The sequence below is a fragment of the Protopterus annectens genome, chromosome 1.part1 (genome assembly GCF_019279795.1).
Source record: "Protopterus annectens isolate FY-2018-M chromosome 1.part1, PAN1.0, whole genome shotgun sequence".
NCBI lineage: Eukaryota > Metazoa > Chordata > Ceratodontiformes > Protopteridae > Protopterus > Protopterus annectens.
Genome location: NC_056726.1, coordinates 1,969,308,755 through 1,969,380,843, shown reverse-complemented (window position 1 = coordinate 1,969,380,843; position 72,089 = coordinate 1,969,308,755). Strand labels below are relative to the sequence as shown.

Here is a 72,089-nt window from a genome sequence, read left to right as displayed (position 1 = left end):
TCAGCATATGCTATGGTGTTTACTGGGTTTGGGGATGCTTGGAATTTAGCCAGGGTGTTGCTTAGTAGACAGAGATTTTTGGCTTTATTGGATCCCTGGATTTCATTTTTATTTCAAGTAAAACTGCCTTATGCTCAGATCTGACAAGTGAGGACATTACACTGGGTGAGGAACATTACCCCCACCCCATGTTCATCAATACATGGTCAAGGATGTTTGTACTCCTGGCAGAAGAATGGACCAACTGTTCCAGGATGTTGGTATTAACAAAGCTTAGAAATCACTGGGCTTGTGCATTAGAAGTGGTGTAGGATTCCCAATTTATAGAGGGATAATTGAGATCCCCCATGAATATCATATTGGGTTGAACAGTATATGAGAGTATCACAACAACAGAGATTATTGTTTATGGGTGAAACATTTCAATTTTTTATTGGTTAAGATGAGTGAAATATGAGGTTAAGGGTGGGAGTATCACAGATATAGGCTGAATGATTGTATTTCAAGCTGATAGTATATAACAATGAATCCAGATTTCAAGGCATACCTCTCAATTGTTCAGATTTTTACAGGATGCGCAGATGTTTCCCTCGTATTTTGGTCTGTTCTTCATAAAATGTGTGGTTTTCAGGTGAATCACTGAGGATTGAAAGTCACTAAATAATGGCACACATTTGAGTTTCTGACTTCATATCTTTCAGAAAAATGCATGGTAACACAAATTATATTATTGTATTAACTTTCTAAGAGCAATATTTAAAATCTGTCCATATTTTTGGGCCTTTGCTCCCCTGTTATTTTAGGATTTGTCCATATTTATTGCACTAAGAGGCTGAGGTTGAAAGGTATGAGGCAGGTTTAGGATTAAAGGATTTAAATATGTTTAAGATGATTATTTTTGTTGACATTTAATTTTTTGATGTAATGCATTTTTTTGCTTTGAATGAATTTGTAAATAGTATCAAAAAATGAAAAATTAGTTGTATTTTAGAGGCTATATTAATCGTGAATAATGTCACAATGTCTGAAAACCAAATTATATTTTTCAGTGCTACTCTCTGCTACCCAGCCTCCATCTTAAACAAATCTGCAAACTAAAATTGTTATTTCTTACACAAGCTCTCAACTCCACCATTTGCCATGGTACATATCAAATTTTTCCTTAAATTCAGACCATCTTGGCTTTCTGATTTCACTTTCCCAATCAATATTTAAGCCATTGACTAGCTACTAACCCACAGTCCATCCCATCTATGACTGAGGCAACTAACTGATGGGTGCACCACACAAACATCAGAAAGCCCCCCAAAAAATAAAAATAAATCAAGTGTATAGTGTTATAAGAAAAAGAAGAAAAGATGTGGCCTTTTTTGACTCAACAGAAGTAGGGGCAGCAGACATTATGAGGAGAGATGGGAGTGGGATGGCTATCCAGGACAAGAAACAAAGAAAGCAGAGCAGAAGCAGGATCAGACTTGAATGGCCATGGCTGGAGAAGTAACAGGAGCAGCAGCTGGAGAAAACAGACTTGGCAGCTCACTCTGCAACAGGTATCTTGTAGGTGCATATACATGTTAGTTAATCCCAAAAGACTACCAGATAATCCAAAAAAAAACACAACAAAGCATAAAACATGCAACTTTGTGATCACAGATTTTATCTTTCTTCTACTGGCAGAAGGACAAAGTAAATGCCACCTAAATCAAAACAGCATTTAATAATTAACATTTTGCTATGTAAATGTATACAAAATATGGAAACTAACAGAAAGCAAAATAAAAATCTTCTTTTAGGTAACCTAAAATTAGTCTGACTCTGTCTGACCAAGTTCCCACAAGTTATGTTATTTTATATAGAGCTGGGGGTGGAGAAGAAGTGAAAATGTTCTACACTGAAATGAATCCATATTGATGACTGTTTAACAAGTTAATGAATTAGAGATATTCAGAAAACACAAAGACACTGGAACACAGATGTGATGTAATACCTTTTATTGGACCAACATAGGTTTTGCAATTACTCTAGCTTCCAAGCTGGCATGAGTCCTTCATCAGGACTTGCAGGTCATGGCAACTTCTTTGTTCTTAAATTCCAGACAAAGATAAAAATAATGGGGAGGGATAAAGCCCCAAATCAAGGTCAATGTTTAAACATTACACTAATTCACTTAAAGAGTTTATAGAACAACAGGTTTATTTATTTATTTGTTTTTGTGTTTACATGTATTTTTAAATATTTTATTGACATTTTATATACAGGAAAAGATACATTAAAATAAAGCAAACAGTAACTATTTGCACAAGTATCTAGTTCAGCTCTTGCTATATACACTACTAAAATTCATTAAACAGCCAAAAAATAAAACTGGTTATACAACATAGACTAATATTTCTCTGTTAATGAGTTTGATTTTACCCAGTAATTATATTATGTGGCTGTTTTGTTTCTTTTCATCTTAAGAGTAGACATTTTTTATGACACACAACAGTGGCAGTATTTAACAATTCTGTAAATGAAGATGTAACCTCTTTTCTGATTCTTTGTAGGCATTTTCAAGGCCATTGTTAATAAGTTCCAGAAAAGTGGGAAATGAGTCTTGAGGTGCACATCCCAGCATTAGAGCAGTATATACACCAAAGGTCTAGCTAATATAAATTCATCAAACCACAAGGCTTGCAGGAAACATTTTATTTTTTCCCAAAAAAGGTTGTAGAACGTTGTGAGCAGAAACCATATGCTGCCATTTTGCTTTGATTAAGGATTTATGCCTCCAACAATTCATGCCTTCCTTTTGCATATAATTTTCATAACAAAAAGAAATATGAAACTCTGATGTCGAGCATTATTGACTAACTGTAATCCTCAGTGATTAGTTAACAAGTAAATAAAGGTATGGTGAGCATGGCAAAAATATAAGACAAAATCAGAGTGCTCTGCAAAACGTGGGATAGCTCAGAGGTATCCTACTCCATTGTGACTAAATACCTCTGGTTTTCTATTTCCAGTCATTCATGATCAGGACACACTGATTACTTTTTGCACACTCAACATTGTAATTTAAAAAAATATCTAGCATTTAGTTAGGGCTGTAGTAACTACAGAGGGATTAAACTGATCAGTCACAGCATGAAGTTATGGGAAAGAGTAGTGGAAGCTAGGTTAAGAAGTGAGGTGATGATTAGTGATCAGCAGTATGGTTTCATGCCAGGAAAGAGCACTACAGATGTGATGTTTGCTCTGAGAGTGTTGATGGAAAAGTACAGAGAAGGTCAGAAGGAGCTGCATTGTGTCTTTGTGGATTTAGAGAAAGCATATGACAGGGTACCTAGAGAGGAGTTGTGGTATTGTATGAGGAAGTCAGGAATGTCAGAGAAGTATATAAGAGTGGTACAGGATAATGTACAAGGGTAGTGTGACAGCGGTGCGGTCTGCGGTGGGAGTGACGGATATGTTTAAGGTGGATGTGGGATTACATCAAGGATCAGGTCTGAGCCCTTTATTATTTGCAATGATGATGGACAGGTTGACAGACGAGATCAGACAGGAGTTCCCGTGGACTATGATGTTTGCAGATGACATTGTGATCTGTAGTGAGAGTAGGGAGCAGGTGGAGGAGACCCTGGAGAGGTGGAGATATGCTCTAGAGAGAAGAGGAATGAAGGTCAGCAGGACTAAGACAGAATATATGTGTCTGAATGAGAGGGAGGATAGAGGAATGGTGAGGATGCAGGGAGTGGAGGTGGCGAAGGTGGATGAGTTTAAGTACTTGGGATCAACAGTTCAGAGTAATGGTGAGTGTGGAAGAGAGGTGAAGAAGAGAGTACATGCAGGATGGAGTGGGTGGAGAAGAGTGTCAGGAGTGATTTGTGACAGATGAGTACCAGTAAGAGTGAAAGGGAAGGTCTACAAGAGGGTAGTGAGACCAGCTATGTTATATGGGTTGGAGACAGTGGCACTGACAAAAAGGCAGGAGTCAGAGCTTGACGTGGCAGAGTTGAAGATGTTAAAATTTGTGTGATGAGGATGGACAGGATTAGGAATAAGTATATTAGAAGGTCAGCCCAGGTTGGAAGGTTTGGAGACAAAGCCAGAGAGGCAAGATTATGTTGGTTTGGACATGTGCTGAGGAGGGATGCAGAGTATATTGGGAAAAAGATGCTAAGGATGAAGCTGCCAGGTAACAGGAAAAGAGGAAGGCCTAAGATAAGGTTTATGGACGTGGTGAGAGAGGACATGCATGTGGTTGGTATGACAGAGCAAGATGCAGAGGACAGGAAGAAATGGAAACAGTTGATCTGCTGTGGTAACCCCTAAAGGGAGCAGCTGAAAGAAGAAGAAGAAGAAGATCTAGCATTTAGTTTATTTTAGTTAAACTACTGGTTTTGTTCCTGAGTCATAAATTACAGTGGTGATCCCCCTCCATAAGGGTGGCCTTACAACCAACTTGGGTAATTACAGGCCTATTAGCCTTACAAGCCTCATCTGTAACTCCATGAAACACATTATAACTGACCTCATATACTGTGATGTCAAGAATTTTGTTATACTTGACCCCCAACAGTTTGACTTTATGAAGGATAGAGCCTGAATATTTTCTAGAAGTGGCAAAGGTCTTCAATACCATTCCCCATGCTACATCATACAAAAGCTAATTGCTTTAAAAATTGATCCATATGTAGTAAGATGGATAGCAAACTGGTTGAAAGACAGAACCCAAGCAGTGTGAGTTGCAGGCACCTCATCAACAAGTATGAAGGTGACCAACAATGTCCTTCAGGGCTTGGTGTTAGGACCTCTCCTTTTTGGTATTTACTTCTCAGATCTCCAAGCAAAGAACCAGGATCTCTAACTAACAAAGTCAGCAGAAGACTGAAAGTGGGGGTTGTTGTTAAGTCATCCTATGACAACCAAACTATCCAAAATAAACTGTGCCTAGTAAACACTTGTATACTAGACACGGGCACACATTAAATTTAGTGTCATCACTTTTGGTAGACAACCCCTTTCCTCATCATAATGTACAGACAACATACCATTACAAAACGGAAAAGTAGTCAGAGACCTTGGTACCTAGGTTGATAGCTTCCTCTGTTTTGGTCATCGTCTGACAAGGATTGTCAGAAAATCCTTTTATTTAGCTTAGCTAATTGCCAAAGGAATATCAGCAAGGTCTAAACAAGTAATCACTCACTTATATTCAGCATTGATCAGGCCAGCTACTAAATACAGTGCCCCCTTTGGGATATACCTCGCATAATATATCAAGCAATTAGAAAGACCCAAAAGGTACCTAACCATAACTCTCAACTGTCCAGATTTTCACAGAATGTCCAGATTTTTGGCTCATGTTTTTGGTCCGTTCCTCATAAAATTTGTGGTTTTCCAGCGAATCATTGGGATGATCTGAGGATTGAAGTCACTAAACAATGACATACATTTGAGTTTCAGAGTTCAAATCCTTCAGAAAATGTATGCTAAAACAAACCCTGTTACTGTAGCAACTTTCTAAGTTTACAAGAGCAATATTTAAAATGTGTTCCTATTTTTGGGGCTTTGTCCCCCCATTTTGTCCAGATTTGTCCAGATTTCTTGCTATAAGAGGCTGAGAGGTATGTACCTAACCAAAAAGATCACAGACCTAACGTCCGTGAGCTACAAAGAGAGGTTAGAAGCTTTATTCTTTTATTTATTTATTTATGTATTTTATATTTGTTAACCGGGATAGTCCAACTAGATACATGTCCATTTTCAGTGGAGGCCCGGGGAGAAAAGCTCCAAAGAAACACATATGGAAGACATACAAACAAAATATTCTAACATGTTTCTAGTATATTCAACCAGACCATATAGATGAGCACACATTATTAATTCCTTGACAAAGACATATAGAATGATCAATACATATACAAGCAATATTAAAGTATGTTAAATATCTAGATGTTATAGACTTTTGAGGGGAGATCTCAATCTCACTTATTGCTCCATTACAGACCCAACTGCCCTGGACCTCCTATTTCTCAGCAAGTTTAATATCTCCACCAATGCTGGACCCAGGGACCTAGGTTTTCAACAACAGATATATCTAACATTGTGGAGAGATAGATTTATAACCAAGTGCCTCTCAAACCTCTGGAATAAATGTTCTTGCAGGTTAAACAGTGCAACTCACTGTCTTCCTTTAAACATAAACTAGATGACTGAATGGGTATCCACACATTTAGTCTGGGAGTGACTGGTATGGCCCTCATAGACAGTAACATAGCTACAGCAGGGCAAGAGGGGCAATTGCCCTGGGTGCAAAACATTGGGGTGGGCGCCATAAGCTGATCCAGATCTTCCTTTAAAGCAATACCAGTATTGTTTTGTATTTGCTGTCAAACCTGAATGCTGTAGAGCTCTGTGTGTGTGGTCTAAACTGCAGCAACCTGCTTGCTACAATGTAGCAAGGAGGATACTACAGTTAAAGTAAAAAAAAAAAAAAAAAGGAAAAGAAAATCTCTTTTTTAAACTCATTGCAGCCAAGCGCACCTCCTGGTGTGTCTACAGTTACCTCCTACTGATGTCTCTAGGCATCAAATATTGTTTGTTCATATTTGCATTAATAATTCCAAAACCATACTACATACAAGGTATCAGAAGATTCATCTTAAAGCATACATGATGGCAAACATATTTGTACTGATATTTCACCACTTTTTAATGCAGCTGAAGAGATATTGATTATCATTTGTATACTGTTTATTTGTATTGTAATAATTTTCATATTTCTCTAAATAGCTCAATAGTTAGGCAACACAGACAGAATTGCATAGCCTCATATGAAAGTTCACAGCTGTATGAAGAAAATCCTGATGGCAGTATGTGTCTTGCTTGAATGGTTACTGAGACATCATAAGCTAGTTTATACAACATTACAAAATTAATATTCACTGTCTTTATTTTGGCATATAAAATCCAGTTTAAAGTATCAAACTGGATAATGTAAAGATTAAGTTATACTGAATAGTTTGCCATTAACAGTTTTCTAGTAACACTAACGGTTCCAAAGATATGAATATTTGTTTGAACTGTAAGGTGATAACTTCATTTTTTTAAAAGTTCAAGCCACACCCACTGGCAGTTAAAGGTACACACTCAAAAGAGCTGTACAGTTGTACAGGAGGGAAAGAGTTAATTTAAAGATAGGTGCTGTAGCTCTCCATTCAGGCAGGGTATAACTGTAGCATTTGTCGCAAGCAGTTTAATTCTGTTTAAAAGAAAAAAATTATTCTTTTTAACTAAAGCATGAGAGCTGAAATGCACCGTGCAGACATGGTATATATATATATATATATATATATATATATATATATATATATATATATATAGAGAGAGAGAAAGAGAGAGAGAGAGCGAGAGAGATATTACTGTCTTTTATATCTCTCAGGCGACAATACAGCTATACTTGAAGATATCCTACATTGGATATCCATAACATTTTCACAAGAAAAAATATTATTAGGTGATGTGAATGTCAATTGGTTGGACATAAACTTTAACTTATTATTATTTATTTATTTATTTGCAGTTTGTTTGCCAGGATAGTCCACTGGGTCACAAGGAGCCCATTTTCAATGGAGTCCCGAGGAGAAAAGCTCCAGAAAAATACAAATACATAGCACACATTGCACATATACATTACAGATTATCTCATATGAATACAAAGTAAATATGATAAGAAAAGGTTAACAATGATAGAATACATCAGTATAGTTCATTAAACAGCAATAAAAAACACTTTTTTTTTTACAAAAGTAGCAGCATAGAGTAACTGTTAAGCAGTTGGTCAAATAGTTCAATAGAGCTGTGGAACTATAGGAGGCAGTGACGGTGTATTTAGTTCTAGGAGAGTAGGAAGTGGTATTAGAAGGATTAGGTAGGATGGGAACAGGAGCACTTCCATTGTGAAGTTAGCTGTGAGTGCAGCAAGGTTTTAAATGAGGAGAGACTGCTGGTGATGTGGATAGGAGATGGTAGAGAATTCCAGAGGAGAGCAAGAGAGAAGGACATTAGGTGATTCCCAGCTGGATGTGTGGGTTTGTGCAATTTAATTAGTTTTTGGGAATTAGATCTTAGAAGGAGTTCCGGTTCATGCATTTCAAGGATAGTGGCTAGGGAGGGACAAAGAGAGGGGTTGTAAATGAGTTTGTGTGCTTGGATGAGTTGGGTATAAGTGAGGAGGTTAGGTAGCTCAAGCCAGTTTAGTTGATGAAGAGAATTACAATGGTGAGAAATGGCTCTGTGACCTGCCACAAATTTTGATATCTTGTTATAGCAAGAGGAGAGTTTTGTTTTCATAGGTTCATAGGTTGGTACTAGGCTATCAGCCCTAGGGCCTATACAAGCCTAGCCATAAGAATTCCCTGGCTATTTCTTCCCACGCTATTTACATCCCTGGACCCCTGTCTAGCAGGGCGACTGATGTGATCCCCGGGGTGAATTTCCTTTCTCCCATCCAATCGTCAAGGTTCCTTTTGAAGAGGACCAAAGAGGCACTCTGCTTGACATGTATGGGCAATCTATTCCAGATTCTGGGGAGTCTCTGGGTCAGGAACCTATCCCTCCAGCATGTTTTGTTTATTGTGATGACAAGGTTTAGATTCCTGGAGCGTGTGGCTCTGAGGGATTGGGGTTTCTTTAAGTGTAGCATGTCCAACAGCTCTGGGTTTGACATGGCCTTGTATGGTAAGCAAAGATCGCCTCAAGTAGACGATATGCGACAGAGTATAGTTGGAGTTTTTTAAGGCGGTCAGCGTAGGGCATCTGCTTTAGGCCTGTGATTCTTTTAGTGAGGTATTTCTGTGGCCTTTCCAGTTGTTGCAGATGTCTTGAGAGGTACATACCAAATGGGGCATTGTATTCTATAATGGGTCTAATGAGGGATGAGTAGAGTGGGACAATGACCTCCTTTTCTCTGGATGAAAAGCCCTTAGTGATGAGGTGTGCCACATAGAAGGATTTCCTGACTGTTGTGGCAATGTGGTTATCGAAGGTGAGATCACTGTCCACCTGTGTCCCTAAGTCTCTTATCAAACTTTCGGTGTTTAGTGTACTGCCACCTATATGGTAATTCATGGATACATGTTTTTTCCCAAAGGGGATAACTATACATTTCTTGGCATTGAGCTTGAGCCCATGGCTCTGGCACCAAGCATCTGTTTCTGTAAGGCCCTTTTGTAGAGTATCCACATCATTTGGGGATTCAATAATGGTTCCCAGTTTGCAGTAATCTGCAAACTTTGTTATCCAGAGTCTCTTAGTGTTGGCCTGTACTTCAGAGAAGTAGATGCCAAACAAGAGCGGTCCCAGGACTGAACCCTGAGGTACTCCACTTGTCACTTGTCTGGAGCTGGATTTGGAGTTGGCTACTTTTACAGTGTGGGTTCTATCAGTAAGCCAGTTAGCAACCCATTGGGTGACGTAGGGATTAATGCCCAGCTTAGTAAGTTTATCTATGATTCCAGAGTGGGGAATGGTGTTAAAGGCCTTGGCAAGGTCTAGATAGGCTGTGTGGACCACCTTACCCTTGTCCATGGCTCTGGAGACTGATTTGAAGAAGTCAATCAAGTTCAGGAGACAAGATCAGCCCTTCACAAACCTAAATTGGGTGGGGTCCAGTGTTTGAAGGCTGCCAATGTCTTTGTTTATAAGTGCCATGATAATACACTCCATGGCCTTGCAGATAAGGCTTGTCAGACTGATGGGACGGTAGTTTCCGGGATCCAAGGTGGATCCCTCCTTGTGGAGTGGGATAACTGTAGCTGTGTGCCACTCAGTGGGCATGAAACCTGAGGTGAGGCTATGATTAAACATAACACTTAGGTGAGGTGCCAGTTCATATTGTAGTTCATGTAGTACACAGCTCGGGATGTCATCTGGTCCCATGGATGCTGTATTCTTAGCTTTGGAGAGTGTGTTTTTTACCTGTGTGGCCATTATTACCGGAATTTGGCAATCTTCCGGTATTGAGATGGGCCATTTAGGGGGTGAGAGGAGGGTGAAGTTGTCACTGAATCGATCTGCCAGGATATTGGCAATATCCTTGGGATCAGTATATTTAATGCCATTCTGTTTTAGCTCAGAGCAGATCTGAGCATTGCCATTTAGATTCTTGACATAGTTATAGAATGCCTTGTTGTTGTCTTTGGAATCTTTGGCAATTTTATTTTCGTAACTAGCTTTGGAGGATTTAATGGGGGATCTCAGTTTCTTACTGAGGCTGGTAAAGAAGTTTTTTGCATCCTGGGATTTTCCTCTTTTCTGCAACAGTTTCTTCCTTTTGTTGTAAAGTTTGTTTATGGTAGGGGACCACCAGATTGGCTTCTTTTTTTTGGATGAGAGCATCTTGGTTCTATTTGGGATGGCACAATTTATGCATGAGTGGATGTGCTCGTACAGTGCCTTAGTGTAGGATTCAGCAGTTGAACTTTCAGCTCCCGTCTGCATGGGTGTCATGAAGTTTGTCACTTCTGACTTGAGTAGCATGAAGTTGGCTTTGGAGAAGTTTTTTATGGAGGTTTCCTTACTGGGGGGTGGGGGTGGGATGTGGATGTTAAGGGTGGTTAGCTTATGGTCAGACGTGACTAACGAGGGGGTGACCATAGGTGTGGAGCATCGATTTCCCATGTTGCTAATGACCAGGTCTAGGATATTGGAGCCCCTGGTGGGACTATGGATTAGTTGATCCAGGGCATTGGAATTTATGAATTCCAAGAACCGTTGGGCAAAGGTGTTGGTATATGAGTAGCTTTCCCAGTTAATGGCAGGGTAGTTAAAATCACCCAGTATTAGGATGTTTGGTTCTATCTTAATATTTTCCAGTATGTTTAGAAAGGTGTAGTGAGAATCTTGGTGTATGGTGGGGGATCTGTAGCAAGCTACAATTTGGATTGCAGTCTTACCTAGTGTTAGTTTTGAGGGAGGATTGCAGGTTGGTGAGGATAGATGCACCATATAGAAGGGATGGGATGAGATATGTATTGGCTAGTATGAGCCTGGTGGAAGGAGAGATATAACGATTACGGTGGTATAGCATACCAAGTTTTTTGTGTTTTTTTTTTATAATTACTTGTAAATGTTTGTCAAATTGTAGTTGATCATCTATGAGTACTCCTAGTAGTTTAGTGTGAGAGACTATTTCTAGGGGAGTATTGTTTTTGCTGGTGATTATGAATGAATGTTTATCTAGAGAGGAGGTTTTGGAGGCAGTGAATAACATAAGTTTAGTTTTGGTTGCATTAAGAGCCAGATGGTTGTCTAGCATCCACTGCTCAGTAGAGGAGAAGGCACTTTGGGTAAGCTTATTTAGAGTGGGGATAGAAGGGGAGGAGCAGATAATGGCAGAATCGTCGGCATATTGAATGAGGCTGGAGTTTGGAATGGCTTGGTAGAAGTCATTAATGAATATACTGAATAGTAGGGGGCCTAAAATGGAACCTTGGGGGACACCTGTGGGAGTATTAAGGAACGATGAAGTGGCTTTATTCAATTTGACTGCTTGTTATCTGGTTGTGAGGTAGCTGGAGAACCACTTGGTACAGGAAGGGGATAGGTTTAGTTTGAAGAGTTTATTAAGAAGCAGGTTGTTGGAAATAGTGTCAAATGCCTTGGAGAGGTCGAGGAGAAGGGTGGACATGAAATGGCCGCAATCGCGGGCTTTGTTAATTGTTTCAAGGAAGGAGAAGAGGGCAGTGGAGGTGCTATGACCGGGTCTGAATCCATGCTGTGTGGGAGTAAAAAGCTGGTTGTTGATGAAATAGGGTAAGAGTTGTTGGTGGAGACATTTTTAAAGAAGCTTAGAAATAGGGGATACGATAGCAATAGGGCGGAAGTTTGGAATGACATTATTATTGCCTCCTTAATGTAGAGGAATAATAAAGGCTTTTTTTCCAGAGCTGGGGAACCTAGCTTTCTGAGATAGACTGATTAATTAGTATGCTGATAGGGAGAGCAATGGCTTCTGTGGCTACGTTTTAGAATTAGGAGGGAATTTCATCAGGGGCATTGGAACCAGGTTTTAATTTTAGGGGAAGTTTTTTTCTATGGTGGATATAGAGATGGGATTGATAGATAAGGGTAGAGGTTGGAGCAAGGGATGCTAGGGGAAGAAAGGATGGGTGCAGACTGAGGAGGGGTCATAGAGGTGTTGGTGAAGGATGATGTTAGCTTGCTTATGGACGCTATGAAGAAAGAGTTAAATTGGGTGGCTAAGTCCCCTAACTCCCTTACATCTGGAATGAACTTGTATGGTTTTACACAACTAATTAATAGCCACACACATTATAGCAAAACATAAAATTCTCTATTAGACTGGGGCCTAGTATCAGACCCTAGCAAATACTCCACCAAAAGTACAATGTTAGACTCTTTCAGTGATCATCTCTATACAACTAGACATCTCACACTTCCAGTTAAACAGCATATTTATAAAACAATATGTAACCTTTCCAAGTTTAACCTAGAAATGTTCATTACTACAGTATCCTCTATTAACTGGAACTTCCTAAAAATCTTCCCCTTAGAAAATGATGTAATTAAATTCAATACAACTTTTCTTAATATCCTAAATAGTCTTGTACCTCCTAGAAGGAAGAGACTGAAAACAAACAATGCAGTTTGGCTATCCAAAATGAGTAGAATGTTATATGCAGGATAGAGAAAAAAAGCATGGAAAGAACGGCAGAAATACAAAACACCTCAATATCTTGAACACTTCAGAATGTTTTGCAATCATACTAAAAAGCAAATAAATAAATACAAAAAACTATACCATAATAACTTTCAGAATAATACTAAACACATCCCTAAAAAGTTTGGGCATCTATTAAAGAAATCTAACCCAAACCCCTCTACTGATAACTCACCACTCGAAACTGCAATACAGTTCAAATCTTATTTTATAGATAGTATAGCATTTCTAACCAAGGATTCCTCAGCATCTAATCCCAACCCTGCCCAGCAACCACATATCATCACATCCACTTTCACCTACAAATATGTCCACATGTTCTATATAAAACTACTCTTAAACAAACTTAAACCATGCTCTTCTTCAGCTGATGACCTTCCAAGTGATCACCTAAAAATAGCAGCCTATAGCATTACATATCTTGTCTCAGTTCTTATAAATAGTCTGGGACTCCCATGTTCTCTCTCTGGTAAAAATCCCACATTATCTTCTGCACAAAGGAGGAAATTCAACAGACATTAATAACTTTAGACCTATAGCAATCTTATCTTCCCTCACCAAAATACTTGAAACATAAATTCAAAAAATATTTTATTTATTTATTTTACATTTGTTTACTGGGAAAGTCCGACTGGACACATGTCCTTTTTCAGTGGAGGCCTGGGGAGAAAAGCTCTGCATAGAACATTATACATAATACATACAATTTAACATCATTTGATTAGAATTGATCACACATTGAAAGTAATAGAGTTTAAAACAATCAGAATCTATTTGTAAACTAAGTAAGCAATCAAAGAGCACAAGACATTAAAGCTTGGCTATTACAGAAAGGCAATCTATGAATAGATACTATAGTGAGTCAGAATATTGAAATAAAGGGAAGGTAGCAAGACTAGGAAAAAAAGAGACATACACTGCCTGATTATATTATTTGTATAGGATTTATATGATTATTTTTAGGTAGAGTATTCTTGTCTGACATGGGATCCACTTGTCCCATAGTAAGTGTAGTGTTGGTAACTATAAAGAAGAGGTGTTAGTATTGATTGAGAGATATGGATTAGTCAGGGGCAGAGCAAGGGCATAGCCATTTGTTGGAAAAGTGATTTTTGAGCGTTTTTTTTTAATTGAGACAAGGATGATATATTTGTATTGTCCTGTGGTAAGGCCAATGCAACTTAAGAAGAGGGATTCTCCAGCTAGGTTATTGGTTTTAGAGATCAGTTGGGGCTGGGCAATACTAGTCTTTGTTGTGAAGTAGTGTTTGTTTCTATATAGTGTTCTTATTTTTTATGTACTTTTTTACTGTTTGGGATATGTGGATGTCAAATCCCATGTTACAGTCAATTTCACCTCCTAGAAGTTTGGTGTGAGGTGAGGGGGATATGAGGGTGTTATTTAGTGAAGTGATGTTAATTGTGGCAATGGGGGTAGTTGTTTTATTGGGTTGGAAGATCATGAGTTTTTTTGGGGGGGAGGGGTTCAGGATTAGTTGGTAATTTGTTAGCCAGATCTCTACTGCAAGAAAGGATTTTTGGGTTCGTGTTTGAAGTTCCTGTATGGTAATAGAAGCACATATCATTGTTGAGTCATCTGCATATTGGATTAGCAAAGCTTGTGCAGTAGCGCTATGGAGGTTATTTGTAAATATTGTAAAGAGTAGTGGGCCTAATATAGAGCCATGTGGGACTACTAGTGTTACTGGGAGAAAGGGTGATAGTGTTTGTTGCCAATGTACTGCCTGTTGGTGCCCAGATAGGTAGTCCTGGAATCAGGCTAGGGTACTTTGGCATAGGTTTAACTCTGAGAGGACATTTAGGAGTTTATTGTGTAGATCATAGCAAAAACATTTGATAGGTCATAGAATATAGAGGATACAAAGCTGTTATTGTTTCTATGAAGATTAACAGTATTAGTAAATGACAGTAGTGCGGTAGTAGTACTGTGATATGGTTGGAAACCATGCTGAGTGTTGGTTCGTAGTTTATTAATTTGCAGGTAATCTGTGATTTGTTTGTGAACTATTCTCTCAAGTATTTTAGATAGAGGTAATAAAATTGTGATTGGGCGATAGTTAGATAGGTCTGTTTATGATCCTCCTTTATGAAGAGGTATTGCAGGTGATAGTCTAGCAAAAACAATTGCTAGACTATCTCCTGCAGGAAGAACAACTATCCCCTACATACAACATGGCTTCCACCATTCCCATAGTGCTAGCACTGCCCTTCTAATCTATATAGATACTGTCAATAAAGCTAGAGATAATGGCAAAGTAGTCTCTTCCTTATTTCTAGACTTGCCTAAAAACTTTGACACAGTTTGTCACAGCCAACTTCTACTTCAAATGTCCTCACTAAGTCTCTCTCAGCCCACACTTCTGTGGTTCAAAACCTACCTGTCCAATAGGTATCAGTCAGCAAAATGGCACTCCATGCTCTCTCCTTACCTCCTAATCACCACAGGTGTACCATAAGGCTCAATCCTTGGTCCCCTCCTCTTAACATTTCCACCAACACCCTCTATGCTTCCACATAACAGGACACCTTAATACAATATGCAGATGATTCCACTCTCATTTGCACATCTGACAACATGGTACACCTCCACAAAATTACTCAGGAGGCTTTAACAGCCACTGAAAGATGGCTTTGTGACTCACAACTCATACTCAACCGAAAAAAGACCAGACTACTACTTTTCCCCCCAAATCCCTTTCTCGTAAAAAAAAAAAAGTAAATTTTAGACTTCTCTCTTGATAATACAAACATTGAGGTCACTTTTCATTGCAAACTATTAGGGGCGATAGTGGATGATAATCTTACATTCAACCTGCATATACAAAATTGTATAAGAAAAACTGATCAAAAACTAGGGATGATTTACAGAGCCAAAAACTTTCTCTGTGATGCAACTAAAACTATACTTGCCACTACTAAGCTCTTCCCCACTCTTCTTTATGGCATTCCCATCCTTACTAATCTCCAGACTCCACAAAAATTAAAAGTTGATCAATGCTATGACAAAGTTGCTAAATTTGCAGCACATACCCCTTTCAGAACCCACCACTGTAGAGAACTGAAAATCCTTAATTGATTAGAATTGCCACATTAACCACCATACGCACAACTTCTTACCAGCTATAAAATTGTCCGGCATCCATTGCCTATCTAGCAATAAAAAAAAACATTCGACAAAACAATGTTCCTGGTCAGTCATTGTGATCCAGTGACCAAAATCTCTTGTCTGTCTACAAACCTATCAAATCTGCTGGGCATTGGCTGTACTTGTACGAGGTTGCTAAAGCTTGGAACACCTTACCTGTATCCATCAGATCTATACCCCCCTCCCATCTTTCAAAACCACTCTGAAATACTTCCTAGATAAAAGCTGGCTCCTTTCTTGTTCAAAACAGGATAAACTATATCCTTAAATGTGAACAAGTATCTTTTCATTCCTAATACCTCCTTACTCTCCCTTCTTCACTTACGTCCTTACTGCTTGTTATGATAGGAGGTACTGCCAGCACAGCTAGCTGGAATTCTGTAAATAATTGTATGTCATTTGTGAATATCAAACTGATTTATACAAGATGCTTGTGTTACAAATGTATTAGAACTGTCATGTGTATATCAAACTGATTTGTACAGATGTTTGTGTTGAAGTGTATCTGTAAAGTGCTTATGTTTAAAATGTATTAACAGTGTGCCCTACTGGAGAGAACAGAAATTTACATGTACTATTGTAACAGTTTAAATATATATGTTTTAACATAGGAAACTGGATGACAGGAGGTTAACTTCAGTCCACCAAACTTTAAAATATATCTGAAATTAAACCACTTTATGGGCTAGGTCATAAAGATGCTATCTCACAGATTTCAATGTAGCCAGAGGCACAAAGTATGCACTAGGAAGCTTTCTGCAGTGTCTGTGGGGTGAGATAATTACTGCTTTGGAAGGGCGGAGCTATGAAATTGTTTTATGACTTCCAGCACCTGCCACAGATCTGAATAAAAGCCCTTGTGTGTGTATTTTTACACATAGGTGTTAAACCCTGCCAGCTTCCAGCAATGGGGATTTGCGTGGGAACTAGAATTCAGACGACAGAAGTGATGTCATTCTGCAAGCTATCCCAGAAGTAATATTTTAGATATTATTTTGAGAAGTCTCTTAGGGAGACCAGAGTATTGTGTTTGGGGCTTGCCTAGAGAGGCTACTCACATATTTCATCTTGCTTTGACCAAGTAAGCTATTACGGAGTATTATAATTCTCTTGGATTCAGTCAGAAATATAGTGAAGCTTAGTTTAGAGATTTTATTTGTGTCTGTCATTCAATGTTATTTTAAATACTTCTTGTGATTTTGAGCTCTAATGTCACTGTGAATAGATATTTAGTATTGTTTTGTTCTATTATTTATTATTAAATATATTTAAACCTTTCATTGTAGCTGATCTTTGTAGAGATATTTAAGTTTTGAGAGTATTTGCATATTTATTTAGTGACACTGTGTAGGCCACTCCTAATAGCCTTGTCTTGGTCAAACTACCATTTGTATTAGTATTAATATTACACAGTAACATTGGACACCCATTGTTAAGGGCCTTAAAGTAGCTGGTGAGGGGTTCTGGTGGCAGTGATAACTACCATATAGTCTGGGCAAAAGGGGGCATAGCTAGTAAACCTGTGCCAGTCTTTCCCAGGTGTGTGTGTGTGTCTGTGTGTGTGTGTGTGTGTGTGTGTGTGTGTGTGTGTGTGTGTGTGTGTACACAAATCAAATCTCAAAGAGTGTGTGTGTGTCAGCTACTCAGACAGGGACACGAAGAACTGGTTGGAGAGAGTGTTGGAGGTCTTGGCTTGGAACTCTGGCTAAGGACTCATCTCTATAGCTATGCCAGTGGGGAGACTTATTGGGGATCTGGAGAAAGAGAGAGGAACCAACCCCTGGACTGACTGTGCTCCCTGTGTGCTCTTAAGGGAAATTGTGCTTAATTGTGCTTGATGCAGAGAGCTGCATCTGGAGATACTGTGTTTGTGTACCTATTATTCTCCCAGTGAACGTTCCCCACAAGTCCCAGTGGTGAGGACTGAGGTTCCTTGATTACTGGTCCAGAGGTGGGGCATCACACTGCTATGTAATTTTCTTCCCTGATTTTTTTTGTAAATATACCATAAGCCTGTTTCAACCTCGCTTCATATTGAAATTCCTATCTGTATTAGACTGACTTACCTTTAGTTTTTCTACAGTGTCTAGAATTTCTCTAAATATTAAATGAGTGTCATATACCTTGTATCAATTCTTAGCCAGTATTTTACATCATGTCTAATTTGTTATAATTATTTAAACTGCAGATATTTTTGTTTTATTTTTGAAGACTGTAAATTTGTTGTTCTTTTGTCTAATTTGTTATAATTATTTAAACTGAAAATGTTTTTTGTTTTATTTTTGAAGACTGTAAAATTATTGTTCTTAAACTGTTTTGTAATAATTTAGAGTGTTTCTCCCCAGGCCTCTGCTGAAAATGGTCTTCTACCCTGTCAGACTTTCCCAGTTATCAAATGTGAATAAATAAATAATGGTATAAACTGTAGCAACTGTACGCTACATTTCTTGCAACCAGTTTGCTACAGTTTAAAAGAAATTATTTTTTTAAATAAAATGTGAAGAAGGGAGGTTAGTTGCATGGCATAGAAATGGGACCTGAATGGCAGAGGCAAGAGAGAGGGAATGGGGAGTGTCATGCATCTGGCCAGCTGGATCATGTGCCAATAGAAGGAACAGCCTTTTTATTCTCACCTCTTCAAAGGAAGGGGGGTGTCCGACTGTAAAAAATTTTTTTTTTTTTTTTTGCTCTTTAGGGAAGAGCTGGGGTGGATATGAGTGCAATGAGCTGATGGCTGTAATGTGGCATTTGGTGATTGGCTAATTATAGTGAACCACTATTTTTTTTGCTCTTCTGAGGTGGTAGAGTGGAGGTTCATGGTACTGGCTCAAGTCACTGGTTGAGCTAGCCACGCTTCTGCTCCTAGACAATAGAGGTGTGACCTGAGGAAGGGTACTGACAAGATATTAATGGTCATAAGATTCAATGGTCTTGGAATGTCTATGAATTAATAAATACTAGGGAATAGCTGTTTAGTGCTGATACTGCAAGCAGCATAAGAAATTAAATAATAGTATATATCTTTTCATTTCTCTTTTAAAAATTTTCTTGATAGAGTTATACAAGACTGAAACCCATACTCAAATATCTGAATATGAATATCCAGACCCACTGCAAAACAGAAATGGAATGAGAGTTGGCCAAAGTATAAGATGAATAAATAGCATATACAGTAGAAATGCAAAGAATAAATTGTAGTGTAAGACACATAGCAACTTGCTGAACCTTTCAAATGGTTCAAAGAGAGTAGGTATTGATATGCCAAAGAATGCTGCAAAGATGAAGTACCACAAACCTACTTTTTGCTTCAAAATTTGAATCATTGCATTTTATGATTCATTTTTGAAAGAGGACGCCCGAAAGGTGGAATTGAACCACTCTGTCGCTAGACAGCTACAGGTTTGAAGCCTGCACTCCAGACCACTGAAGTTCATCCGGGCAAGAAATAAAGTGTCAAACAGCTCCTATTTAAATCTGTTAAAAAGGTTTTCCTTAAAGTTATGGTGATGTACATATTGTAATATTAGCTATATTACAGTAAATGTATATCAGTCAGTTACAGATAACTATATCATCAGTCGTCAGTTTCCCAAGGAAATCATATATTATCAAATTTCTTTACACATTCCCAACATGTACCACTGACTATTTTAATAAGTATGATGTTATCCAAATGAGCGCAACTCTTATTGGTTCACAATGCTATTTGGATTAACTTTTCCGCCCACAAACCCCTTAAAAATATAGATTTTGTTTTAATGGTGCTTTGAAAATAGTTTGTTGAACTTCTGCAATATTTACAGTACGGCGAAGGTCAGCGGTATAAAATTAACCCAAATAATTGCATTTTTTAATATTTGTGATGTTTCTGCTGAATATCGTAATCAACACCGCCCCTCTGATCCGGAAGTTTATGGTGTCCGTAACGACCTTTTCTTGTTTTTTTAGTGACACATGAGAAAATGTTTCTTACAACTGTTAACTGTGAGTGTTTTATTATGTCGTTGATGTTAAAGCCAAGCTTAATGTGTTTATTAAGTTTACACGTGAATCATTTCATATTTTAACAGTTTTATTGGGGGTCAGCTGGAATTATATGTACTATGTTCGTATGTGCTTCATATTCTGTATTAAACTTAGTTGCCATGGGGTTTGTCTTAGAATAGAGACCGATTGGGAAGTCTGATGATGGGATTGTATTGCTTTTTGCACAGCAAACGGGAATTATACATCTGTTTAGAAATCTAATTAAGCGAAGGTGCGACTATAAGTCACTAACCGGGTGTTTTTCTAATGGGGGTTAATAAAATATATCTATATTAAAAGAATGGCCTTAGTTTTTCTAGATTTTCACTTGAGAATGGAATTAAAAAGGAATAGGCTGGGTTGTAGAGCTGATTTGGAGTACTGTATTTATATTTAAATTACTTATTGCCTTTTGGCTACAGTCTGAATATGAATTTCCCAAGGTGTTTGGATTCGTTGTAGACAGTTTGCTGTGAAATTTGTGTTTTTTCACCCCTTTGCAAGTTTGCCCGAATTTGGTAAAAATGACTGGCCAAACAGAATTAGAAGAGTCTCCCATATTTGTCAGTAACAGTTGGGCTACCTGCCTAGTGACCCAGTTTAGCAAAATGTTAAGTGTTTTCCGCATAGAAAGTGAGAATAGGTACTTGGGAGCTTGCCGAATTGGTTAATATGTGTTCCCAAGCATGCATTAAAGAGCTGTAAAGTATGTTGATTGTCGATATTGTCTCTGGTGTTTTTTGAACTTTGAGAAAATAGTGATGACTTGTTAAAACTGGATGTCCTTTATTTATTGACATTTGATTACCTGGCAGGAAAGTCCCACTGAGTAGGTGCCCATTTTCAGTGGAGGCCTGGGGAGAAAAGCTTAAAAGTATTACAAAAACATTTTAAGAACGATAGTTTTACGTTCTTCAAAAATAATAATAAAACCAAATTCGACACGATGTGAAAATAATTGGTTAAGAACAGATAACTTGTATGACAATGATTTAATATTTAGAGAAAATTTTGCCAGTTTAAGAGATGGTAAGGGTATGTTAATGTAGCATGTGTTGGGAGGGTGGCCTAATGGTTAAGGTGTTTGCCGTACAAACACAAGGTACTTGGTTTGAATCTCACAGGAGATAATTGGCTAGGCTTGAAATGGTTTACAAGGGCAGTTAGCCTAGTACTACTTTATGAACCTATGTTTATACTGTTGCTTGGAGAACAAATTTTGAAGTAGCTGGGAAGGGTTGGTGGTATTATGAAGTCACTAGAATTTGTTTTAATCGCTGCTCCCAATGTCCTCACTTGCCATTTTCCAGGGGGGGGGGGGGCTCTGCTGGGCACTAATCCACATCTCTTTGGGATGACCAAGAAAGCCCATGTAAGTGAGTATTTTAAAAGGGGGGGGGGGGTCTTGGTGAAAAGTTATTGGGAGCCTTTATCAGTGTGACCTATTAGTAGCGCATCTTATTTATTTGACATTTGTTAACTGGGATGGTCCAAGTGAGCTCAAGCCCATTTTCAGTAGAGACCTGAGTAGAAAAGTTACAAATACTTATACAATTATATAGAAATAAGCAAAGAGACAAAAATCGAACAATGGCAATATATAACCCTTTACAAATTTACAAAAGAAGTGCAGCAAATGCAGTCAGTATTGTTCATTTTGCCATAAATGTTTAACATCGTATGTCATGCTGGAGCCAGCAAGAAAGTTTTTTTTTTTTCTTAGTGGAGTATAGTTTCCACCAGGGATGGATAATCTCTATATACTAAGCACTGAAGAGTTTTCATTCAGCTGCTTTATCTAGTCCTCCTCACTGAATCAGCAGCACTGGAACAGCACTGGAAATGTTAACTTAAACCCTGGCTGTCGGTACCTTAAGAGTTAAATGTATACCACTGGACTCAGAAATGTTGCCACACTTGGGGGCTGCAGCAAACAGTTTCTTTACACATTTATGATGAATTGCACAGTTCATAAACTTCCCTGCTTATGCACCTTATTAGGTTGTTGCTGATCGCATACTAGAAGCGTGTCACTGTGTAAAAGTGGTACCTATATCCCTCATGGTCAGGGGCAGTCGGTGCTGATCATAGACTCGCTCTGTGAATAACAACCATCTAGCCAAGGTCAGTTAGGGAACACTGGTATACCATGGCTAGGCTTGTAAAGGCCTTTAGGGCCATTAGCCTAGTAACCTCCTAAGAATCTATATAGCATGGATGGGAAAGTTCAAGGCCATAGACTAGACAAGTGGGTCAGGCTGTTCTTCCTAGATACCAAAAGAAATGGGGCCACATAGTATAAATACATGAAACCATGAAGGAAGGTATGACGAAATTAGCCCGACTAGAAAAGGAAGGATTAAGGAGGAGTGCAAGCCAGTAAGTTATGAGTCTGCGAAAATACTTCTTCACAGAGAGGACAGTGGATGTATAGAATGAATGTTGGAGTGTGAATTCATGAAAGTATTTAAGAAGGCATGGGACAGGTGGAAAAAGGGGAGAGTAAAAAATGCAGTTAAAGGGATGCTGCTTTGTAATGTACAACCACAGCTCCTTTCTCAAGCTAGTTGACAGGATGGAGGTGATTGGCAGCTGTTTTACCACTGTTCCAGTGTCTTGACAATACCTGCTAATGCCCTTGTACATCCTGTAGGAGTTTCTTAGCACTACAGTAGCCAGCAGTACTCACCTACATGATATGATTTAATGAAGTTTACTTGGCTTTGAAGCTTTCTATCCTGCCATACTTCCTGGATCACGTGGAAGTATCGGATACATCAGCAGATGGGAGCATACTTCTCAACTGTCCACATTTTTACAGAATGTCTAGATTTTTGCCTTGTATTTTTGGTTTGTTCCTTGTAAAATTTGCAGTTTTCTGGCAAATTCCTGAGGATTGAGTTTACTAAAGAATGATCTACATTTGAGTTTCAGACTTCATATCCTTTAGAAAATGTATGCTAAAACAAATCTTGTCATTCTAGGAACTTTCTAAGTTTATAAGAGCAATATTTAAAATCTGTTCCTATTTCTGAGTTTTTGTCCTCCCAGCATTTTACGCTTTGTACAGATTTATTGCATTAAGAGGTTGAGAGGTACGGATGTGAGTACTTGTAGTCATCCTTGTTTAATGAGCTGCATTATTACTGAAGCTAACTAAGGGCTTTCTTGACATTTTAAACTCAAAAGACACTTTTATTCTGGAACTTTAAAGTTTAGTGTCACTTGATCAGTATTTTGAACTGATTTGTATACTTTAGTTTGTATGTTTTATTTTTTTCTGCTTTTTGCTATTGCCTCATGGCCCAGCTTATGACTGAAAGGGGTTCATGAAAACAGGTCAGTGGTGAATCCGGTTAACAAATGTAAAGTAAATAAATAAAGGACTTCATGAATCCTTCCTTAGTGCAGTGTATTGGGACAGTGAGAGAATGTGTAAAAAGTGCTTAAGATCAGGCAGATTAACTAACACATTTTTATTTACAGAGGTAAGATGTGGAGCATGAGGGCTGTCTGGTTTAGGTCACTGACAAATGTTAAATAAGTACTGTGAAGACATGAAGTACGGGCTATTAAAGGATTCCTTCCATATTCTTAAGAAGGGTGGTAGTTTTTCTTTCTGAACCATTGTAATTTTTTATTTTTTTCCGTTTGAAACCAGAGTTGTTGCATGGCACTGAAAAGCTTTAAAGACAATGCTGTTACACAATATTTGGGTGTAGGAGAAATCTGAAAACTACGGGCTAGGTTGTTATTGGTAGATTTCCAGGAAAACTTATGAATACAACTCTGAGGTTCAGATTGGTGCAGTTGTTGGTTCCCTTACAGATATATATCAGTATGGACATGCAAGAAAAGCAGGTTAAGTGCATTTTTTTTCACAACTAAGTGACTGTGGAGGTGGATGACAGGATCCTCTGGACATAATGTTCAGGAAGATGAAAAAAAACAAAAAAAAAGATGCAAATATACAGTATGATTCCGGAATGCTACCCCAAGCAGTTACAACATACCCAGGTTTAGGGTTCCTGCAGTCTTCAAGCCGCAAAATTTAATAATGACTGGCAGAGACGTATTCTTGCTGGCACGCATGGCTGTATGTTTATTTTACAACGGGTATGTCTTTAAGCACACTACTTGTACTGAACAATGATTGTGCTTACAAGTGCAATCCCTCAGCATGCCTCTTCTGTTCTTTGAAATGGTGGCAATGCATGAGAGACTTGTTTGTGTTAATCAATTTGCTTATGTCAGTGGAAAGTAACTTTAAAGGTATATAACTGAGCATGTACAGAATCCATGTTGTTGTTGCATAGATGTACTTAAGTCATGTTCATCCTTACAAACGCTTAAAGGGGATGTACATTAAAGACCCTATTTGTTTCTTAAACTCAAACCACTGTATTATTTTTAGCTAATATTAAACCCTTTTGACTAATACATTCTTTCCTTTTCTTTTGTTTTCCATATTATTGTTGAACCAGTTGCAAAGAGCAAATCAAAGTAAGTGTATACATTTTTTTCTGTTTTAGTTAAATATCTCATTTGATGTATTATGTCCTGGCTGAATGAATAATTCATGTTAAATATATCTACAGAGGAGTTTCCTGTGGTCAGATGCACAACTGTCACAGAAACTTTTCAGTTCAGATATTAGTACTATATCTGGCTGTTATCACGAGTTAGTGATTTTTTTGTGTTGAAATAGACAGTTGTTGTTGTGTAATACTACTACCACACCAGTTAATGCAGTAAATTGAAGCCATTCCCAGCCATTGTTGTTGGAAGGGTGAACTGTTTAAGGAATAACTGTTGCTCCTGCAAGAAATAGCCATTGCTTTCTACAGCATACTTCACTGAAGATGCTGGATATCAAAGTATAGGAAACATTTGAGAGCAAGGGAGGAAACTGACTGGTGCTTCATCATGTATGCAGAAAAGACTTGTTCTAACTTTTGTGGTCTTGTGGTGGATAACTCTTAGGAGTTCCTCCTTTGCTATCTCCAGCTCAGTCTGATTGAGAGTTTTCTGTAACTCCTGGCCTTGGGGGAGAGCATGCTTCCAGCAGACGCACTGTTTTATAAGAAAATTCCTCTGTTTTGATAGCTAAAATGTTTGAACCTTTGGAATGCCTCTGTGGTCTTTAGACCACTAGTCATCACCTTGACTGGAACTGCCTTTACTGTCCGGAAAGAGGTATGATATAAAGCATTGCTACAAATGCCAGCACCTTAACCTGACTGCTACAGGACATGTAGACAGAGAGCGAAGCATAAAGTCTACTTATTGTATTTTTATTTGATTTATAAATCTAGTAAGATCATTGGGTATAAGCACCTCCTTTCAAAAACAACCTTGAAGCACAGTGATTTGCTCAATAAAACAGTTTGCAAGGGGAAATTAAATTTGTTATTGCAGCATGTATAGACAGATCTGGCGTGATCTGTCTACATCATCCCAAAAATGGACAGATGCATGTTAGACATTGTATTGTGGCCCCCCAAACAGTGCCAAGTATGGTAAGTGACCTCTGAGACAAATACGTTGGACATCCCTGGACTATACAGTAGTCAAAGCCTCTTCCTTCAAAGTTTGCTTACAGTGAGGCCTCACAGTTTCTTGTAAGTTGTAGGCTTCTTCTTTACTAACAAGGGATCAGCTTTGCATGGGTCATTGGCAGACAGGACATAAACCTATTGACAACCACCCCAATGGATTATTCTGTATTACCATTACAGACTTTGTAAAGTTTAAACATCAGTAAGTGCAAGTACTTTTGTTGTTAGTGAAGGCCCAGTGTCTGAACTCAGATCAGGGAATAAACTCTTCTGGCCTCATTCAGTCTTCCAAGTTCAAACAAGGATTATAGCTAGGGTTGAGGAGATTCCTGTGAATCCTCCTACATCAGATTGGCCCACTGATATGACCCAGTTGCTGGATACACACATTGTTTATTTGCTTCTTTTTGTAGCTGTAGTAGTGTATTCCTAGGAAATAGTATTTGATTCTGTTGCCATACTCGTACAGACTTATTTTGACCAGACAATGCCTCTAGCATACACTCTCACCTGATGTCAGGGGTAAAAGACCCAGTCATGTTGTTCACTCATTGCCTTACCCATCTTTTGAGCACAGGCTTCCCTCTACTGAGAGGTAATAGAGATCCTCCTAGTCTTCACCATGCCATGAAGGGGATTCTGCGAATCATGAGATCTTTGCATCTGAGACCATCCATGAAAAGGAGACCTTCACTTCTTGTCGCTTCCCTTCAGATGACACCCCCCCACCACCACCACCACATACACACACACACACACACACACACTCATGCACACTTTGGGAAAACTCTTAGGCCCATGAAGTTTTGTATGACTGGCCTCTTTCTCCAGACACATTGAAGTCAGTATATTGGGAAGAATGATGCAGAACCTTGGGTTGTCCCTCATGGAAACTGTCCAAAAAGATGGCATCCAGACAGCTTGTCCACTCCTAAGTGTATTCATGTCCTTTATTAACCCTTAAAGGGGTGAACTAATATCTTGATTAAACATCCCAGAGCAGGCTGCTGTTTACCTTTGGCCCAACACAAGTTCCAGAGCCACAGCATCTTTCCACTTTACAGAATGAGCCCAATGTTTTGGGCAAGATGGTTTTCTTGTTTGACAGTTTCAGGTTTGCATACCCCAACTTCTTCTTTCGGCTTTTTCCCGGTTAGGGGTCGCCACAGCGGATCATCTGTCCGCTCATGATTGGCAGTGGAGTTTGACAGTGCCGAGTTGCCAGCCCGGTGCCCAACCTGCCACACTCTCATCTAGGGCCAATTTAGAGTGTCCAATCCACCTACTGCATGTCTTTGGGATGTGGGAGGAAACCCACGCGACCACAGGGAGGACATGCAGACTCCGCACAGAAGGCACCCCAGCCGAAAATCGAACCGGAGAACCTCTTGCTGTGAGGCAGCAACGCTTACTGCTGCACCACCATGGCGCCCATTTGCATACCCTCAACCATACAGAAAAATATTTTTGTGTGAGTCAGCCCCCCCCCAACCTGACACCTGCAGGTGTTTCTGAATTAAATGAGGCCATTTGGAAAACTGTATGTATGTTTTTTATATATGTTCCTCCTTTTTTATTTTCCTGTATATTTATATGGGAATTTGGCAGTTGGTCGAAACACCCAGATGGTCATCCTCTGTTTAATTGACCAAACAATAGGTCAACAATCCCCTGGTAGAGGAGTATTCTCCTATCCCCAGGGATTGTGTGATCTCATGCTTCCATGGTAACATGTTGACCTTTTGTGGTAGACATAAGTGTACCCACATTTATTTTTATAATATAGATATGTATATGTGTGTGTGTGTGTGTGTGTGTGTGTGTGTGTGTGTGTGTGTATATATGTATATATATGTATATATGTATATATATATATATATATATATATGTATATATATATATATATATATATATATATATATATATATATATATATATATATATATACATATATATGTACATACATACACACGTGTGTTTGTGTGTATATATATATATATATATATAATATACATACACATACACATATATATACATACATACATACACGTGTGTGTGTGTGTGTGTGTCTGTGTATGGGTCTACTTTTAAATCTGAAAATCACGAAGACGGCAATCTCGAGACGAGAATCACGAACCATAAAACACCGAACAGGCAAAGTTTAACCAGGGCAGGTAAACACTTGCCCAAAACAAACACGAACACTCACCGCACCAGCTAAAAATCACCTGGGTTGGGGGGGCTTTGCCCCCCCCCCCTTACTACATATACCAACTCCGGGACCCCATTACAGTGGAGAAAGGGCATAATTTCCCATGTTAGGCAAGTGTTTACTTGCCATGGTTAAACTTCGGCCGTTCAATGTTTCCTGGTTTGGGATACTTGCCTTGAGATTGTCGTCTTTGTGATTTTCAGAAGTATACAAGGGAACGTGTGTGTGTGTGTGTCTGTATAAATATATATAATATTATACCATATTTCCCCAAAAATAAGGCCAGGTCTTATATTATTTCTTCTGGTGAAATGCGCATTAGGGCTTATTATCAGGGATGCCTTATTTACCCGCACCATACGACAATCTACATTTATTCATATACAAAAATTGACATTTATTAATGAACACAAATCGACATTTCTTCATGTACAAAAATCGACTTTTATTCATACAAATTGACATTTATTTCATACTTTTCTATTATTGGACAACAGTTCTAATAACAGGTTGACAGTTGTGTGAGAATTCTACATAAACAGTGCAACAAACATTTCAACTCCAGAATATCTGCGCCTTGACTTTCACAGTTATTCAAATAGTCATGTCATCATCTTCTGGAACATTGTCATAAGTGTCCAACCCCCAAATTTTGGCCTGAATTTCTTGCGACTCCATTTCCTGTAGCACCATTGGCCATAGTCTGTCATGCCTAGCAGTAGAGCTCTCCTTTAAATGAGCACTGCTTGTCCAAGTAGCCTGCTTTGTACTGCATTGGCAACACAGTTGTCAGTGTTTTTTATCCCATGAATTTTTCACCCAAGTCACCACGTCCTGCAGGCTAGGCTTCACAAAGTTTCCATGCTGATTTCTCTCCATTCTATTTTCAATGTAGTCATTGAGTTCCATGCGCAAATGGTTCTTGAATGGCTTGTTTATTGTAATATCAAGAGTCTGGAGATAGGCAGTCATTCCTGCGGGAATCATTATGTGATCTATTTTTGTTTCTTTAACACGGTGAGTGCTGGCTGAATCTCAGACCTTTTTCTCCACCTGGCAAACCAAGTGGCAGCATTACATCGACCCATTTCCTTATAACTGCTTGTGTGCACCAGGCTTTTTCGGTTTCAAGAATGTAAATGCCTGAAACACGTTCAATCTTATCTTTCTTACCCTTACTAATGATGAGAGATGGGGTTCTCTTTCATCTAGACGAATTGCCAAAATACAGTTAACACGTGCACTCCCTTAACCAATGGAGGGAATGTAGATTGAGGAGGCACCCCTCTGATCAATTGTTGTTTGAGATCCTTGGCCCATAAACACTGCAGTTTCATCCATGGCAATCATGTTGGAGAGTTGGTATTCAAGGCCGTCAACAAAGGACTTGAACGCAAGTGCACTTTTAATAACTTCAGTGTCATCCAGCTTGAACAGTGTTGTTGATCTTCTTAGAGACAGTTCATATTGCTGAAGGAAGCCATCCAGCCAAAGTTGTGGTTTTGATTTCTTCTGGGGATATTTCTAACTGTTGTGCTATTGCAAGGGTAAATGCTTGAATATCAGCCCTGTGCACAACCAAAGCCTTTACTCTCCTGTTATCAATCCACTCCTAGATTATGTCTTAAAGCTCAGGAAATAATGGTTGCCGACCTAATCCACACTTACACTTCTTAGTGTTTCCCTCATAGGTAGGTATTAGGCTATCTGCCTGAGGGCATTTATAAGCCTAGTCACAGTGTGTCGGCTTTTACCGCCCCATTGATTAACTGATCCTCTGTCAAGCAGAGCCAGTGAAGTGATCCCAAGGGTGTATTTTCTGCTACCCATCCACTCGTCAAGGTTTTTCTCTGCCTGATGTAATTTGGAATTTTGTTCCAAAGCATGGGGAGTCTCCGTGACAGGAATCTATCCCTCCAGCATGTTCTATTTATTGTTGTAGCGAGGTTTAGCTCACTAGAGCGCGTGGCTCGCAGTGATCTGGATTTCTTTAGGTGGAGCATGGCCATCAATTCTGAGTTGGACATGGCTTTGTAAGTCAGGCAGAGATCACCTCTGAGTAAGCGATATGCCACTGAGTACAGCCAGAGTTTTTTTCAGTCTGGCTGCATAGGACATATGTTTGAGGCCAGTAATCCTCTTGGTGAGGTCGAGCATGTCGTCCCAGGCTGACAGAGACTGGATCCCCTTTGAATGCAACCAGAAGCTTAGCCAGTTGTTGAAATTGATAATTTTTTCTTTATACTGAGGTATCATTCTTGGTGAGGGCAGGATGCTACTCAGGGTCATACCAGCCTGGGCTACATGATCAGAGAGCTCTTCCATGTCTCTCTCTTCATGTAGTCCAGGGAGGTATGTCTCGGGTCATTTACACCAACATGAACAATGGCAGAGTCATATTTGTACTTGTTCTGGAATGACTTGAGTGCTTGTGTTATGTGGCGGATTCTGGCTCTCGACAGACAGCTAACACTAACCTTCTGCTTGTTCAGCATAGTGTGTGGGACGTCAGTGTGGCTGACTATAGAGTCACCTATTACTAGTGTGTTAGGTATGTTATTTCACCTTAAGGGCTGTGATTGTGCGGCACACTGATTTTGTGTTTTATGTGTTGTCTGGTTTATGTTGGGAAATGCAGGTTGTTTGGATGTCTGCTTTGAAGGTTTCTGATGCTTTTGCAGGTTTTTATTTAGAGCCTCCGAGTGATTTTTGTGCATTTATGTGCATCTTTGCCAGTACTGTTTTAGTAGGTCTGTGTGTGGCTGGAGTTGTGGTGCAAGTGTTAACCTTCTCCTCTTGACTGTCTGTTCCAGTCTTGGGTGGAGACAGCTTAGCTTTCAGTTTGGCTGTATAATTGCATTTCTCACATATGTTAGTGTTTTGTGGTAGGAGGAGAGGGTTGTCTGTGTACATGAGGCAGTTGTAACATTGCCTCAGCATACCCACCTTCACCAGCTGGACTGGAGGAGAGTGCACCTGAAGTTGCCCTTTGGTCATGACTGAACAGTAGGGTGAGCTGCTTAGTTGCTTGGTTGGTGAGGGGTGAATAAAGAGCCTTGCCCTGCTGGGCAGTCAGTGTCAGGGTATATTAGTGCTTGCTTTTAGGTCTGAGCAAGTGCTGGGCTGTAAGATGCTTTTTGAGTGCTTAGGTTGAGAGTTTGACTAGTTTCAAGGGAAAAACTGAAGAGGAGACTTAGTGGAGCCGGGAATAATTTAACTGTAGCTAACCAGCACTGCCTGGTCCGCAAAACCATGCAAACGCAGTTTTTTATAGTAGGGAAATGAAAGATATAGAAATTAGCCCAAAATGGCCAATAAAATACTAACTTCTGGGCTGGAACCACTTCTCCAGGGACAGATAGGTTGCTCAAAGGTCCCCTCTCTCACAGGTGAACAGAGAAACTTCCTTCTATCCAAGTAAGGTATGGGCAACTCAGAAACTAGTATCACAGCCCTGAATTCAGCACTAGCCTGAAAACTGGACTATATTAGCTTAGAAAGGCAGGAAACAAGGAATTTTCTTTTTAAAAGACAAGGCAAAAACTGTAAAAAAAAATACACTTAAAACAGCTTTAAATGATTACAAACTATCAGAAAAGGCTATTGCACTTTAGTGTGTAGCCTACAGCAGTTAAATTATTTAAACAAAAAACTTTTTAAAAGTGCAGGCAGTCAAATAAGTACAATATGTGAAAAAAATAAGCTTTTAAATCGCAATAAACGCTGGAAAATCTGCGTTTAGGTGGAAAACAGTTAAAATACAACAAGAAAGTACAGAAAACTGATACTTAATCACTCCAAAGTCTCTCTTCTAAGCTAGAAGGCTTGTATCAGTTTAAGGCTTTCTAGTGTTACCCAGTAGGTTAGTTACAGGAAAGATGGTAAACAAGTGCAGATGTAGTCTTTTTTAAACCAGAAAGTTGAAAGAGACGGACAAGCTGTCCAAATGGTCAATAAACTACAATTTCTGGGCCAAGAACCTGGACTAGACTAGTTACAGGAAAGGCAGGGAACAAGTACAAATGTAGGTTTTTAAGCCAGCAAGTTGAAAGAGATGGAAAACTGCCCAAACGGCTAAATAAACTACAAATTCTGGGCCAAAACTCACTTTCCCATGGAGGCTAGGCTACCTAGTGCTTACCACTCCCACTGATAAGTTAGAAGGCTTCCCACCAACACAGAAAGGCTTGGGGAGCTCAGAAGCTTACTAACAATCCTGGATACAGCAACTCTGTAACCGGACTAGGCTAGTTATAGGAAAGGCGGGAAACTGGCACAAGTGCGGCTTTCAAACCAGAAAGTAGAAGGAGATGGAATAAAACTGCTCAAACAGCCAGTAGCTACAATTTCTGGGCCAGGGGCCACTCCTCTTGTGGTAGATAGGCTACCTGATGCTTACAACACGGAAAGGCTTGGGGGTGCAGAAGCTTACAAAGAGTCCTGGATACAGCAAATCTGTACCTGGACTTAGACTAGTAACAGGAAAGGCAGGAGACAAGCGCAAACACAGGCTTTTAAATCAGAAGGTTGAAAGAGATGGAAAAGCTTCCCAAACGGCCAATAAACTATAATTTCTGGGCCAGAAACCACTCCTCCTGTGGTAGATAGGTTACCTAGTGCTTACCACTCCCACTGATAAGCTAGGAGGCTTCTCTCCAACACAGAAGGGCTTGGGGGGCTCAGAAGCTTACCAACAGTCCTGGATACAGCAAATCTATACCTGGACTACACTAGTTATAGGAAAGGCAGGGACCAAACACAAAATGGGCTTTTAACCAGAAAGTAGAAAGAGATGGAAAAACTGCCCAAACGGCTAATGAACTACCAATTTCAGGGCCAAAACCCACTCTTCCCATGGTAGATAGGCTACCTAGTGCTTACCACTCCCACTGATAAGCTAGAAGGCTTCCATCCAACACAGAAAGGCTTGGGGGGGCTCATAAGCTTACCAACAGTCCTGCATACAGCAAGTCTGTATCTGGACTTGACTAGTTACTGGAAACGCAGGAAACAAGCTTAGAATTTTTTTTTTTTGTATACAGAAAAGCAGCTAAAACAGCAGTAAATACAATTCAAATTGTAGTGCAGGCCAGCGCACCCGAGTGTGTAGCAACACTATGGCAAATACAGTTCAAATAAATGCAATTAAATTAACAAATGACTAAAAAACAAGTGCAGAAGGCAGTAAATTAGAAGGCTATTAACAAGCAGTAATAAGTGCAGAGTAAGAGTGAATGAACACAGCACGCAGAAGAGCAACTAAGGCAGTTGCAGTAAGAGCAGCTGAATTTAAAAAAAAAATATATATAAATATATATAAATATATATATATATATATCTATAGATATATATATATATATATATATATATATATATATATATATATATATATATATATATATATATATATATATATATATATATATATATATATATATATATATATATATATATATATATATATATATATATATATATATATATATATATATATATATATATATATTTATTGTGAGGGAGGGAACAGAGCAGGATTTAAGAAGCTTACAGGGGTTTTCCTTCCCAAATGCTCTCTTTGTACACAGTAGGAGTACCTGAAATCAGAATATGATCTCACTGCACTCAGTTGAGTGAGCAAATGAGATGGGCCCAGAAGGAGTATCCAAATACAAATCTACAAGAGGGGCGGGCAATTTCAAAGCCACCAACATTAACACCAAAATAAGAACAGGGAGGGTGGGTGGGGAACTAACTAGAGAGACAGCCACAAGTTCAGTTGAGTTAATATTCAGTGAAAAACACAAATAAATTAAATACAGTACTATATGCAAAAGTGCAGATAAAAGTGTACTTAAATTCACTTGTATGTCCAGCTGATTTCAGGTAGATGTTAGCCGGCCAAAGCTCTGATATTAAGCCCTTGGCGGCCTGTTGACTGAGGTTAATGTACGCTGCTCGCCATTTTTGGACCATTCGGAGGTCTAACTTCTCTTTACATAAAGCCGTCAGGTTCTTTCCCCGGGAGTCCTCCATGATTCCTTTCTTGTACTCGACGGAATAGCTCTTTCTTTTTGCACTCATCTTGTCTGGTTAATTGAAGACTTGCGTGATTGGATTGGCAACACAAAATGGCACCGGTTATGAAGAGAAGACACTACCATGGATGCTCGTTAGCATGAGCGCACGCTTCCCACGCGTTTCTGTACTTTGACCGATCACAGTACACCTGCGTGGGTTTATGGGCCAAGGATCTCAACCGTCAAGTGTGAGTGATTATTAGGGTTATATTAAGAATTGTGGAGGACTCCCAGTGAAAGTCTTACGATTTTCTGCAAAGAGAAGAAGTCGGGTGTCCGAATGGTCCGAAAAAGGCGAACAGAGTGTGATAACCTCAGTCAATGGGTGACAGTAATATTATTTTATAATTCAACACGTCCATTGTGTGTTGTTGACGATATTAACTGGGGCTTATTTTTGGGGTGGGGCTTATATCATGAACACCCTGGAAAAAACATGCTAGGCCTTGCTCTCTGGTTAGGTCTTAGTCTTATTTAGAAAGAAATACGGTATGTAATATATATATATATATATATATATATATATATATATATATATATATATATATTTTCTATGTTACACACACACACGTGTGTGTGTGTGTGTGTGTGTGTGTGTGTGTGTGTGTGTGTGTGTATAGTAATTTGTTTACCATGAAAGCCCAACTGGGAATTAAAATCCCTGAAAGCCTTGGAGAAAAACTCCATGGTTACATACATACAATTATGACAATGTGCAAAATGTTTATTAAAGCAAAAGTATTTGAAGGTTATACCAAAAATATATCAAGTTCAACAATTAATTAATTGGACTGTGCAATATACATACATACATTGAAGTGAATGTTTTCTAAAAATTATACAAAAACAGTATGAAGGTAGTGCCCTTGTACATATACATTGCAGTGAATCTTTATAAGAAATTAGTGTAGAGAAAGTTTTGATGGTTACATTGTACAGGACACATACTTTTTTTTTTTTTTTTTTTTTTTTTTGGGAAGACATATTGGAGATAGGTACCCAAGCCTAGGTTAGGCTGGTACTGTTGTGTAAAAATGAAGAATAAAGGGGTGATATACTGTTGTATGATGGATAGGATACTGTGAGATTGGATATGTCTTTGAGGGATGAGTGAGTTTGGAAGGAATATATAGCAGCAAAAGATATGCAAAGGGAGGTATGTGTGGCCAGATAAATGTCTGAGATAAAAGTAGATGAGCACCTTGAAGATCAGTGAAGGAGGGGAACATACTGATGAGGTTAGTTTAGAAGAATGGCCAGATAAATGTCCTGAGATAAGAAGTAGATGAGCACCTTGAAGATCAGTGAAGGAGGGGAACATACTGATGAGGTTAGTTTAGAAGAAGTGAGTTTGCACAACAGTTGGACGGTAGTTGGGGTAGTAGTATGCTGTTGTGTGGGGAGAGGTGGAAGGAGAGGGACAAGCTGGTCAGGTGGTTCAGAGCAGTGCTATTGCCATGTGTCAAGAAGGAAGGATTTTACATCTTGCTTAAAGGTTTTTGGTCCTTTTATTTGGCAACGGGAGGTTTGTGGGTTCTACAGTTTTGCCAAGTGGCAAGCATATAGTGCATCTCCTTGAGAGCTGTTCGAGGGAGTCATATTTCCAGATATTTTTTGGATGATCAGGTTGTACGAGAAGGGATATACGGAGAGGTAGAGTGCTGAGAGAGGGACAGGATTGTGCAAGATGCATACATTTTTTTTGCTATTTTTAATTGAGTTTGTGGGTGTTGGTGAAGTTAAGCCAGTTTAGCCATGTGAGCGATGCACAGTGGTGCATTCTCTTGGGTAGGCTAGTGGCAGACTTTGCAGTCTTACTGTATGATTGCCCTTGCTCAGAGTTTGGGAATTGTGTTGATTGCAAATTGATAAAGATTGCTGAGGCATTTGTTATGGAAGGGATAGGGTAGGCAGCAGCAGTGGCCCTCTATGCTTGATCAATAGAGCATATTTTTGGTTTTTATTACTTGGTGAATGTATGTAGATTAAGTTGTAGGTGTTCTTGAATAGTGACACCAAGTAGTTAGAGTGGTGGATTAGTTCAGTTATTGTGTCATCTGATTATTGAAGGGTAAGTGGGTTGAGCAGTGTTGCTACTAGTTTTTTGTTTTGTGGGTTTAGGACTAGGTTAGTTTCTAGAAGCCAGGTTTCTGCAGATATGAAGGAGTGTTGAGTGACTTTGAAGTTCAGAGGTGGAGGGAGCTGAACAAAAGATGATAGCAGTGGACAGATTGTTGATTGAATTCAACAGCAGTAGACCAAAGAAAGATTCTTGAGGAGTATCAATTGGGATGAAGACTAATGTGGGCTAGGCTTGTAGACATTATACACTCTTGAGTTGTGTGGTGAAGATGGATGGTAAGATTTGAGCCACATGATGGCCTGTCGTGGAGAGGCAATAGAGGAGAAGTCTGTTGGACAGCATCAAAGATTTTGAAGAAGTTGAGGAATACTGAGGAGACTAGGCAATTTCTGTTCCTAAAGATGTTTATACTGTTGAACTGAAAGGTGATCTGTACCAGTGTTGTGAGAGAAAATTGTGGTTGATAAGGAAGGCTAGCAGTTGTGAGAGGATACATTTCTTTAAGATTTTTGAGAAGGATGATAGAAAAGATATGGGTCTGACGATGGAAATATCACAGGCTGGGCCACCTTTGCATAGTGGGAGGATGAAAGTTTCTTTTCCAAATGGAGGGGGGAAGTATGCTTCCTGGATTAAGTTAGTTAAGATAAGAGGAAGAGTCACTACACAAAGGTGGCCCATCCTCTCTTATCCCTAACTTTATTTTATATTATTATATTGTTTTCATTCTGGCAGACCACTAGGGAGACGTGCCTCTTTTCCAGGGGTGACCCAACAGTTCTCTCTGGTTAAGCAGCTTGCTCAGTCACACAGTATGCTTGTGAAAACTCGGAATCAAACGAACTACAAGATGAAGGTTCTTAGAAATGCATGGTATTCTCTCAGCAGCTTTGCTTAGCCATAATCTTGTCCTGTTTCAGTGACTTTACATGACTCCGAGTCTCAGTTTTTCCACAGTCATAGTACATACAAGTCTTTGATGTTTGCGTGCATCTTTACTTTGCTGGCTACAGAACTATAGGTTACCACTCACTGGACAGGCAATTCTTTAAATGGGTTCTACATTTTGCCTGTCCTTGATGAATGCCCATTCTCCCCCTTTAGCATTTAATTTCCTTTAATCCCCATGCCTTATGCATCCTTTCATTGAACCCTAACTCTACTGGTCCCTCTAAACTTCTACACCACATCCTCAAACTTATCTCTATCCTTCTCTCTCTCTGGCAACATCCACCCCAACCCAGGAGCCCCTCCAAACCAGCATCCATAGCAACCTCCAGTTCCTATTCCCCACAAATCTCTACTTTTCACTACCGTTAATGCCCAAAGCCTATGTAACAAACTGCCTGCTTTCCATGCCTGGGTCACCCATAATTAAGTATCGGTCACCGAAACATGGCTCAGACCACATCTGAAAGACTCCGAAGTCACCCCTCCCAACTACAGAATCATAAGAAGTGACAGAACCCATAAGAAAGGAGGTGGAGTAGCACTACTTTTTCCTCATCTAACAGTAAATCCTTATACCAACCATATACCTAAATTCGGTGCAGCTGAAGTAACCCTAGCCCTCCTAAAAATCAACAACCACAAAAACATAGCTATAGCAGCTCTGTGTATCCCACCTGGAAATAACATCCCCCTTCTGGAAGATATCCTTTCTTGGTTCTCATCTAATATTACCAGTGAAACCATCATCTTAGGAAATGTTAACATTAACTGGACTTCTATTCATTCACCCACCTCCTCCCAGAACATCAACTTATACAACTTCTCTCAATTAGGCAACTCTCCTACTAGACCTAACAAACACAATTCTGCAGGCAGCATTCTGGACTGGATATTAGTCTCCCACCCCAACAATATTTTTGACAGTGACACTTTGTTCGATTCCCTCAGTGATCACCTGCCTGCTATCATTCATCGCACTCCCTCCTCCCTACCCTTACATTACAAATGCATCTTAACCCGCAACCTCAAAAACTTCAACCTACAATCCTTTTCCAATAGCTTAAAACAGATGAACTGGAACCCTCTGAAACCTCTTCCTCTTGACAATGCTGTTACTTCAATACTATTTTTATTAACCTACTGAACCACTTTGCCCTTCCCAGAACAAAAAGAGCAAAATCCATAACTTCCCCCTGGCTTTCCAAAGAAACATTAACACTCATGCGTACTTGTGATAAATTATGGAAACTCCATCAAAAATGCAGAACATCCAACTCCCTTACAGAAAACAACTTTTTAATAGAGATAAAAAAGTAATTGTTTGTTTCTGACCGCAAATCCTACTACTCTAGGCTTCAAAACAACCAGAAATCCAATCCTAAAATGTTCTGGAATAGTATCTCTACCATTCTCACTCCTGGTCAAAAAGATAATCTCTGCCTTGACCCTTCCTCTCCAGATCATATCCCCCAAGGATCTATTCTGGGCCCACTTCTATTTAATGTATTCATAAATTACTTCTACCAATGCATCCCTAATACCAAACTCATCCAATATGCTAACGACTCAGCCATCATCTGTGCTGCAGAATCCCTTCCTAAACTCATGTAAATAACAGTCTGCCTTTAACAGCACTGAGATTTGGATGCAAAATCATCACTTGGCTCTTAATGCATCCAAAACCAAACTCATGATCTTTACCCCCTTCTAAAAATTCCAAAATAGACTCTAACTCCTTCTATATAGTAAACCAAAACACAACTCCCATCGAAATAGTCTCCCAAACTAAGCTTCTAGGCGTCATTATCAATGAACAATTCAAGTTTGACATTCACCTCCGAACCAACATCAAAAAACCACCCGAAACTAGGAATTCTTTACTGGCACAATTGCTGCCTCACTTCTTCAACTAAGCTTACCCTCTCTACAACATACCTCCTTCCCTCTCTCATGTACGATGCTCCTCTCCTTATCAACCTACAAGCAACTCTCAAAGCTAAACTGGCATCCTGTTAGCAAATTATTTTACTGTAACATTTTATTGCATCAGTCCAAAATCCTCATCCCACCATTGTGACTCCCTGAACTGGTTGGAACTCCCTATCTCTCCTATGTTCAACTCTCCACTGCCCATATTCTCATTTTCAACCCTTCTTGGTGGCCCTCCCTCTCCTCTATCCTTACTATGCACGTCCCTGACCGAGTCCTGAGATATAATAATCAAAACCTCCTTGAGATGCACAAGCCATCATGTACCCCATGGGCAACTTGTTCTGTCTTTCTCCCTTGCAAGAAAATGGAACTCGCTTCCTCCCCTCATCTGTACTACACAAAATCTTTCATTATTTTAAGTCCTTGCTACATTCATATCTCTCCACTACCTGGGAATGCTCCTGCTCCCACCCCTCCTAACTTCCTCCCTACTACTCCTACTGGCTTACCCCAGCTTAAGTAGGTAATCTGTCTTGCCAGAAAAGATAAAATGTCTATTCTCTCTTTATGGTTTTATCCTACTTGTGCAACTCCACTCTATTGTGTATTAACTACTGCTTGTTTGCTTTTGGAACATACTGTATTAGCTCTTGGCATTACTTCTTGTTAATCTCTTTTATGTACATACAATGGTGCTGTTAATGTATTAACTCTTGTATCAATTCTTGTTGATTTTTGTGCATATATACTGTGGAGCTTTTCTCCCTGGGCCTCCATTGAAAAAGGGCTCATATTGGTCCAATGGACTTTCCCAGTTAAACTGCAAATAAATAAAAATAAAAAAAATTCATGACCAGCAACCTTAGCATTCTCCATTCAGACCAGCTGGTTTACTGTCTCTGACGGTCATCCTTTGGACGATGTTTTTCTTGGTAAATGTGATCTCTCCACACAAGTTGCAAGCTCTACAGGGTCTTTTTTGGTATTTCACAAGGACTGGGTGTCCCACAGGGCTTAGTGTGTTCTTTTCCAAAAGTGATGTCAGAATTTTCCTTATGCCAGTCTATTCATCTCAGTTTTCTATTTGGGGACAGAATTCCGGGCATAGCAATCCTTTTATACTTTATACATGTATTGCCAGATTAGCTACATCCTAAAAAGGATGGCTGAATCAAGGAGGATAAACCAGTTTTCGTTTTGTACAGATAGGGAGCAGCTTGTAATGACTAATCAGTTTTTAATTGAATTGTTAACTGCATAGTCTTTCACCATCATTTAGCTAACTGCTGATAGGGAAATGCTGTTGTCAAAGGCCACCCTTTGTCCCTTCCAGGCAGGGATCTGGCCAGATTATGGTATTGTCTGAAATTTATTTAGTGGAGACATGCAGGACACTGCATCCTCCCCTCTCCACCTTTTTTTAAATTTATCCAGACAGTAGACAAAGCCATTTTACATTTTATTTGATGTATGCTGTTATCAGAAGTGCTAAAAGGCTTTCCCAGTGTCATGTTGGGCACATGATAAAAAGAAAAACAAATCGGAAAAAAAATCACCCCACATATTTATTTTGAGCCTTTTTGTGTCCTGGCAGTCTGGGCAGGAGACTTGCTTACCTTGTTAGATGATGATGTGATGCATTTGGGAAGTGATTTAAGTGTATGGCATTTTTATATGTTGTACTGTCTCCTTTTCAGATACATTCTGGTACAGATGATGAGTGCAGCAGGCACTGGCTATTGTTTCAACAGAAAACGGAGCAGACTACAAGACAAGCTGGTTCTGAGGAAGCATGACCCAAGAGGTAACTGTGTATGAGTACTCAAAACAGGTTTTTTTGTTTTGCCTCCCACCTTACCATGTGCTGCTGACATCTGCCCATACACCATTTAGCTCATTTGCTTATCCAAGGGGGGCAGGGGAAGGGGCCCTTGCAGAGTCCACTGTGACCCTGCTGGCGATCCTTCCTCTGCAGGGAGAGTATGATCCCAATAACCCCTAAGACTTCTCTTTTCCCCTTTAAGAGACATAATTTTCATGGCTAGATGGCAGAGAGATTTTAGGATACAGAAAAGCAAATACCTACCTGGTAAATTGAGTATAACAACATAAACCTTGCTGTCCATGCCATCGGTTAGTTCATGCCTCCCCCAAGCTATCCCAGTGGTAGCGTGCCCACAACCTGGAAGACACACCCCAGTCTGTACCAGTGTGTGCATGTGGTATCGCAGTCCCACCCCCAGAATGGATGTGGTTACATAGATTACTTATTCCCAACCCATACAGGATTGCACCAGCACCTGACATGCTAATCTACCTGAGGTCATATGGGTCATAGGGATGCAACCTACAATACTACAGATTCACTTAAATCAGTTGTAGTTTGGTTGAGGAGCTGTATGTTGATAGTCCTTTTTCTAAGTTAATTTCAGCTCATTATCATAAGCGCAGGAGGCTTGATAGAAAATTAGAGACCTTGAGTTTTGAAGTTAGTCTTCAATATAGTAGAGGATGGATGGGTGGGAGGCTGGCATAATGGTTACGGTGTTTGCCTTACAGACACAAGGTACAGGGTTTGATTCTCACATGGGATAATTGTCTAGGCTTAAAATGGTCCACAAGGGCAGTTAGCCTAGTGCTAATCTATGAACCTATGGATGGGTTTGCTAGGGTCACTGATTTGTGTAGTTTAGGAGAGGGAGGGTTGCCATAACTGGTCCTGCTCATGTTGCTTGCATGGTTTTGACTATGTTCAGAGTCTTGTGGTATGGAGTCCAGCATCCTGAAAGAATCCTATATGTGAGAAGTGAATTTGTCTGTTTCAAAACAGAAGAGATCCAATGAGTAGTAGTTACCAGATAGTTGATACATTATACAGTTGCTTAAGGTTAACTGTACTACAGAAGGGCCATGCTGAATGCCATTCTGATCTTAGGATGTATTAAAAAAGAAATTAGTCATTTGATAGACATTGTCCCCACAAGGTCTTGTAGATTAACCTGAAATATTGTGTGCTCTATTGGCAGCCATACTTGAAATCGTGCATAGTACTTTGAAGACATATAACAAAAAAAATTCTGACCAATACTATAAGGAGGATGAAATAGAAAGGAATAAATACCAATGTAAAACTACAGGCGGTTTGCTTCCTAAATGTAGGCAGGCTCTGGGGGGGGGGGCATAATTTATTTCCATGATCTTCAGGATTGCCTCCTGGAGTCTGCCCTGAACTGTATATTGACTGCCTGTTCACTCTGTGCCCTCCTGTGCCACAGTGGCAGCACAGGATGAACATTCATGCCATCATCCATGTGAGCAAAAATTGCACATAATTTGTAAGGGCAGTGGTTGGACCTGACTTAGCTTTCTGTATTCACTGGTCTTTAAACTTAGTACCTAGTCTGGAGAAGCGTTCTGAAAAGTTAATGAAGGAATTATTCTGTTTATATATAGTTGTATTTATTTATATTTTTATTTTAAGCAGGTAAGTGGACTGGACTATTGGGGGACCTTTATCAGCCGCAGCCTAGTTACAGTAATCAAAAAGTTTATATTACTAAATTTGCTGGTCTATGTTGTGTGTATTAGGTTTGATCAGGCAGTGAAAAGTAAGAGGCAAATACAGTGTAAACTAAATACTAAAATATAAGCTGTTGAACTAATATTTGGTCATGGTAGGTTAGCAACAGTTTGGTATACTGAAGAAGTATAGATTGATGGCAGGTGAGAGAATAAAGCAGAAGGAATAACAGGAAAACTCGGTGGGAAAGGTGGTAGAGTGAGGTTACAGTTTTAAGAGAAGAAGACAGAAAGGAGGGAGGAGGAGTGAGGTCACCATTTCAAGAAATGAAGATTGAAAGGCTGGAGGAGGAATAGAGTAGAGTGAGGTTCATGTCTCAGGATATGAAGATGCAAAAGGAGAATGATGTGGAATGGCACAGGCAAAGACAAGAAAAAAAAATGGGAGTAAATTCCAAGAACTGTAGCAGTCATAAATGTAACCAGAGGAGAACAAGGCAGGCATAGTGGAGAAAGAGATTGGGTAATCCTATAGTGTGTATTGCAGCTGGGAAAATTAGGTAGGTAGTATGTTTTAAGAGGGAGTTAAAGGCCAAGAATAGGAAGAGTGCAAGTGCTGTGGGGAATATTGTTCTAGGTGGATGGGCTATAAATGTCTATGAATGCATCTTAGCTATTAATTAGAGTGTAGTTGGGAACAAAGATGTTTGAATTTTGGATATTTTAACTCTATCTAGAAAATAGTTTGGCAGTTAGTGTAGATCTTAATGATTTACTTTGGTTTAGACCAATTCCTTCAGTGGGCAAAGATCAGCTAGGACCTGACAATGATGCTTTTGCAACAGCTAGGCCCTGACAATGATGCTTTTGCAACAGCTAGGCCCTGACAATGATGCTTTTGTTGGGGACCTTTACCATCCAGTGGTCTGTCTTGTTTTGTTTAAGGAAGTTTGTGTTAGTATTATTTTGTGTAAGTAGGGGAGAGACTGAATAGGTCTTTTTTTTCCTTGAGCAAGACTTTCTGTAGTGGGAAATTTGATAACTAGATAACATTGCTGACATTTCATTTTGCATGGTGTTATGTTCACTAAGTCTTACAGGGTGTCTGGTATCATACTAAGTTTTCCAAAATTATGAACAGTTTCTAAAGCACATCTTAGTGGAAAACTTTTTTACAGCTTAAGTCCGCCATGGAGGATCTGTCCAGTATACTGAATAAAATGGTCTTCGTTTTGCCGGTATTGTTTAACTACAAATGTTCTGCTGTTTGCCAAGTAGAAGAGAGAAAGAGGTGATTCTGAGTTTTATAGCTTCTGGGATGAAATCTGATCTGTTGATAACTATATCACCAACAAAACACGAGATATTTCCCATGTAAATAGGATCAAGGCTGTTATTCTCAAAGGGATAAATCAACAAACCAAGTATAGACCCTTTTGGAACCCTTCTGCATAGTTTGAACGGAGTGGACATAAGGCCATTTACCCAAACTCTAGCTAAGCAATTTGGCAGGTAACTTCAATACAGTTGATGTTGGTATGTTCCTTAGCAAGAGCTTCAGCTTCATAGGTTCATAGGTTCACAGGTTTATACTAGGCTATCTGCCCTAAGGCATTTATAAGCCTAGCCCAAATTTTTGTGGCTTACGCCACCCCTTATATGAAAAAATACTGTGCCCATTAGTTTGTTGTGCCTCTGTCCAGCAGTGACACAGATATGATTCCCGGGGTAAACCTACGATCTCCCATCCATAGGTCTAGATTTCTCTTGAACAGAGTCAGCGAGGTGCTCTGCCTCACATGGACCGGGATTTTATTCCACAGCATAGGGAGTCTCTGAGTGATAAATCTATCCCTCCAGCACGTCCTATTTATAGCCGTGCTAAGGTTTAAGTCGCTTGCTCTAGTGGTTTTGGTGGATTTGGATTTTTGAGGTGGAGCATGTCCATTAATTCGGGTTGGACATGGCCTTGTATGTCAGGCACATGTCACCTCTGAGCAGACGGTATGCGACTGAATAGAGCTGGAGTTTCTTCAATCTGGCAGCATATGACAGATTTTGGAGTCCCTTTATCCTTTTGGTGAGGAACTTTGGGGTCTCTCCAATTGCTGCAGATGTCGGGTGAGATACATCCCGAATGGGGCATTGTACTCGATCATTGGTCTGATAAGTGAAGAGTACAGGGAACAATGACCTCACTAGATCTGGATGTGAATCCCTTCATGATCAGGTGGGCAATGTAGAAGGTCTTTCTAACCACTTTAGCAATGTGAGTGTCAAAAGAAAGGCCACTGTCAACCTGGGTCCCCAGGTCCCTGATAACCTCTTCTGTGCTTAGTGGATTGCCACCTATATGGTAGCTTGGGGTTACCTTGTTTTCCCGAAGGGTATGATTATACATTTTTGGCGTTTAACTTCAGGCCATGGCTCTGGCACCAGCTATCTGTTTCCGTGAGTCCCTTCTGAAGGATATCCATGTCCGATGCACTTTCCACTATGGCCCAGTTTGCAGTCGCCTGCAAACTTTGTCAGCCAAAGTCCTCCCATGTTGGCCTGTACTTCTGAGAAGTAGATGCCAAACAATAGGGGCCAAGGACCGAGCCCTGTGGGACACCACTTGTGACCGGCTTGGAGTCTGACACAGCGCCAGCAACTCTAACCCTGTGGGTTCTGTCCTTAAGCCAGTTTGCAACCCATCTTGTGACATATGGGTTTACATTTAAGCTGGTAAGTTTTTCTACAATACCCGAGTGGGGTATTGTGTCGAAGCCTTTGCAAGGTCAAGGTAGGCTGTATGGACTGCCTTTCCTCATCAATGGCCTTGGTGACTGTTTCAAGAAGTCGACCAAGTTCAAAAGGCATGATCTTCCCTTGACAAAGCCAAACTGGGTCGGGTCCAATGTCTGCAAGTCCCCTATATCTTTGTTTATGAGCTCCATTATGATCCTCTCCATAGCTTTGCAGACTAGACTTGTTAAGCTTATGGGGCGGTAATTACCAGGGTCCGTAGAGGCGCTGCCTTTGTGGAGTGGGACCACAGTTGCTGTACGCCACTCCTTGGGCACATATCCTGTGGTAAGGCTGAGATTAAACAGCTGCCTTATGTGCGGGTTTAATTCCTCATTTAGCTCGTGTAGCACACATCCGGGGACACCATCCGGTCCCATTGATGCTGTGTTTTTAGCTTTAGAGAGAGCAGCTTTCACCTGCGCATTTGAGATGTCCGGGAGGCTACACTCGGCTGGGATAGTTATCTCTCCTTTAGGGGGGGAGAGGGGGGTGAAGTTTGCACTGAACCTGTCTGCCAGTATGTTGGCAATGTCTGTGGTGTAAATGAAGGAATTGGGAGACAGAATAGGAAGTTTTGTGTAGCTCAATCAATATGGCCCTGGTAAGAGCATCTTTTTTCCCTAGTTGTATAAATTTTGTTTTTTAGGGATGCACTGTGTAAAGGTGCTGTAACCACATCAAACGCCATGCTTGAAGGAATGGAGGTGAAGTTGTGTATTGAGATGGGCAGTAAGCTAAGCTAAGTGGTAACAACTTGTGAACCTACGGTAGGAACTGTGAAGATAGGATGCAGATATGATAGGATGCATCCAGTGAATAATTTTGCAATGGGTATGAGTGATTTCCAGAATTCTGAAAGTAAACAACGGGAATGAGCTAGATTTATGATGTGGTTTACGGGGATTGCAGTGACAGTGTGGCAAACCTTTAGGAACTTTGGGTAATGCTTGTCTTCAGGAATTTTAGGTAAAGTAAAACTGTGCCTGAATGAGTGCAATATTAGAAGCTGTTGGTGTCTTCTATTGTAGTGAAGGTAAAAGGAAAGGAAGAACAGGAAGGTAGTATTATAGTGAAGGTAAAAGAAAGGGAAGAACAGGAAGGTAGTTTATATTTAGGTGTGATGCCCAACCTGCAGAGGGGAGTTGCTGTTTGCAGAGTTGAGCAGCATATTAGCTTCTTCATCATATTTCTCTAAGAGCTAAGACAGTTTTGCGATTTTTTTCAAGGGAGATGTTTTCAGGATGTTGGGAGTTCAGTGTTTGAGAATAATTTTCTTCCTCCAGATTTTTTTTTATTCTTGGAAGAATGAAGGAACTTTTTCTTCAAGAAGAAGGAAGCCAATCTGGTGGTCTTCTGCCATAAACAAACTCTAAAACAGAAGAAAGAAGAGTAAAATCCCATGATTGGAGGAACTCCCTGGTCAGCCTCAGTAAGAAGCTGAGATCCCTCATAAAATCCTCCAAAGCTACTTATGAAAACAAAATCGCCACTGATTCTAAAGACAGCCACAAAGCATTCTATAGCTATGTCAAGAATCTCAATGGCAACACTCATCTGCTCTGAGTTACAGCACAATAGCACTACATATATAGAACCAACTGATATTGCCAACATCCTGGCAGATAGGTTCAGTGCTAACTTTAGCCCCCTCACCCCCTAAAGGGCCCATCTGTATACCAGAAGAATGCAAAGTACCTGTAATTACAGCTGCACAGGTAAAAACCTCACTCTCCAAAGCCAAGAACACAGCATCCATGGGACTGAACAACATCCCAGGCTGCTTTCTACATGAACTACAGAATGAACTGGCACCCCACCTAAACTACAGAATGAACTGGCACCCCACCTAAGTACCATGTTCAGGCATAGCCTTACCTCAGGCTTTGTGTCCACTGAATGGCGCACCGCAATGGTTATCCCACTCCACAAAGGGGGAGCCATGACAGACCCTGGAAACTACCACCCCATTAGCCTGCCAAGTCTGGTCTGCAAGGCCATGGAACGTATCATCATGGAACTCATAAACAAAGACAGTGGAGATCTCCAAACTCTGGATTCCACACAGTTCGGGTTTGTAAAAAACAGATCATGTCTTTTAAACCTGATAGACATCTTTGAAGTAGTCACCAACGCCATAGATGAGGGTAAGGTGGTTCACACAGTCTATCTATCTAGATCTCGCCAAGGCGTTTGACACCATCCCCCACTCTGGAATTATAGATAAACTCACTAAACTAGGTATAAATCCATATGTCACAAGATTGGTTGCCAACTGGCTTACTGACAGAACCCACACTGTGAAAGAAGCAGACTCCAAATCAGACTTCAGACCAGTGACAAGTGGAGCACCACAGGGTTCAGTCCTGGGTCCTCTCCTGTTTGGTATCTACTTCTCTGAAGTACAGGCTAACACAGAAGGTCTTGGGTAACTAAGTTCGCAGGTGACTGCAAACTAGGAGCCATAATCGAAACTCCTAACGATGTGGACATCCCACAAAAGGGCCTCACTGAGACAGATGCCTGATGTCAAAGCCATGGTCTCAAGCTCAGTGCCAAGAAGTGCATTGTCATCCCCTTTGGTAAAAACTCTGTACCTATGAACTACCACATAGGTGGTAGTCTACTTAACACCGAAAGTGTGATGCCTGATGTCAAAGCCATGGCCTCAAGCTCAGTGCCAAGAAGTGCATTGTCATCCCCTTTGGTAAAAACTCTGTACCTATGAACTACCACATAGGCGGTAATCTACTTAACACCGAAAGTGTGATGAGACCTTGGGACACAGGTGGACAGTAGTCTCTCCTTTGATGATCACATCGCCACAGTGGTCAGGAAATCCTTCTACTTGGCACACCTCATCATAAAAGGTTTCTCATCCAGAAAAAGCGAGGTCATTGTTCCCCTCTACTCATCATTCATTAGACCCATTATAGAATACAACGCTCCTTTTGGTGTGTACCTCACAAGACATCTACAACAACTGGAAAGGCCGCAGAAATACCTCACAAAGAAGATTACTGGCCTCAAACAGGTGCCCTACGTAGACAGTCTCAAAAAACTCCAGCTCTACTCTGTCGCATATCGCCCACTCAGAGGCGATCTCTGCCTAACATACAAAGCAATGTCAAACCCAGAGCTGTTGGATATGCTTCACTTAAAGAAACCCCAATCCCTCTGAGCTACATGCTCTAGGGACCTAAACCTTGTCACCACAATAAACAGAACATGCTGGAGGGATAGATTCCTGTCCCAGAGACTTCCCATACTCTGGAACAAACTACCTATCTATATCAAACAAAGCTCCTCATTAGTATTCTTCAAGAAAAGTCTTGAATGATTGGATGGGAGATAGGAAATTCAGTCTGGGGGTCACTTCTGTGGCTATGCTTGACAGGGGCATAGGAAAATAATTTTCTTGGATGGTGAAAGCCAGGGTACCTTTTTGGCTAGGCTTATATAGGCCCTAGGGCCAATAGCCTAGTACCTGCCTATGAATTTGTAAGGTTGTCTTTGATGATATGCAGAATTTTTAGCTCTCATTGCAGTAGTATACATTTTTTCCAGTCCTCTGTATTGATGTTTTTATGTAAGTAAACCAGGTCTCATCCATTTGTTTATGAAGGTGATGGATTTGTTGTGGGGTGAATGTGAGCCAGTTTTACAAGGTCAATACCCTTAAAAGTCTGTTTTTAATAAGGCATTAACTCTCCTGGAGGGGTAGGAGCAGCTTTAGAAGTAGTGTTATGGGCTTATTGCAGGTTGTTGTGAAAAGTAGAGCTATATCTGATTGGAAAACTGTTTCAAGGTCTGGTCTGTACAGAACGCCATATAAGTGTTTTTGAGGAGGTGGTGAGGGGCTGGACTGTGGTCAAGTAGAATGGGATTAAATACATTAGGGAGTTGGTGGGAGTGAATGTGGATGGATTGGAGTGTGGATATAATTGCTGGAGCCTTCCTGTGTCCTGACAGAGTGCTCTTCAAACTATCTGGAGATGTACAGAGCTAAGTATATTTTTCTGGCACTTCAGTTGTGTACTGTTAATTCTTGCTTGACTAATTTTATATCATTGCTGGCTGACTTCAGAGTTGTGCAGTGTTATTTTTACTTCACTGTATAGTTTTTCAGGTCTCTGCTGAAGGTGTTGTTTTTCCCCTACCCATCCTCCCTATTCCTGTCTTGTTTAAATTTGGAGGCTTTTGCAGTTGCCCGCCCCCACTGTAGATTTGATCTGGGTTTGGTCTAACATTGCTACATACTCAAGTGTGCTAGCTTGCACTGCATTTGAATTGTTTTTACTGCTGTTTTAGCTACTTTTTTGTATATAAAAAAAAAAATCAAAGCCTGTTTCCTACCTTTCCTGTAACTAGTGTAGTCCAGATTCAGATTTGCTGTATCCAGGACTGTATGTAAGCTTCTGAGCCCCCCCAAGCTTTCTGTGTTGGAGGGAAGCCTTCTAGCTTATCAGTGGGAGTGGTAACCTATCTACCACATAAGGAGTGCTTCTGGCCCAGAAATTGTAGTTAATGGCCGTTTGGGCAGTTTTTCCATCTCTTTCAACTTTCTGATTTTAAAAGCCGTATTTGCACTCGTTCCCCCCCCCTTTCCTGTAACTAGTTTAGTCCAGATACATATTCTTTGTTTTAGCACTTTAATTTGCTTATTTGTGATCAGCACTTGTTCAGAACTTGTTGTAAGCACTAAATAAGCTACTAATTACTACAGCACTCAACCTTCCTCATTACCTAGAGAAAAAAAAGTTTTGGTACTTAGTTTCCTCACTTGCTTAGAGAAAAACAGCTCTTGTACTCACTTTCCTCACTTATCTAGAGGAAAATAGTTTTTTATTCAGTTATGTCCAAGGGTCAGCTCCCGGTGTTCTCTCCTGTCTATCAGATGAATCTGGGCATCTTGGGGCAATGTAGAAATTGCCTCATGTACACAGACAGCCCTCTCCTCCTTCCACCCAACACTACAACCTGTGAGAGATGCACTTTTCTAACCAAAGTGGAGGTAAAGCTCTCTCCAACCAAGACTGAATTGACAGTCAAGAGGAGAAGGTAAACACTTGCACCACACCACACTCATCACATAGTTTCACTAAATCTACACCACCAAAATCCACACATAGAAACACAAAAACATTTGCGGAGACTCTCAGTAATAATCTGCTCAAGCAACAGAGACCTCCAAAACAGAAATGCAAGCAACCTCCACCCCCCCCAACACAACCCAAATGATACATAGCCCACAGACTCAGTGTGCCACTCAACCACAGCCAATAAGGCAAAACAATGTACCCAACACAGTAGTCATAGGTGACTCTATAGTCAGGCACACTGATGTCCTACTCACCAGGCTAAACAAGGAGAAGGTTACTGTCAACTGCCTGTCAGGTGCCAGGATCCGCCACATAACCCACGCACTCGGGTCACTCCACAACAAGTACAAATATGACTCCGTCATTGTCCATGTTGGTGAGACGTACCTCACTGGACTACATGAAGAGAGACATGGAAGAGCTCTCCGATCTTGTAGCCCAGGCAGGTATGACCCTAGCCCTGAGTAGCATTCTGCCATCACCCAGAATGATACCGCAGTAAAAGGACAAAATAATTGACTTCAACAATTGGCTAAGCTTTGGCGTCATTCTAAAGGGATCCAGTATCTGTCTGCCTGGGACGACATGGTTGACAGACCACGATGCTTTGCCAGAGATGGCCTGCACCTGTCACCCCTGGGATTCCGGATACCGGCTAAGGTTCTTGCCGCCCCTGTAGTGCCTTTTTTAGGCAAGGTTCAAATGACAAATTCACCACCGTAACAGGAACAGGCAAGCAAAAACTGAGGGTGATGCTACTCAATGCTAGAAGTCTAAATCTCAAAATGCAGTCACTCGAGGCACTCCTTAAAATGGAGAACATCGATATTAGTGCAGTGACTGAGACCTGGTTCAAGGCTTCAGAGAGCACCCCTGCGCTACCACACTATAACTCATACCACACTTTTCAGCCGTGTAACCTAGACCGGAACACCAAAGGCAGAGGTGTGTCCGTATTCATTAAGGATATCCACACCACAAGGCTAGTTGCTCAGCATAATGCATCCGAGGTTATCCAAGTGCAATTAACACTGGGCAAAACTGCAGTCCAAATTGTAGCTTGCTACAGATCCCCCACCATGCCCCAGTATTCCCACTCCTCTTTTCTTGATGCACTAGAAAATATTAGGGTTCAACCAAACACCCTAATAATGGGCGATTTTCAACTACCCCACCATTAACTGAGAAAACTACTCATGTACCAACTCCTTTGCTCAACGCTTTCTGGAATTCATAAACTCCAATGCCCTGGACCAACTTATCCACACCCCCACCAGGGGCAACAGTATCCTAGATCTAGTCATTACCAAGATGAGTGACCAGTGTTCCACACCTGAAGTCAGTGCCTCATTGGTCCGATCTGACCATAAGCTAATCACCCTAGATATCCACATCCTGTCCCCCCCCCCCCCCATTAAGGAAATCATGGCAAAACTTTTCTCCAAAGCCAACTTCATGTTTCTTAAGACAGAAGTGGTGAACTTCATGACACCCATGCAGATGGACAATACAGTTACAGCTACTGAATCCTATACAGTTGCATTTTATAAGCACTTACACGAGTCCATGGATCGTGCTATCCCAAACAGAACCAAGACGCTATCCTCCAAAAAAAGGAAGCCAATCTGGTGGTCCCCTGCCATAAACAAACTGTACAATAGAAGGAAGAAACTGTTGCAAAAGAGAGTAAAATCCCATGAGTGGAAGAGCTCCCTGGTCAGCCTCAGTAAGAAGCTGCAATCCCTGATAAAATCCTCCAAAGCTAGTTACAAAAACAATACTGACTCTAAAGACAACCTCAAAGCATTCTATAGCTATGTCAAGAATCTCAATGGCAGCACTCAGATCTGCTCTGAGTTACAGCACAATGGCACTAAATATACAGACTCAACTGATATTGCCAACATCCTGGCAGATAGGTTCAGTGCTAACTTTACCCCACTCTCACCCCCTAAAGGGCCCATCTCTGTACCGGAAGAATGCAAAGTTCCTGTAATCACGGCTGCACAGGTAAAAATCACACTCTCCAAAGCCAAGAACACAGCATCCATGGGACCAGACAACATCCCAGGCTGCATTCTGCATGAACTACAGAACAAACTGGCACCCCACCTAAATATGTTCAATCATAGCCTCACCTCAGGCTTTGTGCCCGCTGAATGGCGCACAGCGACGGTTTTCCCACTTCACAAGGGGGGAGCCACCACGGACCCCGGGAACTATCACCCCATTAGCCTGACGAGCCTGGTCTGCAAGGCCATGGAACGTAATCTCATGGAACTTATAAACAAAGACATTGGTAATCTCCAATCTCTGGACCCCACCCAGTTTGGGTTTGTAAAAGGCAGATCATGTCTCCTAAACCTGATAGACTTCTTTGAAGCAGTCACCAAAGCCGTAGATGAGGGTAAGGTGGTTCACACAGCCTATCTAGATCTTGCCAAGGCTTTCGACACCACCACCCCCTCTGGAATTGTAGATAAATTCACTAAACTAGGTATAAATCCCTATGTCACAAGATGGGTTGCCAATGGGCTTACTGACAGAGCCCACACTGTGAAAGTAGCAGACTCCAAATCCGACTTCAGACCAGTGACAAGTGGAGTACCACAGGGTTCAGTCCTCGGTCCTCTCCTGTTTGGTATCTACTTCTCTGAAGTACAGGCTAACACAGAAGGTCTTTGGCTAACGAAGTTCGCAGATGACTGCAAACTAGGAGCCATAATCGAAACTCTTAATGATGTGGACATCCTACAGAAGGGCCTTACTGAGACAGATGCTTGGTGCCAAAGCCATGGCCTCAAGCTCAATGCCAAAAAGTGCATTGTCATCCCCTTTGGTAAAAAACTCTGTACCCATGAACTACAACATAGGCGGTAGAATACTTAACACCGAAAGTGTGATTAGAGACATTGGGACACAGGTGGACTGTAGTCTCTCCTTTGATAATCACATCGCCACAGTAGTCAGGAAATCCTTCTACGTGCCACACCTACAAAAGGTTTCTCATCCAGAAAAAGAGGTCATTGTTCCCCTCTACTCATCACTCATTAGACCCATTATAGAGTACAACGCCCCTTTTGGTATGTACCTCAGAAGACATCTACAACAATTGAAAAGGCCGCAGAAATACCTCACAAAGAGGATTACTGGCTTCAAACAGATGCCCTACACAGACTGTCTCAAAAAACTCCAGCTTTACTCCTTCGCATATCGCCTACTCAGAGGTGATCTCTGCCTAACATACAAAGCTATGTGAAACCCAGAGCTGTTGGACATACTCCACTTCCCTCCGAGCTACACGCTCTAGGGACCTAAACCTTGTCACCACAATAAACAGAACATGCCAGATGGATAGATTCTTGTCCCTGAGACTTCCCATACTCTGGAATAAACTACCTGTCCATATCAAACAAGGCTCCTCATTAGCACTCAAGAAAAATCTTGATGATTGGATGGGAAATAGGAAATTTCACCCTCTGGATCACTTCTGTGGCTCTGCTCGACAGTGGCACAGGAAAATAATTTTCTTGGGTGGCAAAAGCCAGGGTACCTTTTTGGCTGGGCTTGTATAGGCCCTAGGGCCAATATCCTAGTACCTACCTATGAACCTATGGTGCATTAAAGCAGTGTCTAGTCCAGAATTGTCTCTAATTTTGATTTTGGACTTGAGACAAGAACATTTGGTGCAATTCATATCTAAAGAGACATCCACTGGAGGAATGTTTGGATGTGGTGCCCCTTGATGTTGAAGTCACCAAGAATTATTTCCCTTTCTGGATAGACTGTGATTGCCAGTGATGCTTTCACATAAAACCGGTTAGGTTCATTTTGAGCTTTATTTAGATGATTAGTGTTGAAGACTGTAGTTCTAAGTTCTTGTCAGAAAGTAGAAGGGCATGACCTTCCATTCTCCTTCCAAGCCTTCGGCTACTGAAGAAGTGATAATGTTGGGTTAAAAAGGCAGGGATAAGAGAATTGTTTTAGCCAGGTCTCCATAGTCGCAGTAATCTGTTGCCGAATAGTATGAAGCTAGACCTCAGAAATTGTGTTTTCAGGAGTGTGCAGGTGTTGAGCATGGCTAAGGTTATACTTTGAGTTTTGTGTTTGCCCATGTTGCACATGCTGTAAAAGAAACGGGTTCCCTTGGAACAGAGTGTGAGTGCCAAGGAATGGCTGAAGGGAATGATGGAATTATCAGTGGATTGCAAAAAGTGAATGGGAAGCAGAGACAGATGTTGGGGGAAAAATGGTTACTTCTCTGAGTGAAATGAACATGTGTAGTGTAAGTAAAGGAGGGGGCTTTGTATTTTTGATGTGGATTCCTTGTAGGTTAGGGAGGACAGGCTGCTGAAATAGCATAGATCAGTAGGGAGAACAGGCTGCTGAAATAGCATAGATCAGCAGGAGCCAAGAGTAGGAAGAGAGGCAATAAAACTGGCATGCTAACTCTAATGTGTAGAGAGTCTGACTTGGTGTACAGTGGGAAAGCAGGTATGGATATGTTTGGGAAAAGCAGGTGGTGCAGCAAGGGATATATATGAACAGGAAATGGGTGAAGGTGAAGCAATGAGGGCTGTGGGATGGGTACAGATGCTTGGTGCGAGTTAACCCACTTTGTCCTACACCATTGGTAGCACTATCAGGTTATGGCATTCAAAAGAATCTTACCTGCCTCGTTGTTCCTATTTATTGATTTTTTTTATTTTTTAATTGAGGGGAGGCCTCATTTTATACAATGAAACAGGGTGTCTGGTTATTCAAGAGATCTCCTCCTGGCACTCTGCCCTCAACATGCTCTGTCTTGATATTTTCAGCCATGTTAAACACATAATTTGAGGTAATCTCAGTTAACAATAAAAAATTATTTAAGGTGCAAGCACAGAAAATAGGCTGGCATGGGGTTCTGCTGTTTTAGGGTTTACCACATACTATGGTGACCAAACATCACCCTTTGGTGAAAAGTCAGTTACTGAACATTTGTTTTTATGACTAAACCCAAGGAGCAGGCGTCGGGGTCCTGAGTACCACTGGTTCCTCATGGTGTAATTATCCAAGTCTTTTGGGTTTCTAGTACCAGGATGGGAATTGATCCCATTCCTAAGTCTAAGTATGATTTAAAGTTCATGAAATTAGTATTATTTCAGTCTTTGGTGTTAGTCCGAAGTACTCTTTGCAACACCCTCATTATGCCCAGAATGACTCCTCCTGTAATTCATATAGAGTTCATGTATCCAAGTATGTCTGTAGATTCTTTGTTATGACACCCTTTGCTACTACTACTGTTGGAGCAGTCTGGATAGCCTTTTTCCACATTGTCCTTGTTTCTGCAAATCCTGATAATTTTATGACCGTCTCTCTCTGTATGTAGGTCACTGTAATCACTGGATGTAGCAGTTTCGATGATCAATGCTACTTTTGTCTTGTCATGGACTGCTATATTTGGTTTTCTCACATCTATTTTTGGCTGTTTGTAATGAGTATAAGCTTCATTATTCTCTATAATGCTTTGTGCATCATGTTTGCAAAGCTTCTCAGCTACTTCAATATTGTAATGTTGTACAATCCTCAGTGTAATAATCTTGCCACATTAGTATGCCTTTCAGTATACAGGCATTCTATCATTAGTGTATCACACTCTGTAACAACATGTATGACTGTTTCCAGTTCTGTTTTTTCAAAACCTGCAATTGTCTGTTTCTTCCACATGTTCAATGGACTTTGTAATCCACCATGTATATAATCCACTATCCTGGGCTGTCAGTATTAACCTTTCATCCTTTGGTTTACAATTCACCTCTCCTTAACTATTCATGTCTATTCCTGATTGGCATGAGGTTGTTCCAAAAATTTTTCTTACTTGCAGCTATATTTCTGCCTTTTGTACATTTCTTGCCTTCTCATCTGATCCTTTTCCTTGTTTTCTTCTTTCTTTTGGTTTTTGGCACATTCAGTTGCTGCCTGATTTTTTTTTGTCTACTTCTGATTTGATTTGCATTCCCACTTGTCAGCGGCTAAACTAAGCAGTTCTCTTCATATTTTAAAACTTTCACTGTTTGGATCTGATGAAGTCCAAGAGATATCATTCGTAGATCTGTACATGAAATCAAGTTCGAGGAGACCCATATCTCCTTTGGAATGAGGAGTATGTATTCTTGGTATGCACTGATTTTTATGTATCATTTGATAAGTATGAAGAATTGTTTTCCTGTCCAACTGATACAGTACCCTTTGGGGCCAGTCACCCCAAAGCTGTTAGTTGGAAGAGGATGAGCTAATTAGTTTATAGCTTGGAAATTCCATTTGTAGTATTAGTTTTAGTCTTTTGAAGTAGTCCTTACAGAGTTTTCTTGTCATTTTTTCATGTTTTACTGTCAATCTTTCATCAAGTCTCAAATATTTATATACTCCCTCCTGCTCAAGTTCCTTTCTATCACATTCCTGTCCCAGACTAATATTTTCTTGGTGCTGCAGCTTTTCTGCTTTAAATGTGGCTTTTGCACATTTATCAATACCAAATGACAATTCTTATGTCATCTGAGAAAGCTTTAACCACTTGTAGTTGCGCTTTCCGTTCCTCATCTGATGAGCTGTGCAGTTTTAAATCATCCACGAAAAAGAAGATAGATTTTTACACTTGGATTATTTTCTTGGAGCAAAATTGTAACCATGACCTAATCTCTTAAGTAGGCAGCTTAATGGGTTAAGAGCAAGACAAAAGAGCAGTGGTGACAAAAAGTCACCCTGGAATATCCACCTTTGAATTTTTATCCCTGGGATAATAATTTGTCCTTTATCATGGTTTAGCTGCAAAGTGGTTTGCCACTGTTTCATGGTCACTGTAATGAAATTTTATTTATTTATTTGGGATTTGTTACTAGGAAAGTCGACTGGGCATGAATCCCATTTTCAATGGAGGCCTGGGGAAAGAAACTCCAGCATGCATAGTTCAATTAATAAACTTCGTAGTATTGTCACATGAAGTGCAGTAACAAATAGCAGAATCAAATCAACATACAGGATAAGTAAAGTCATACCAGAAAATCATACAGTGAATATTAAACAACAATCAAAGGATATTGAACACCTAGTAAAGTACAATCAATAGTGATAACCAATGGTAATGATGTTAAGCATTTTAAATATGGGCAAAAGGCTAAGAGGAAAAAAAGAGATTTTGCAGTTGAAGGGAGATTAGGAAATGGAGTTAAAGTAGGGAGCTATCGGAGAAGTAACTGGTGCTTTTCTTAATAAGAGAAGGGGGAAAATAAGAGCAAGGGAAAAAGAAGGGAGAAGGATGGAAGAAGGAAGAAAGGGGGAGAGAAAGGCAGAGAAGGAAGGGGTAATGGGTGGTGTCAGCCTGGTGTAACACACATACAGAGCTAGGAGTTGAGGAGAAATCTCTTTAGAGACCATTTGAATATGTGACTACATGGCATTGTTCTAATATCTGTGGGAATACTATTCCAGACCTTGGCTGCTGAGTAGGAATATAGGCAGTGACCAATTTTTTTTCTGTTTATAGATTTCAAAGAGGTGTTTCTCAGGTGAGAGAAGAGGGTGTTTAGGGAGGTAATGGTTAAGAATGGTGCTGGTTGCTGGGCAGGATGAGGATTTGTATGCCATTTTATGAGCAAGTCAGAATTGGATGAACTTAAGGTAGTGAGGTAACTCAAGCCAGTTAACGATCTGAGGGCAGAGCAGTGGTGGGGGTTGTATGACTGACTGGCTGCATATCTAGCCACTCCATTATAGCAAAGCTGAAGTTTTGATCTTATGTAATCAGTCCTTTATCCATGAATGTAGAATGCTGCCAAATACTATTGTAATCTAGCCACACCATACTTGGATTCTTCACCTTTTGGAAAATTTCCATTATGACTTTATTTAACAACAAATGATCCTTTGTTCCATAGGACTCTCTTTTGTTACCCTTTTGTTCTGTTGTCTTGATTGAGTTTTCTTCTAAATAACTATAAACTCTGTCGGCATAGATTCCAGTATACAATTTATACGTCATTGGAAGGCAAGTTATTGGCCTGCAGTTTTTAGGATAGCTTACAAGTTTCCTCTTAAGGAGGAGTACTGATTTTCCTGTTAACCAGGTTGGTGTCTGTTAGGGATGCACATATAAGTAGCTGTTAGGGCTATTTCTTTTTTGTAATGATTAGTTTTGCTTTCTCCTTTGCATAAATATTACACCATATTAAATCTCTCTCTTTCCCATGTCCATATTTCTTCAGATGTCTCTTGCTCTGCCTGTTTCTTCTTGCTTTGGGGACTTATTGTTCCATCATGCTGTGTCATAACCTGAGTTAGACTTTCTACACTAAAGCCTTCACTTCACAGGTATTCCTGAGTTAGACTTTCTACACTAAAGCCTTCACTTCACAGGTATTCCATAACATTAGCTTCTATTTGTTTAACTTCTAATTTACTAATCCTCTGATGTTCTTCGTGTTTCACTGTTGCAGTCATTACATTTGAGTAATCTGCTGGCAGGTTGCCCTCAGTCGGCCTGATTAACAAAGTCTTAGGTCCTGCATCAGTTGCTGTCCCTTCTTCCATGACGTCAGGTCGTCAGGGGTATAAAACATGCAACCGACGCCATTACATCAGTCTTTCTTGCCGTGCAGTACCCAAAGGAGAAACGGTTTGCAAGTGCCGGTCAGTCGACTCCTGAAATTTTCGTTTTTGAGTTTCAGAACCGAAGTCTTCAACTTAAAGCTAAGTACCCCACTGGGGAACTTTTTCTTGCTCCTTACCGAAGTCAGTAAAAGTTAATAATTGCATTACTTGTGGAAAGCAAATACCTCATAAAGATTTTCATCCATACTGTATTCCATGCCTAGGCCCTGACCACGACGTACCTTGCTGTCAGTTTTGTGCTTTATTTAATCAGTGCACTATCCGTCGTCGGTACATTTTTGCCTCTAAATATTTCGGTTCTCAGTTTAATTATCCAGAAATGTCGTTGGTTAGCCATCTGACTACTGGAATTCTGAAAAAATGCAAAGATAAAGACAGAGACAGGCCGCCGAGGTCCTAAACTGCCGACAACGCTTCTCCTAAGCCAATCGCCAGTTCGCCGGTACTCAGTGAGGTGCATTCGCAGCCCCTGATACCCGCTACTTCTGATTCGCAGGCCTCTACTGAGACCCATTCGGAGTCCAGTATGCTGCGAGATACTTCAACTATTGAACCCGCGGATGTCTCTACCTTGGATGGGTCCGGAGCCGCTGTGCAGGCACCGGCTACTGAGGGTGTATTCAGGCCTACAGTCTTGCATATTAAATCGACACAGACTTCATTACTAAGGCCTAAATCTCGATCCATGTCTAAAAAACCAACACCCAGGCCACATGCTCAGGCCCCTATGCCTAAAAAATAAATGATAAAAATGGATGAAGATCTAATTACTCTCATCAGGGGTAGTCAACCCCCCACCTATAAGAGGCCTAGGGCTGAGCTTGATTATGAATCTTCTGATCAGGAATCTGTTTCTTCTGACTCTTCTAATGACCTGGATTTGTCCATGCCTACTTATGAGGATTCTGATGCAGAGGATTCCATTCTCTCTGCTTCCCCTCCTGAGAATTTTTCTTTTGGGGAAACTTGACATACTTTAAGGGAGCATTTCCACTGGGAAAGCCAGGAATTTTCTGATTCAAAAAAGAGGCTTAGGGATTTCCTTCTTCCTCAGCATAGGCCTTGATGATGTGTTCTTGGAATCCAGTTTGGCCCCTGATTCCCTGCCTCCGGCTCCTAGTAAACCTGACCCGATACTACAGGATTCCTGAGTCCCACAAGTTCCTTTTCAAAAATCCGGTTGCAGATCCAGAGACCATTTCTCAGGGGCCCAAGGGCATTAAGGCTTCTACTGCTATAAATACTACCCCTTCCGATAGAGACTCCAGGGCACTGGATAGATGGGGTAAAAAGGTTTATACTTCTGCAACCTTGGCAATCAGAGCTTTAAACTGCCAAATTCCATATGTTAAAATACAAACAGCATATTATTGGACTGCTTAAACAGAAAATGATGTTGATTCCTGACTATGTGGAAAATAAAGATTTACAGGATTTAATGCATTCTGCTGAACAGGTGGGAATACATACTTTGCAATGTGGTTTTGATTCTTTAGAGGCCTCTTGCAGGGCTGCTGTTACTGGGTCTGTGCTTAGAAGGCATGCTTGGCTTAAGGCGCAATCTTTGCCTGATCATGTTAAAGCCAAATTGTTGGATGCTCCTTTAAATCAGGACCGCCCGTTTGGCAATAAGGCCGAAGAAGTTCTTAAAAAGATGGAAGATAAAGCTAAGTCTATGCGAACTGTTAAAGATTTCTTACAAGTGCAACCTCCGAGATTTAGTAGGTACTGGCCTACTAAGAATTGGTCCTTTCCAGGTCCTCTCAAGCCAAACCCAGACACAGCAAAAACCCCAGGTTTCAGTCCCACGGGACTCTCACAAATAAGCAGTGGGGGACCTCCACTTCCAAATCTGGAAATAACAAGACACCCCCCCTATGGTAAATGGTCTCAGTGACTTCCTTTTAAAAATCCCAAGCACTTATCTTTTGACTGCCCCTTTGGGGGGTAAGATTGCTCTTCATGCAAAAAACTGGGAACTCATAACCCAGGACAAATGGGTTTTAAATATAGTGTCCCAGGAGTACAGATTTCATTTCCACACATTACAAACTCCAAACAGGTGGCCAGAGGCTCAAAAACAAGTTCTTTCCCTCTTAAGCATGGGGGCTATTCAGCCGGTACCAGAAGAGGAAAAGGAACAAGGTTTCTATTCCAGGCTTTTTCTGGTACCCAGAAAAGACAAATCATGGCATCCAATACTGGACCTGTCTACTCTAAACACCTTTCTGGAGATCCCAAAATTCAAGATGCTGACTCTTCACCAATTACTTCCTATGCTAGGCAAAGGCACCTGGTTGGCAACTCTAGATTTAAAAGAAGCATACCTGCACATCCCAGTCAGGGAATCTTGCAGAAGATACCTACGCTTCAAAGCAGGCTACTTGCATTATCAGTTCTCTGCACTGCCCTTTGGCTTGTCTACTGTGCCCAGGGTATTCACAAAGTGCCTGGCTCCAGTTATTGCATTTTGCAGGCAAAGGAATATTCAAATATATCCATACCTGGACGATTGTCTAATTCAGGTAGAAAACCAGGGCATACTCTTAAATCATTTGGCGTTTGTCAAAAGGGTTCTAACTTGTCTGGGGTACACCATAAATGAAAAGAAATCATAGCTGGTACCCTGTCAACAGATTACATTCCTGGGTGCAAGCTTGAATACAACTGCCTAGATGTCATTCCTCACGCCAGAAAAGCAAATTCATTTGGTAACTTCAAACAAGTGGTCACAAAAACCCTGCTATCTGCAAGACAAATACTGCAAGCCTTGGGTTTCTTGGCCTCCTGCATTCTTCTAATTCCATATGCAAGAAACTACAGTGGTATCTAAAAAGTCTATGGAGTCAACATTGTCACAGCCTGGAAACAATGATTCCTATCATACCTTGCTTATGCCTGGAGTTCCTATGGTGGGCAGAGGCCTGCCACTAAAACAAGGGACTACCATTCACACTACCCCCTACCACCCAAACCCTAACTACAGATGCATCAGACTATATGCATGGGGGGGACTCGCATGGCAGGGAAGTGCATTCAGGGCAAATGGAACCCAAATCAAATGAACCTGCATATCAATCAAAAGGAAATGTTAGCTGTACAGAATGCTGTGACAGCTTTCAAGGACTACATTCTTCCAGGACAACTAATGGTAAAGACAGACAACACCACAGTTATGTGGTACATAAGCAAGCAGGGGGGTACACATTCCTACCCCCACTGCAGACTAGCCATGGCATTGTGGAACACAACCTTGAACTACCAAGTGCACCTACAAGCTCAATTCCTGCCAGGAAAAATGAATACACTGGCAGACGGACTAAGCAGAAATCTCATGGACCCACACGAATGGAAACTGGAACCACGGATTTTCAACATGTTGACAAGTGAATGGGGGAGCCCAGACATAGATCTATTTGCCTCCCCCCAGAACTACCAGTTGGGCAAGTTTTGCCCAAGGACTCCCCACAAACAAGCCTGGAAAGTGGATGCTCTGTCCTTCAGCTTGAAAAGCCTGGAAAGTGGATGCTCTGTCCTTCAGCTTGAAAAGCCTGGAAAGTGGATACTCTGTCCTTCAGCTTGAAAAACCTATCAGTCTACGCCTTTCCCCCTTCTAAAAGTCAAGCAGGACAAACCAAGGATGATTTTGATTGCTTCAGACTGGCCGTGCCAACACTGGTACCCCCTCCTGCGCAGCGTGTCGCACATATCTCCATGGCACCTGCATCAGACCCCTTCCCTGCTGTCTCAGCAGGAGAACCAAATTCTGCACCCTCCACTTCCAACATTGAACCTTGCAGCCTGGCTAATCACCCTTATCCCTCAGCAAACCTGTGATAGATGTCATCTTGGAATCAAGGAGACCTAGTACTAGAAAATGTTATGCTGACAAATGGAAAAGATTCTGTGCCTGGAACCAATCTTTATGGATGAGCACAGCAGCACCCAGTTTACCTCAGATTTTGCATTACTTAACTGAGATGCTTCACAAGGGCCTGTCTTTTCCCCCCATTAAAATCCACGCCTCAGCTATTTCAGCTCATTATAACACAGAACCTCCCCTCTTCTCTCATCCTCTGCTCAAGCAGTATCTCAGAGGGGCAAAAAACTTGAGACCACTCAGAAGAGCTCCTACCCCTGCCTGGGACCTTAACTTTGTTTTGGAGAAACTCACTCTACCGCCTTTCGAGCCAGCTGCTACTGTAGAGTTAGAATTTCTGTCTTGGAAAACAGCCTTCCTTTTAGCAATCACTTCAGCTAGAAGGATATCTGAATTACAGGCCCTTATGGCAGTGGAGCCTTTCATTATCTTTTATGCGGACAGGGTATCTCTCAGGACCAATCCATCCTTCATGCCCAAGATGGTTTCCAGTGTGGCTCTTAATCAGTCCATTCATTTGCCAACCTTCTTTCCCAATCCACAGAACAAAGGGGAAAAGATTCTGCATTCCTTGGATGTGCAAGACAACTTGGATTCTACTTGGACAGGACTAAATCTCGAAGAAAGTCTGAACAACTGCTGGTAGCATTTGCTGCAGGGGCAGAGGGGGAAGGCTATTTCAAAGCAAACCATTTCTAAATAGATAAGCCATTGCATTCATTTCTGCTGTAAGCACCATGGAAAAGCTATCCCCCAGGGGATCAGATCTCATTCCACCAGGGCTGCATCTACTTCTGCTGCCTTTCTCAGAGGTGTTCCTACCAGGGACATCCTAGAAGCTGCTACATGGAGTTCTCTACGTACGTACACCAAGCATTATCATTTAACAATTTTCTCTAAATCCAGAGCTGGCTTTGCTACTACTGTCTTGCAGGGCCTTGTAGCTGGCCCTAATGCTGTATAAACTCCTCCTCCCAACCATAGCTTTGGGAATCTACCCAAATGTAATGACTGAAACAGTGAAACACTAAGAACATGGTACACTTGTGTACACTTACCGTAAATGTAGATGTTCGAGTGTATTCACTGTTGCAGTCCCTCCAGCCCCCTAGTTTTTTTCTGGCTATACCTCTACTTTCCTTTACTGTGCTTAAAAGCCTTTTTGGTGTATTTGCTTTTTGTTGGAGGTATACTTTTGTGTTATGTTTATTTGCTCCCCATTCGGGGGGCACCTGACATCTGGGGCAAGAAAAACTGATGTAATGGCGTCGGTTGTATGTTTTATACCCCTGACGACCTGACGTCCTGGAAGAAGGGACAGCAACCGACGCAGGACCCAAGACTTTGTTAATCAGGCCGACTGAGGGCAACCTGCCAGCAGATTACCCAAATGTAATGACTGCAACAGTGAATATACTCTAACATCTACATTTATGGTAAGTGTACACAACTGTACTTTCTCTGTCCCCCTTTATGATCTTATTTTTTGTATTGTGAAATTTTCAGTATCCAAGTGCCTTTGCCTATATTTCTCTCCAAATATCTTTGGAGCTGCTTTTTTTTTTTTTTTTTGTATTGATTATGCAAAGAAGAAAGCCAAACTAAATATTTCACCATATCTGATCATCTTCTTTCCTACGTTCAGGTTTCTTTTATATACCTTTTAAAGATCTCTAGGTTTTGTTCTTTATATTTTCACACTTCCTCAGTAACCTGTTTGGAACTGCCCATGGTTTCTTGGTCTGTATAATGTTTTTCATGAATTTGTTGCATTAATGAACACAGCTTTGCATTTGAAGCTTTTGACAGTTTTTTGCTTTTGTAAGTATTTTCTTCTTTTTTCCTCTAATTTCTCGCTTAATCGTGCTTAATCGTTTTGAATATCTTCTATCTGGAAATTCTGGGCTTCTTGCATAATAGTAATAATACATAATTTCTTATCACAAATAGTCTACTGTGTCATATTTATGGCCTGTCACTTTTTGTGGACTGCTACAGTGGAGTGGCCATCCTTACCCTGAGCCTGGCCTAATCCCATTGTAGGAATGATTCTGTGTCTTGAGGATTGTACACTGTTGTTTTTTCCCAGTCCTGGCACCAGTGAACCTACCAGGATTGGGCACTCTTTATCCTGGGACTTGTGCCCAGCTGTCTTTTTTTTTAACCCACTTTTGTCAATGATATATGCTATATAACATACAGTCTATAATGTCAGTGTTGTCTTTGTGAGATTTTGTAAAAAACAGGGTCCATCTCTTTAAGATACTCACCAAGACTTGAGGATGAATTCAATTCCAGCAATATTCTCCTTTGCTTGCTGAAAAACATCTCCATCCAGAGCTCTACTCCATTGCAAGATCTATTTGCAACAAGTCCTAGTATTTCAGATTTTCTGCGAGATGCTGACCTTGCCTTCATTGCAAAAGTGTGGTTGGATTAATATTTCACTTCTATTTATCAGCTGCAATCCCTCCCCAGTTTGTCCATAGTACATCTTCCAAGATCAGGAATTAGGTGGTGGTTTGTCATCGCTCTGCCATGCAGCCATCTAAGGTTGAGTGTGGGGCTGTCAGTCCATTTGAATATGTTGTGGATATAAAAGCAAGCTGTTGATTCCTCTCTTGCCATCCACCTGGTAATGAGGGCATTGCTCCAGAAGTTTATGGACTTGTTCTTTCTGACCAAGTACTGCTGTCCCCAAGCTGGTCTGTTTTATAGGACTTCATGTGGGTCAGCAGCGGGTTTGTGACTGTAGCTCAGCAATTTATTTTTGTTAAGAAGGGCATTGGCTTCACTGAAGTGATTACCTCTGCTTCCCACTATTTTGGATATGCCTTGAACTTGGTGTTCTAATTTAGTGTGTCTACCTCTGACTTCGTGGTTGATCCACAAAAACAGATTTAAGCAAACTCTCTTTCTGGTTCACAAAGTGTCCTGCATTCTCTCTCCCCACCCTACCGGATTATTAGTAATAGGGGAAAAAGTTTTTTCCCCTCACAACAAAAATACAGACCATCTCTATCTGCAGCCTCCAAAAACAATGATGTGTCTGTGTAAACTACAGCGAATTATATCTGAAGATTCATAACCCTCTGCCTGTACAAGTGTAGGCCAATACTTGTCATATCCTCTCTGTTTTTTTAAAACTACTCTGTCTAAAATCTTTTCCATTTTCCACCAGCAAGCCATAATAACCTCTACTTAGAACCTGCCAATCCTGCTTCCACCCCAGTCATTGTGTTAGTATGAGAGTCAGTACAACTTGGTGGTGATAATGTAATCATCTCTTATGTCAGTTAAATGTTATGTCTGTGAATAAGAACAGCTTGGTTGATAATAAACTTGGGGTGATGTTTAATTGCCAATTCTTACATTAACGTTTGAGGAATGCCGCGGTGGTACGGCTGTAGCGATGTTGCCTCACAGCAAGAGGTTCTCCCGTTCGATTCTCGGCTGGGCTTGGGAGTGCTTTCTGTGGGGAGTCTGCATGTCCTCCCCGCGGTTGGGTAGCGTTCGAAAGACATGCGTGCGTAAATGGGCATGCCTTCGTTGAAGGTTGAGCGTCGAGCTGGCACCTTGGCATTTCGTAAAAACTCTACTGCTAATCATTCCGCTGTGGCGACCCCTTACCAGGAAAAGCCGAAAGACAAACAACAACATTAACGTTTGAGGTTACTTTCTCAGCTTGTAACCCAGACTCGTACCCCAATTAAAAAAGTATACACACACACACACACACAAATATAAAACAAGTAAATGTAATGAAATAAAAATAAATATAAACCTATGTCATGGTCAGACTGCAACCATTTTCAGTTTGCAGTGACTTTACCTTGCTACTCCCTGGTCTCAAATTGTCTGGATGAAGGATTTTGCATGCATAACTTGAAATGAGTTTTGCACACACCTCCTATTGCTTCCTTTCTCTGCCCATTGCAGATAGTCCAGATGAATTTTTGCAGCTTATAATAAATCTAGGGAAGAATCCACAATTGTTTCTTCACCCTGCATATACCTTGCATCTTATCTCATGTGAACCATTGTTCATCATGAACTGTGTGTTTTAAGGATTGATTGTAAGTGGAGACACACTTGATGCTTTCATCTCAAAACCGTATATTGCTCAACAAACCCAAGATCCTCAATCAGATTTTCCTCATAAAAAGGCAGTGTTTCTTTTTGGAAAGATCACTGCTGCATCAAATCAACTAACTGTTCTATTTTGGTTGGTCAACAGGCTGCGTATTTTCCTACCTGTAGAGCATTTCTTCTGAAGAGTGTGACTTGGTTCTTTGAATCTAACTTGTTGTTAATGCCTGCAATTCTGTGTTTCATTGTAAGCTCAAAAGGTGTTTCTTGTACACGAGGAGTGTCTGGTTTGAACATAGTGTGAAGAACTAGTCTTTCTTGTTTAAGGCATGCTTTCTGTCATTCACTTCTTGGATATATATGCAGCAAGACTGGCTCTTGCTAGTCTTCATGTATAATATTGTTTTTGCTTCATTAAGTTCTGGGTTATTTCCATCTGATTTAAAGGGGGCCTTGGCTACTTCAGTCTTGAAGCATAAGTTAACCTGATGATTTTGATATTTACTGCCGCATCTCTTGCCTTTCTTCTTCTATAGGTAAAGTTATTGATAAGTTTGTGTACTTGCAGATTTGTCTTTTCTTATTGAGTACCTTTTCCATGAATCTGGTTTTTGTACTTCATCATGACATTGAGGTGGCTGGGCTTGAAGTCTTGAACAATCTCCTAATACTGATAGAGATCAGCAGCATTATTCTGATTTGAACTTTCTTTGTCTTAAATTGGATGTGGTTGAGCATGGCTTTCTTCTGAAACATTTGTGTAGTTAGTTTGGAACCATGGATACTATACTGTTTTGAAGTGGATCGCTTCGTACCTTTCAAGAAACACTTGACAGATAGTGTCTGGAAGGCTTTGTCATTTTATCCCATCACATTGAGAGTTCCACAGCATTCAGTTCAAGGCCTTTTGTTGTTTTCCCTGTATAGGCTTCCATTAACTGAGCTTAGTAAAGGATAGACCTATTGCAGAGTTCTTAAATTAGGATTGAGAATGTCACCAAAACTGAATTAATGACGGTCATCTGTGGCATAGCATGACCAAGAACATTGCTATGGGTTTTCATTTAATTTATTTCATAGGTAGGTACTAGGCTATCGGCCCTAGGGCCTATACAAGCCCAGCCAAAAAGGTACCCTGGCTTTTGCCATGCAAGAAAATTATTTTCCTGTGCCACTGTCTAGCAGAGCCACAGAAGTGATCCCCGGGGTGAATTTCCTATTTCTCATCCAATCAAGATTTTTCTTGACTGCTGATGAGGAGCTTTGTTTGATATAGGTAGGTAGTTTGTTCCAGAGTATGGGAAATCTCTGGGACAGGAATCTATCCCTCCGGCATGTTCTGTTTATTGTGGTGACGAGGTTTAGGTCCCTAGAAGCGTGTAGCTCGGAGGGACTGGAATTTCTTTAAGTGGAGCATGTCCAACAGCTCTGGGTTTGACATAGCTTTGTATGTTAGGAAGAGATCAAGATCAACAAAGCTGGAGTTTTTTGAGACCGTCTGCTTAGGGCATCTGTTTGAGGCCAGTAATCCTCTTTGTGAGGTATTTATGCGGCCTTTCCAGTAGTTGTAGGTGTCTTGTGATGTACATACCAAAAGGAGTGTTTTACTCTATAATGGGTCTAATGAGTGATGAGTAGAGGGGAGCAATGACCTCTTTTTTTCTGGATGAAAAACCTTTTGTGATGGTGTGCCACATTGGCACGAGGTGTTTCCATCCAGAACTGAATGTCAGTCATCGGTGGATTAACGCATCTATGAACTTTGCCATGCTATTAGTTTTATCTATTCGTTTGTTTAAAAAAGGTAGAACACCTTTTTCAAGTTTATGCCAGGGTTAGCAGCAAATTGAGTTACAGCAACTCTTTACAAATAAGGTGTTTCTAGTCAGTAGCACAGCTGTTTAGCTGACAGTGACTAATTCTACAACCATCTGGATATACACAGCTGATACAAGTATACTTTTTTGCACTTGTTCTGTTTCAGTGATAGTTAACAAAACTGTACTGCATTTATTTATTTGTTTCATTGAATATTGACTGAATATCGGTGGTCTGTCTCTGCAGTTTGTTTCCACCCTCTTGCGCAGGTGTTGTTGTATTCTTAAAGTTGGTGGCTTTGGAACTGCACGCCCCCTGCTCTAAATTTGTCTTTGGACACTCCTCCCAGCCCCATGTCATTTGCTCACTCAACTGAGTACAACAAGATCATTTGGGGAAAGGACTACACCCTTTCTTCTTTGATTTTGGACACTCCTACCAGTCCAGTCTCATCTGCTCTGTCTACTGTGTACAGAGAGCCCATGTTGGGAAGGCCAACCCCCTTAGTTTCTTAAGCTTGAATTGTCTTCTGTTTTCTCCCTGTCCACTTAAAAAAAACTACACTTTATTCAGCTGCTCTTACTGTAACTGTGTTCTACCTACTTTATTATCCTATTTTGCTTTGCTGTATGCTCTTAAGTGTTCAAGTCCTCTTATTCTGACGCATTTATTACTGCTTGTTAGTAGCCTAATTAAATTTATCTGCTATTCTAAGCATCTTAGTTTTGGTTTTAGCACTTGTGCTTCAGGCCAGTTATTTTACAGTTAAGTTTTTTGTGGTCTACACTCTTGTAGACAAACCCTTATCAAAACCCTCTCTCCATAAGTCTGCCAAGTATCCAGAACACTGTCTGGACAATTCCCATCAGTTTCTCCTGCCAGCCAGGTCGACATGGGCATACTGAGACAGTGTAGCAACTGCCTCATGTTCACTGACAGCCCTCTTCTCCTAACATATAATTCTTCTACTTGCAAGAAATACATCTACATCAGTAACCTGGAATCCATGTTGTCTCGTGCCACAGTCAGTAGTCCTGACAGAGGAGATTGCCAGCACAACACCACACCACCCACATTACATAGCCAAGCACAATACACACACCTATGCAGAGGTCTTCAGTAAAAACTTACCTAAACAGAGCCCTCCAAAACACACTCACAAACATTCCACACACAACACCAAACCCATCACACACAGCAGACAACACGTCTCAAACACAACTCATAAGGCATAACAGTAAACGCGCAGCCCATAAGGCATAACAATAAATCAGACATACTAGTCATTGGCATCTCAATTGTGAGACATACAGATGTCCCACTCAACAGGCTCCGCAAGGAGAAGGTCACAGTTTGTTATCTGTCAGGTGCCAGAATCCGCTGTATCACGCATGCAGTTAAGTCTCTCCACAACAGGTACAAGTATGACTCTCCTTGTCCATGTTGGTGTGAATGACTTGAGATGTACCTCCCTGGACTATATGAAGAGAGACATGATTGAGCTCTTGAGTGTGTGTTCCAGGCAGTTAAGATCCTATGCAGCATCCTACCTTCAAGAATGATACTACAATATCAACACACAATAATTGACTTCAACATTTGGCTTAGTTTCTGGTGCCTTTCCAAGGGGATCCCAGTATCTGTCTGCCTGGGATGACATGGTTGATGGGCCTCAGTGCTTTGCCAGAGATGGCCTCCACATGTCACCCCTGGGATTCCAGATCTGGCCAAGCCTCTTGCTTCCCCTATTGTGCCTTTTTAGGCTATGTCCCAAAGACAAATTTTCCAACTTAAAAGATCTGTCAAAAGGCAAATTGAAGGTCATGCTGCTTAACGCTAGGAGCTTTAGCCTGACTATGCACTCACTGTAGGCTCTCCTCGCACTGGAAGATGCTGATATCTGTGCGGTCACGGAAAGTTGTTTTAGGGCTGCGGAGAGCACCCCTGCCGTACCAAGCTATACCTCATTCCACACATTCTGACCCCAAAATGAGGTCATGAAGACAAAGGGTGGTGGAGTCTCTGTCTTCATTAAGGACAGGCACACCTCCAGACTGGTTTGCCAGCATGATGCACTGGAATTACTCAAGGTGCAACTGACAGTTGGCAAGACAACCATCCATGTTATAGCCAGCTGTAGAACCCCCTCCATGACTCAGGACACCCACTTCTCCTATCTGTGCCTACTTGAGTTCATCAAGGTACCCCCTCACACCCTGATCCTTGGTTACTTCAACTACCTCACCATAGACTGGGTGAACTATTGTTGCACTAATACACTCACCCAACAGTTCCTTGACTTCATCAGTTCTAACACACTAGACCAGCTCGTCTCATCCCCCACAATGGGAGATAACATTTTGGACTTGGTTCTCACCAGCATGGGCGACTGCTGCACCCCTCCTATAGTATGTTCTTCCCCGGTGAGATCAGATCATCTGTCGGTCTCATTCAAAGTATCTCCCACCCAAACCCCCCCCCCCCCCAGCCGTAACCAGGCTAAAAAACTTCTCAAAAGCTGACTACCTCCTAAGGGAGAGTATCAGTAGCTTCACACCACTGCCCCCTGAGAGGATGAAGACAACTATGCTGAACGGTACACCAATGCAGTCTACAAGCACCTGTACAACTGCATGGACTCCCTTACCCAACAGAACTAAAACCTTGTCCTCATGGCAACACAAACATGTCTGGTGGACATCCTATATCAACAGGCTTTATAACAAAAGGAAGAAACTGTTGTCCAAGAGTAAAAAGGAACAAATTCCGAATTGGAAAATCTCCCTCCTCGGCCTCAACAAGCAAATTCGATCACTAGTGAAAACCTCCAAAGCCAATAATGAATTGAAACTGGCCTCCAAAACAAAGGGAACCACAAAGCCTTCTTCAGTTACGTCAGGAACCTCCATGGCAAAGCCCAGGTTTGTTCCGAATTGGTACTTAACGGAACCACTTACTCTGATCCTGTTGACTTAGCCAACCTGCTAGCAGATAGTTCAGCACAAACTTCACCCCCTATCCCGCCCAAAAGCCCATTCGACATCCCCAATACTTGTCCCATACCTCACATCTCTGTAGATAAAGTATTAAAGGCCCTATCCAAGGCAAAGAACACAGCTTCCATGGGACCTGATAGTATCCCAGACTGTATTCTGCACCATCTCCAGCAAGAGCTAGCTTCACCATTGAGCACTCTGTTCAACCACAGCCTACGTACAGGCTTCATTCCAACAGAGTGGAGAACTGCCATTGTCATCCCCTTGCACAGAGGTGGTGCCACTACTGACCCTGGAAACTATCACCCCATTAGCTTGACAAGTTTGGTATGTAAAGCCATGGAGCATGTTGTTGTTATGGATCTCATAAACAAGGACATAGGCAATCTCCATGTACTTGACCCCACGCAGTTCGGATTCATCAAGGACAGATCTTGCCTGTTGAACCTGGTTGACTTCTTTGAGAGAGTCACCAAGGCCCTGGATGAGGGGAAAGTCGCTACATACAGCTTGCCTTG

General features: G+C 40.8%; 1 long non-coding RNA gene and 1 other non-coding gene across 2 annotated transcripts; one reads left to right on the top strand and one right to left on the bottom strand.

The window, feature by feature from the left end:
- Window positions 1–19,245: 19,245 nt before the first annotated feature.
- TRNASTOP-UCA lies at window positions 19,246–19,332 on the bottom strand. Its single transcript has one exon. It is a non-coding gene; the product is annotated as a tRNA-Sec (tRNA).
- Window positions 19,333–23,428: 4,096 nt separating this feature from the next.
- Window positions 23,429–40,535, top strand: LOC122813112. The gene is made up of 3 exons (XR_006366636.1): window positions 23,429–24,034; window positions 24,403–24,421; window positions 40,429–40,535. It is a non-coding gene; the product is annotated as an uncharacterized LOC122813112 (long non-coding RNA).
- Window positions 40,536–72,089: the final 31,554 nt, after the last annotated feature.